Source organism: Saccopteryx leptura, chromosome 2, assembly GCF_036850995.1.
Source record: "Saccopteryx leptura isolate mSacLep1 chromosome 2, mSacLep1_pri_phased_curated, whole genome shotgun sequence".
Taxonomy (NCBI): Eukaryota; Metazoa; Chordata; class Mammalia; order Chiroptera; family Emballonuridae; genus Saccopteryx; species Saccopteryx leptura.
The window spans coordinates 364,699,716-364,768,489 of NC_089504.1; the positions used below are offsets into that span (position 1 = coordinate 364,699,716).

At 50.0% G+C, this 68,774-nt stretch overlaps 1 protein-coding gene and 1 non-coding gene across 3 annotated transcripts; one reads left to right on the top strand and one right to left on the bottom strand.

The window, feature by feature from the left end:
* Positions 1–2,493: 2,493 nt before the first annotated feature.
* On the top strand, positions 2,494–56,815 carry ULK2 (unc-51 like autophagy activating kinase 2). Of its 2 annotated transcripts, none has more exons than XM_066364987.1 (27): positions 2,494–3,097; positions 4,302–4,394; positions 5,410–5,451; positions 9,906–9,938; positions 10,237–10,273; positions 12,753–12,926; positions 14,009–14,082; positions 16,094–16,195; positions 17,344–17,402; positions 19,271–19,353; positions 25,054–25,101; positions 25,426–25,520; positions 27,902–28,073; positions 29,296–29,356; positions 29,491–29,679; positions 31,874–32,019; positions 34,580–34,660; positions 37,721–38,007; positions 38,672–38,859; positions 39,241–39,344; positions 46,385–46,534; positions 47,871–48,079; positions 49,261–49,436; positions 50,191–50,309; positions 50,592–50,749; positions 53,548–53,683; positions 55,194–56,815. In XM_066364987.1, the coding sequence occupies exons 1-27, from the start codon at positions 3,008–3,010 to the stop codon at positions 55,250–55,252; spliced, it is 3,165 nt and encodes a 1,054-aa protein (XP_066221084.1). In that variant the 5' UTR covers positions 2,494–3,007; the 3' UTR covers positions 55,253–56,815. The 2 variants fall into 2 exon arrangements, with proteins under 2 accessions (XP_066221084.1, XP_066221085.1); XM_066364988.1 differs by having other exon boundaries at positions 29,542–29,679.
* TRNAV-AAC (transfer RNA valine (anticodon AAC)) lies at positions 11,546–11,621 on the bottom strand. The gene has a single exon. It is a non-coding gene; the product is annotated as a tRNA-Val (tRNA).
* Positions 56,816–68,774: the final 11,959 nt, after the last annotated feature.

A 68,774-nucleotide genomic window follows, 5' to 3' on the forward strand; every position in this document is an offset into this window, starting at 1 on the left:
AGCCAACCGGCCAAGGCCTTCACCTAATCCTCTTAACTCCATAAGGTAGCTGCTCTTCATTTTACAGTTGAGGAAACTGAGGCACGGCAAGTGAAATAACTCATTCCGGGTCCTACACCTTTGATACATATTCCTGAAGACCTTTTTTTTTTTTTTTTTTACTGAATTTTGGTACATTAATCCTATATCTACTTAAATACTCATGTTTATCTTTCAAAAAAAGTTGAGAAATCATCTCCAAATGAATTTTTGTGTGTATGTATAAAATTCCTTCATTTGCTCTTTAAAAAAAATTTTTTTTGAGAAAACAAAAGAGACAGGAAGGGAGAGAGATGAGAAGCATCAGCTCATAGTTGCAGCACCTTAGTTGTTCATTGACTGCTTCTCCTATGTGCCTTTGTGCAGGGGGAGAGGGGAGCTCACCCTGAGCCAGTGACCCCAATGCTCGAGCTGGCGACCCCGCGCTCAAGCCCATGAATCTGCGCTCAAGCCTGCGAATGGGGGGGGGGGGAGTGGGGGGGCAGTGGAGGGGTTTGAACCTGGGACCTCAGCGTCCCAGGTCCACACTATCCACTGTGTCACCACCCATCAGGCAGCAATTAATTGTTGAAGGCTCCATATTTTCACAGTGTCACTCACCTGAGCCAGAATTATGTAGATTTACACAGTAATGGGTGCAGAAATCCAAGGCCCTACATTTTGAAGGTTTAAGGAGAGGAGGGGTTCCTCCCAGAATTCCAGGGCTGACTGACCACCTCGAGCAAGGTTGGACCGGGTCCCTTCCCTGCCTTCAGAGGTCGTTTTGCAGAGACGCGCCCGGGGTGGGAAATATAATACTGGAAGCAAGGGATAGCCTGAGAACAAATATACTAAACAACTAAACATACAGGAGGCCTCAGTTTTCTAGGACATTTTCAAGCTATTCTTTATTAAATAGTTTCATAAGGTATTTCCTAAGAGTAAATTGACCAAGGAGTTCCTCTTGGTCACTTGAAACGGAATGATCAGGTAGGAAAAAAAAAAAAAAAAAAAAAAAGCTCCCTTAACCCATTCAAGGTAAGCCTGAGGTCAAATTGGATGGACACCAGGAGGCTGGGCAGCGGGGGTTCTCACCAGAGCCCTTCAAAGTGTATACAGTACCGAGTCTGCGTGCACCATAGCATTCGGGAAGAGAGAGGGTTCTGAGCACTCATCGGCTTCTCGCAGAAGCCAAAGGACCCACCCGAAAAGGTGCATGATCTCTGCTGTATCCACCCCATCTCCTCAGGGACCCTGAGCAGTCAACACACAGGCCAGGGTGGGGTCGGGCTTAGGGAAAGACTGACAGCTTGTCAGCCTGACTGCTGGTTTTGTTACTGAACTCAAGGGGTCCGCTGTGGTTGTTGCAAGGCAGCTTTATTTCCTTGCGGCAGGTAAACGAGCCATGGCGCTCTGCCTGTGGGGAAGGGAGGGAGGCTGATCCATTGCTTATACTGTATATGCTATTTGGTCAACTGCATGTTGATTTCTTTCTTTTGGGGGGGGGGGTGTCTTCTTTTTCTTTTTTTTCTTTTTCTTTTTTGCATCTGGCTACCTTGAGCAGGTTGGGATCCTGTCGAGTGAATCTTGTTTCTGCAAAATACTGTGCTATAGTTTGCTTTTTTTGTTTTGTTTTGTTACATTTAGCAAGAATAACGTTTAGTAAGAATGGTTCAGCGTGACCTGTGGTGGCACAGTGGATAAAGGATTGACCTGGAATGCTGAGATTGCCAGTTCAAAACCCAAGGCTTGCCTGGTCAAGGCACATATGGGAGTTGATGTTTCCTGCTCCTCCTCCCTTCTCTCTCTTCTCTAAAATAAATAAATACATTTTTTAAAAAAAAGAAAGAAAGAAAGAATGGCTCAGACCTGGAGCTTCTGCTATTTGGTCAATTGCACGTTGATTTTCTTTTTTTGTCTTTTGTTTGTTTGTTTCTTTCTTTCTTTTTTGCAGTGGCTACCCTGAGCAGGTTGAGGTTCCTGTCGAGCGTATCCAGTTTACAACTGTTCTGCAAAAATACTGTGCTACAGTTTGCTTTTGTTGTTGTTGTTACAATTAGCAAGAATAACATTTAGTAAGAATAGCTCAGACTTGGAGCTTCTTGTCCTAACCAGTTTCAGGGGGCTCCGTCCCCGAACAGGTTGTGGGAGATGCTCCTTGGCTGTCACAGGGGGTCTCCGGGGCTCTGCATTGTCCAAGCTATTCTCGGGTCCGGCTGACAGCTGGGAGGGAGGGAGGTCAGGACCCGCTTTCCATGAACGCACCTCCCAGCGGGTCCCGCCCAGGCCCGCGCGGAGGCCGCAGAGAGTCACTAAGAGCGGCCGTAGCCGCGAGTCCGGCGCTTCTCTGGACTCGGCGATAGCCTGGGGACCCCCGCGGGCCCGGCGGGCGCACTCCTTTTCCTGGCGGAGGGAGCGCGCCCGGCTGCGTGCTGCGTCATATAAGAACCGCTGACGTCGCGGAGGGCCGGCAGTCGGTGCACCGGGCGCCGCCGTGAGGCCAGGGGCCGGAGGGTTTGCGGCTGGGTCGGTGCTCCGGGCGGCGGCCGCTGTTCCTGCTGCTCCTGCTGCTCCTGCCGCCGCCGCCGGAGCGGCGCCCCGGGGCCGAAAGGGTCGCAGCGGCCGGACGGCGAGCCGGGGGATGGGGGTGGGGTGGGCTGGGCGCGGCGCCGGGGCCGCCCAGTGACGGCCGGGGCTGCGCCGAGGCCGTTGGGCAGGTTGCGCCCCGCGGCCCCGAGGCCCCCGCAGCGGGCGGGCGGGCCATGAGCAGCGGCCGCGGCCGGGCCAGGCCTCGCGGGGCGGGCCCGTCGACATGAGCGTCCGCCAGGGCCCGGGGCCGCGGCTGCCCCAGTCCGGCCGCCCGCGGGCGCGCTCCCGGCCGGCGGGCCCGCGGCGCTGATCCCGGCCCCGCGCCCCGCGCCGCCGCGCCGCCTGCCCGGCCCGCCTGGTCTGCCCGGCCCGCCTGCCGGATGCCCCGCGGGGCGCGGCCATGGAGGTGGTGGGCGACTTCGAGTACAGCAAGCGGGACCTCGTGGGACACGGGGCCTTCGCGGTGGTCTTCCGGGGGCGGCACCGCCAGGTGAGCCGCCGCCGGGGACCCGGGACCTCCCGGCGCGGCGGGCGCCCCCGAGGCCGGCCGGTGACCGCGCGGCGCGGCCATTGTGCGCACTGTCAGCGCCGCGTGTTTGTTTTGGTCGCGCGAGGACGGCAGGGAGGCCGGGCTCCGCCTCCCGAGGGCCGGGGCGCCCCGGGAAGCCTCCCTGCCCCCCTGGGACTTGCCCTGAACTCCGCAGGACCTCTCCTGCGGGGCCCGGGAGCGCGCGCCCCTGGGACTTGAACCCCCTCTTCTTGCGCGCCCCGCGCTCTTTACCCCTTTGAGCTCGGAGGTTGCAGCCCCAGCGGAAAAACGGGCTGCTTTTCACGAGTCTGTCTCAAAACTTGGGGGAGGGGGTATCTCCCCACTTCCCAGCGTCGGTGCCTCTACGTCCCCGGAGAGTCCCGGACCGTCTTCATTTCCTGGGGGGCGGGGAGGGGTCACATAGGCGGACCCCGGGTGGGAAAGATGGTTGGGTTGGGTGGACACTCCCGTTTTCCTACACAAATCAACAGGAAAGCAGATTGCTTTTTTTTTTTTTTTTTTACGTTTTCTTGCTCTTTCGAAAAGAGGGTTAGCCGAGGTTTTAGAATCTAAAGAATTTGGAAAGCCACCTCAGGAGTGGAAGTAATCATATAAAGGGTTTGGCAGTTCTTGATGGTTGTTGCCAACGGGCTGGGTTTGTTTCTTATCTGATCAAGTAATAAATACCGCTTTTCATTTGTTATGAAAAATAACTTAAAACTCGAGAGGAAAAAAAATGGTTTTAAAGCACGGCTCAATCCAGCCAAGGTGTCAAATACTGTTTGCAATTAACCATACCACCTCCCTGTTGACAGGAGCGTCCTCCGGGGACGCTCATCCACTTTCCATTTTTACTATCCACATTTCTTCATGACTTTCAATAGTTCTAAACTGTTGTTTGTTTCTTTTCCACCTAATGCTGGTTACTATGTGTCCTTCATATTATTTTTTAGTAGCTATCTTGTCGGACACGAACTGTTACACTGTAATTTTATGAAATCATTTTCCAGTTATTGGGGATGCAGATTCTTTTCCATTTTTTACCCTTAGTGCTGTCCATGGATTTTGCTAAAAACATCTTTAGGCTTATAGATTTTTTTTTCCCTGTTGAATTATTTCTGTGAAACAATTTACAGGAGGAATAACACTATTTTTTCCTTTTCAGAAAACAGATTGGGAGGTAGCTATTAAAAGTATTAATAAAAAGAATTTGTCAAAATCACAAATACTGCTTGGGAAGGAAATTAAAATCTTAAAGGTATGTTTCTGGAGGTGGCATCTCATACCAGGTTAAAACTTATTTTAAGTGAACACATGATGACATACATACTTTGTAATTTTGGTAGTTGGACCCAAGTTGGAGAATTTTTACCTGTTGCTTTTATTTTTGCATGCCTGTTTTTTAAAAACATTGAGCATTTATTGTAAAAAAAAAAAAAAAATGTTAGTGGCTCTTGTCCAATGCTTAGAGGGATTCTGTGGAAACTCGTTTTAGTTTCTCATAAGTTCTTTTCCTCCTTCCCCTGTTGTGGTGTTGTTTGAGGAGAGACAGGCACCCCTTGTACGCATTGACCTTTTCTGTTGTTGATCCCTTTCACCGTACGGATAAGTGTACGGAGAGCCGGGGGCCCTTGGGATCTCACTTTCCTTGGAAGTCGTCTTTTAGATCACTCTCACCGCAGTGTTATCCAAGTGAGATGCTTTGAGTGAAAGACTCCGGTGGTCACATGAATTCTGATGCTAAACACTCCTTGAAGGGTCCCAAAGCACTTGGCGTATTAAAGAAAGTCTGAAAATCATGCTATGTAGAAGTCGGTGCAGGTGGATGTAGCCCAGTGCTTCCCAAACTAATGTGAACATGGACCCTCGTCTGTTAGGTGGATGGCCCTTTGAGGCAAATAATGTGCTTTTAAGAAGCGCTGTGGAATTTTATGCCTCTATTGCTGTTACAAATTATCTATTAAATTTAAAAGGTTAGCAGAAAGTCTGTAGTCATACTAACTATATGACACTTATTTTGTAAACGAGTACTTTGATCAGTACCTTGTTAAGTGTCTAAAAAACAATAGTGGTAAAAAGATATTTAGGCCCCAAGTAAATTTTGACCAGGCACATTTCTTATTCTTTAGTAGGTTGAATGTTACAATACAGAACTGTCGTGTACTAGAAATAGCATATATGTACGTGTGTGTATACTTAAATTAATTTTTATTTGCATATTAACATTATTAAAATAAAATATGAATATTTTGAATTCTTCATTTTCTTAACAGGAACTTCAGCATGAAAATATCGTAGCACTCTATGATGTTCAGGTACTTTCTTTTGGATTAAAAACAAACTGTCATGTCTCTTAATAAGGAACTTACATTTTTTTCCCTATTTCATAGACATTTAAGTGAATCTGCATAGAAATAGAAAATTGCCTTATTCTTGTTGAAAATATATATAGCTTGAGTTATATACTTATTAAGAAGTTGTTTAAAAAAGTGTGGGACAATAGGGTAAAACAAGCCATGAGCTGCAAGAGTAAACTTTTTCAAAAGTAATAGTGTTGTTTTACAGGCCAAGCAAAGGAATGCTGACACCAGATCTAGCATTTCCGTGATCAGTGTAGGAAGGACGGTAGTGGACTAATAAAAAATTAGAGTGCTTTTTTTCTTACTGCAAAAGCAACATCTGCTAGTTGTAGAGATGTTAGACAGTAAACAAGAAGGAAACTGCATATTCGTGTCCCAGATGGAACTGTGATTATCCCCATGGCATGTCATGTTTTATTTGGAGATGGAACTTATTTCTGAAGTCATCTTCTAAGGCAACATTTCTGTATTGTCAAAACTGCCCTTGGAAATCCTTTTAAAAAGCCCGTCTGTGGAGCAACTTACTGTTTCTGGGATGGAGCAGCAGAGCAAGTAGGTGGCTTATGGTTAGAGGGCATATTGTGTTCTAAAAATCCTTTAACTACTCGAGTCACACTTGCCTAGTGTGGCATTCACCCGGTGACAGCCTCCAGGCTCTGAGATCTGATGTCAAAGTCGGCCAACCTGCATGATTTGCAATATTTCATCTTTTGTTTTGCTTAACAGACATGTTATGTGATTCTATTATACTATATTTCTTTTTTTTAATTTATTTGTTTTAGCAAGAGAGAAAGAGGAACAGACAGACAAGAAGGGAGAGAGACGAGAAGCATCAACTCATAGTTGCACCACCTTAGTTGTTCACTGATTGCTTTCTCATGTGTGCCTTAACCGGGGGGCTCCAGCCAAGCCAGTGACCCCTTGCTCAAGCCAGTGACCATGGGGTCATGTCTATGAGCCCATGCTCAAGCTGGCGACCTCGGGGTTTCAAACCCGGGTCCTCAGTCTCCAGGCTGATGCTCTATCCACTGTGCCACTCTCTAGTCAGGCGTGAAATACCAATTATTAAAATACCAATCAGAAGAAGTTTGTATGCTAAGTTCTCTTTATGTCACAGGGCAGTGTTGTTTCAAAGGAGATCTTGTTGCACAGAAATGCTCTAAACTAGCTGTTTTGAGACACTAGTTTTTATTTATAGTCTATGGGAACTGATAACGTTTATAAAATCCAATAAAAATAAATTATGAAAACAAAATAAAAAAGACTCTACAAACAGATGCCCAAAGTTTTTATTATTAGGTTCAACAGCAGACATAAAATTATTTTGTTGTTAGTTTAACTCTTTAAAACTTATTCTTTTTTTTTTTTTTTTTTTAACAGAGACACAGAGAGAGAGTCAGAGAGAGGGATAGACAGGGACAGACAGACGGGAACGGAGAGATGAGAAGCATCAATCATTAGTTTTTCGTTGCACATTGTGACACTGTAGTTATTCATTGATTGCTTTCTCATATGTGCCTTGACTGCGGGCCTTCAGCAGACCAAGTAACCCCTTGCTGAGCCCCAGATGAGCCCGTGCTCAAGCTGGCGACCTCGGGGTCTTGAACCTGGGTCCTCCGCATCCCAGTCTGACGCTCTATCTACTGCGCCACTGCCTGGTCAGGCAAAAAAAATTCTTATTCTTAATTAACATGATAAGAATTGTTATTAGTCCCTGGCCTGTTGGCTCAGTGGTAGAGTGTCATCCTGGCGTGCAGGAGTCCCGGGTTCAATTCCCGGCCAGGACACACGCGCCCATCTGCTTCTCTACCCCTCCCCCTCTCCTTCCTCTCTGTCTCTCTCTTCCCCTCCCGCAGCCAAGGCTCCATTGGAGCAAAGATGGCCCGGGCGCTGGGGATGTCTCTGTGGCCTCTGCCTCAGGCGCTAGAACGGCTCTGGATGCAACAGAGCGACGCCCCAGATGGGCAGAGCATCGCCCCCTGGTGGGCATGCCGGGTGGATCCCTGTCAGGCGCATGCGGGAGTCTGTGTGACTGCCTCCCCGTTTCCAACTTCAGAAAAATACAAAAAAAAAAAAAAAGTTATTAAAGAATCAGCTAATCAATCTTTGAATTACTTAACCAAGCAACAGAGCTGGAGCTACATAAATTCGAGAGACTGGATAAAATTTCTCAAATCGGTTCCTTAAAACCAGTCTGTTACCAAGATGTGATGGAATGTTTTCAAGGAAATTGCCAAACATCCCCAGGTTATGTGATTGCCTCCAAATCAACGTAAAAACAAACCAGAACAACAAAAGCGAAGTATCCTGGACCATGTATGTATTCCAGAAATCAGATGGTGCAGTTAGTGTTGCTGGGGGGTTACCAAGTCGTCCCTCCAAATCATGAACTTCCAAAGTAGAAGTGCTTCCCTGAGGGCTAGAGAATCCTTCTTTTTCCCCCAAGTGGTGAATTTACTATAACCACAGCCAAAAGATGGATCTTTCTGTAGTTCTTTCATGCACAGAATTGAACTTTTTTATTTTTTAGTGAGAGGAGGTGAGGCAGAGACCGACTCCCGCATGTGCTGGGACCAGGATCCACCAGGCAAGCCCACTAGGGGGCGATACTCTGCCCATCTGAGACCCTTGCTCTGTTGTAACTGGAGCCATGTGGTTTTTTTTAGCGCCTGAAGCAGAGGCCGTGGAGCCATCCTCAGTGCAGGAGGTCAACTTGCTCTGCAGGAGGGGAAGAAAGAAAGAGGGAGAGAGAGAGAGACATATAAGTGAGAGGGGCAGGGGTTGGAGAAGCGACCATCTGCTTCTCCTGTGTGCCCTGATCAGGAATCGAACCCGGAACATAGGCGGGACCGATACTCTACCTACCATTGAGCCAACTGTCCAGGGCCTAGAATTGGACTTCTTTTTCTTTTTTTTTAATATGTTTTTAATTCATTTTTTAGAGAGGAGAGAGAGAGAAGGGTAGGGGGAGGAGCAGGAAGCATCAACTCCCATATGTGCCTTGACCAGACAAGTGCAGGTTTTTTTTGAACCGGCGGCCTCAGTGTTCCAGGTCGACGCCTTATCCACTGTTCCCCCACAGGTCAGGCAGAATTGAACTTTTTTTTTTTTCAGGGACAGAGAATCAGAGAGAGGGATAGACAGGGATGGACAGATATGAGAAGCATCAATCATCAGTTTTTCGTTGCGACACCTTAGTTCAGGGGTCTCAAACTCAACTTAGCATGTGGGCCGCAGAGCAAGATCAGCCGTTCAGCGGGCCGCACTAGGTCTACAAAAGGCAACTGTTACGCAACACTTTTCTCACTGCAGTTGAAAACAAAAAAAAATCAGTACAACAAGCACAATTGTACATGCAGTTTACTCAGTGTCACAAAACGACCAGAAACTGTAGTTCACATCACAACTGCTGTTAACTAAGCTAATATCTAGCTAGGATGCTAGAGAAATGAAAAATACAAGTAGGCCCCTAGCCTTACTTAATTTTATCCAAAATATTTTGAACTTCGTGGATTAGTCTGCGGCGCACAAAATTGTTCGTTGGGCCGCATGCGGCCCGTGGGGCGCGAGTTTGAGACCCCTGCCTTAGTTGTTCACTGATTCCTTTCTCATATGTGCCTTGACCGCGGACCTTCAGCAGACCGAGCCAGCGACCTTGAGCCCAAGCTGGTGAGCTTTGCTCAAACCAGATGAGCCCGTGCTCAAGCTGGCGACCTTGGGGGGTCTCGAACCTGGGTCCTCTGCATCCCAGTCCAATGCTCTGTCCACTGCGCCACCACCTGGTCAGGCAGAATTGAACTTCTTTTTTTTTTGTAATTTTCTGAAGCTGGAAACTGGGAGGCAGTCAGACAGACTCCCACATGCGCCCTACCGGGATCCACCTGACACGCCCACCAGGAGGCGATGCTCTGCCCATCTGGGGCGTCGCTCTGTTGCGACCAGAGCCACTCTAGCACCTGAGGTGGAGGCCAAGGAGCCATCCTCAGCCCCCCGGGCCAACTTTGCTCCAATGGAGCCTCTGCTGCGAGAAGGGAAGAGAGAGACAGAGAGGAAGGAGAGGGGGAGGGGTGGAGAAGCAGATGGGCGCTTCTCCTGTGTACCCTGGCCGGGAATCGAACCCTGGGACTTCTGCATGCCAGGCCGACGCTCTACCACTGAGCCAACCGGCCAGGGTCAGAATTGAGCTTCTTAATGACTACATTAGTATCGTCAAAACCTCATTTGCCTTTGAAGCTGAGATGCTTAAATCATTGTTGGGGATTTAAACTTTCACTTGCTAATGGATTCTGTGATTTCTTTTCACTTGTTTAATAATGAGCAGGTATAGTATTTTTGTTCAAGTTATTTTTTTTAATTTGTGCTTAATTTTTTTCTAATCTAAATGATGTTTAATATCATTTACTTTTCAGGAATTACCCAACTCTGTCTTCCTAGTGATGGAGGTAAGTAGTATACAAACTTCTGTTTAATTTATTTCAAATTCCTTTTAGTTAGTACACACTTTAAAATTGAGACTAGATAATTATTTGTAATTTTGAATTAATAAAGTTGATTCAGTGATTTAGATTCTACTTTATAAGGAAAATAGTATTAAAGATTTTTGATTCTATAATTCTTATGTTTTTCAGGCTAGATTTACATTAGGTACAAGTGAATTTTTAATTAAAATTAGCTGATAATGAATTGAATTAATCTTGAACTGGTGTCCTAATTTAAATTACTTTTCCTTTTCTATATCAGTATTGCAATGGTGGAGACCTGGCAGATTATTTGCAAGGTAATTTTTTGTGTGTGTCAGTGTTCAATAAAGATAGTACTATAATCTGTTTAATTCTGGGAGTTATTTCTGAAGTATGCTACCTCTGTTTTCTGTACTTATATAGAAACATTCAGTAAATATTTCTGGTCACTTTGCTGCCTAGTTATAGGTTGTTGTGGTTTTGTTCTCAAACTGTACTTGTGTGTGAGTACTTACCTCTGTGTGCCTCTGTCTGACAGTGTTTGAGAGGTGGGTCCCTTCCCAAGAGAGGAGAAAACCACATTGATTTCTCTTCTGCAGAGGACTTAGGGGCTGCCATCAGTGAACATTTAGCCCCTTTTGCTTCTTTCAAAATAAAAAGAAAATTGCAATGGAAGAATGAATCCAAGAGTGGTATTGATTAATGTGTAATTGATGAATCTTTTAAAAAAAATTTTATATGTTGATTTTAGTGAGAGAAGAAGGGAGAGAGAGAGAGAGACAGGAACATTGATCTGTTCCTGCATGTGCCCTGATTGGGGATCAAATTGGCAGCCTCTGTGCTTCAGGATGACACTAACCAACCGAGCTGTCCGGCCAGGGCCAATGTGAACGTTTTACGTAAATTTAACAAATGTGGCTCTGCTGGCTGGCTCGGCAGTAGGGCGTTGGCTTGGCGTGTCCCGGGTTCGGTTCCCAGTTTGGGCACACAGGAGAAGCGACCTTCTGCTTTTTCACCTTACCTCCCCCTTCTCTCTGTCTCTCTTTCTCTTCTCCTCCTGGAGAAGCCAAGGCTTGGTTGGTTTGAGCGCATTGGCCCCGGGTGCTGAGAATGGGTAGTAAATCCCCAGTGGAGTTTCAAGGAATTATACTGGTGACTTTTAGACTCACTGCAGTAAAATTATATGTGTGTACTGACTATATTTGAGTAGTTATGTGCCAGGCCTTTATCTAAAGTCTCCATTATTATTATTATTATTATTATTTTTTTTTTTTTTTGCATTTCTCTGAAGCTGGAAACAGGGAGAGACAGTCAGACAGACTCCCGCATGCGCCTGACCGACCGGGATCCACCCGGCACGCCCACCAGGGGCGACGCTCTGCCCACCAGGGGGCAATGCTCTGCCCATCCTGGGCGTCGCCATGTTGCGACCAGAGCCACTCTAGCGCCTGGGGCAGAGGCCACAGAGCCATCCCCAGCGCCCGGGCCATCCTTGCTCCAATGGAGCCTCGGCTGCGGGAGGGGAAGAGAGAGACAGAGAGGAAGGCGCAGCGGAGGGGTGGAGAAGCAAATGGGCGCTTTCTCCTATGTGCCCTGGCCGGGAATCGAACCCGGGTCCTCCACACGTTAGGCCGACACTCTACCGCTGAGCCAACCGGCCAGGGCTTAAAGTCTCCATTATTAAATGTGCTATCTTGTTGGATTGTCACAAAAATCAAATGTGGTTAATCTGTTTTCAGCTTTTTATTGACGAGGGGTGGGCAAGCCTCTTCTAGGTTCTCACAGTAGGTTGGAGGAGGAGCTAGAATCAGAACAAAGGCACTCTGACTCTAAACCAAGCTCTTCAGCAATTCTCTGCAGTATTTACTACTCCTGACCACTTACTACTTCTTTTTATTTTTTTATAGAGACAGAGAGTCAGAGAGAGGGATAGACAGGGACAGACAGACACGAACGGAGACAGATGAGAAGCATCAATCATCAGTTTTTCGTTGCAACACCTTAGTTGTTCATTGATTGCTTTCTCACATGTGCTTTGACCGTGGGCCTTCAGCAGACCGAGTGACCCCTTGCTCGATCCAGCGACCTAGGGTCCAAGCTGGTGAGCTTTTGCTCAAACCAGATGAGCCCGCGCCCAAGCTGGCGACCTTGGGGTCCCGAGCCTGGGTCCTCAGCATCCCAGTCTGACGCTCTATCCACTGCGCCACTGCCTGGTCAGGCCCTACTACTTCTCTAGTGAAAATAGCTTAAAGCATTTCTCCTTAACGGTGTCTTTAGTGGTGAAAGATGTGATGGGGTAGGAGTGTCGGGCAGCAGGGGAGGGAAAGGGAGGGGAGCGGAGCGGAGGGAGGCAGGTGTGAGAACACGGAGTCCTGATAGGTCTAAGTGGTGGTCGTGTCCGAGTCTCTCCAGTCAAGGATCTCACCTGTTTTTAACTTGTGGTCATAGAATGATTGGAATCAAATATGGACATTCGTCCCAGATATTTGACTACTGTGAAGGGGGACTTCTTTTTTGGCTTGTCGAAAGAACTCCCCTTTGTTGAGCACCTGTGGTACTAAGAGTAATGAGGGAAAAACAGTGATGAACACCAGGGAAAACGAGCGACAGCCAGTGAAAACATCTGAGGTACCTGGTGTCTCTTCACGGACCTCAGTTACTGGAGTGAGAAGAGGAGAAGGATGTGGATCCAGTTTCCTCCATGCTGGCCCCTTAACAGCAAGACTGTCGATGGCACGTGCAGATGGCATCTGCCTTTGTGTGCTTAATCCCTATTTGTGACTCCTTTCCTGCCAGCTAAGGGGACCCTCAGCGAGGACACCATCCGAGTGTTTCTGCATCAGATTGCGGCTGCCATGCGGATTCTGCACAGCAAAGGGATCATCCACAGGGACCTCAAGCCACAGAACATCTTGCTGTCCTACGCCAGCCGCAGGAAGTCCAGCGTCAGCGGTATTCGCATCAAAATAGGTACCGGGCCCTGCATTGTTTCCTGCAAAGGATGCTTTGAGACTCTACGTATTTTTAGATAATTTTAGTTCAGCTTTGTTAGAATGAGTGATTTTGCTGCACTTTGGAAATGTTTATCGGATTTAGTTAGGTATTTGAGCAGTGTGAACCCTTTACATTATTGGCAATCGATGCTAAAATTCTCTGGAACTCGGACCGGGAACCTGGCCGGAAACCCTGCTTCTCCTCGGAGGGAGCCCAGGGCCTGCAGTGTCGGCAGCAGAGGCGTAACCCACACTTTTTACAACTCATGGGATTTATTCTTTTAAATATAGAATTATTTTTTAGATTAAAAAAATATTCATTTTAGAGAGGGGAAAGAGAGAGAGAGAGAGAAAGAGAGAGAGAGAGAGAGAGAAGGGGGGAGAAGCGGAAAGCATCAACTCCCACATGTGCCTGCCTTGACCAGGCAAGCCCAGGGCTTTGAACTGGTGACCTCAGTGTTCCAGGTCGACACTCTATCCACTGCGCCACCCCAGGTCAGGCCAAGTCATGGGATTTTAACACAAGAAATCTGAGAGACCATTTACTTCAGTCTCCGTATTTGGCAGGTGTTTTAGCACTCTTCTATCTCAATTATTTGAGGCAGTTTGTAATACTAGATTTAAAAATAACAAGTTTTCCTTGGCTGTTAGAAAAATAATTTCTTAGCAATATTTTAAGAATTTTTGATGTTGTATAGGTTACATCTGATATCTGCAGGATAAAAACAGTTCAAGTTCTGTGCCTGGTACTGATATTTAATGAGAGGTGTGTTAATGAATTATTTACTTTAATTAGCGTCTTCTCTGGCAAAGCTTGTGCTTTCTCCTCAGTCGTAAAACTGGTGCAGCGCAGTGACTAGTACGATTGGTGATGACTGCTCTTTCTGGGTTTGTCAGGGTGGAGGTGGTTCCTTTTTTATTTGGTAAACAGTCTTATTCAGTGGCTGTTAATGTCTCACAGTTCTTTTGTGTCCTCTTGTGTCTTGAGAAATCATATGATGTATGTTAAGTGTGAACAAAGGTATCATTTGTTTTTCTCCTTTTTGTTTTGTGAAACAGCGGATTTTGGTTTTGCTCGTTACCTGCACAGTAACATGATGGCTGCAACCCTGTGTGGGTCCCCCATGTACATGGTGAGTGCGTGTCCGCGTCCGCGTGCCCACAGAGCCACGGGCACTGGGCGCGAAGTATAGTGCTTGTTTCCTGGCAGGGTGTGATTGAATGCAGTCCGAGCTGTCCCCTGTGTCACTGGTGTCACCAGCAGCGCTACCCTGCCGACACCTTTTGCGTTAGCATAGTGGACTAAAAGCTAGTTGACTTTGCTCAGTGCTTTTTGTGTTATTTTTAAAATTTGGTCATTGAGGTAGAAATTTCCTTCTAGGTTAAATTGAAGATAAAAATTGACAAACTATGGCCATGCTATATTGATCTGTAATATTAGGAATACTTAAAACACCTCTTGGGGACACCTCTTCAGCTGTAGGATATACTGATCTTTGGCAGGGGTCTCTCAACAAGACCCCTGTGGAGTTCTCTTCATCAGTGTCCCAGTTAAAGCGGAAAACCTCAGCTTTCCTCCTTAGCCTCTATTTGCCAACTGTCAGGTCTGATCGGGAAGGCTATGAGACTTCTGAACTGATGGCAAGTAGTAAGTCTAGAAATGCCTTAATTCTGAGACTTCAGAATCCTGTGACATAAATACTGTGCCACTTTCAATTCTAAGTTTAAAGTGGGCTTATTTTCCATTAGGATTTCATCTAATCTAAAATCAGCTTTGAAATCAAGGGAACTAGTAATCAAAGTTCAAAAAAAAATTTTTACATTAGGTTTACTTTTTGATTATTATTTTACTGCTTATATATACATTTTTAAATTTAATAATGGTAATCTTAAAATTACTTTGCACTCCTTGAGTATGAAATTAGCCCAGCCATGGACACATAGCTTTAAGGATAAGAGAGAGTGCTTGGACTAATTTTTAAAGGAAGTTGACTCAGTAAGAGATCTGCAAGGGACAATAGACATGTTATGCCTGGGAAATGAATTTTCACCCTCTTTTCATACGTTTGACATTTCTATTTAATGTTTGTCTTGATTGATGGTATTTTTAAAAGCAGCATCTACTGAGAGGTGGGAACACAGCTGTAACAAAGGAGCAGAGAAGTGCCTTTGCTCTTATGACAGTTTTATTTGTGTTCTGTGGGACAGCTTTTCTATTGTAAAAGCTTTCAAATGACAGGAAAAGATGGAGTAATAGAGCAAACACTCTTGTGTGTCCACCATCTGTATTTAACAAAGTTAACATCTTGCCATGTTTGCCTTGATCTTTTTTTTTAGAAATAAATAAAATATTTCAGAGTTCAAATTCCTAGTGTACCCCCGATTCCCATTCCCCAGTCTTCACTCCCACATCCCAGAAGTAACCTCTGTCCTGTAATTGGTGTGTGTATTTCATTTTTTTTTTTTTTTTTTTTTTTTGTATTTTTCTGAGGTTGGAAACAGGGAGGCAGTCAGACAGACTCCTGCATGCGCCCGACCGGGATCCACCCGGCACGCCCACCAGGGGGCGATGCTCTGCCCATCTGGGGCATCACTCTGTTGCAACCAGAGCCATTCTAGCACCCAAGGCAGAGGCCACAGAGCCATCCTCAGCGCCTGGGCAAACCCTGCTCCAGTGGAGCCTTGGCTGGCTGCGGGAGGGGAAGAGAGAGACAGAGAGGAAGGAGAGGGGGAAGGGTGGAGAAGCAGATGGGCGCTTCTCCTGTGTGCCCTGGCCGGGAATCGAACCCCGGACTCCTGCATGCCAGGCCGATGCTCTACCACTGAGCCAACCAGCCAGGGCGGTGTGTGTATTTTTTAATCATTATTTTAATATTCTTGCTGTATTTTATGTGTCCATAATAATATATATAAACGCCCTTTCTACAACTTCTTTTCGTGCAACATTGTTTTTGAGATTCACCAGTAAATCCCAATGTAAGAAAGTAGTTCAGTGTTCGTTGTAGAGTCATTTTAATTAGGGAAATATCACAGTGGGTTGTTATTTTAGCAGTTTTGCTAGCAGCTGACCTTTTCCAGTCAGTTAATATATGCACATTAATTATGTAGCAATGTAACTTATGTCTCCTGACTCTCCTGCCCCAGGCTCCTGAGGTGATTATGTCTCAGCAGTACGACGCCAAGGCGGACCTGTGGAGCGTGGGGACGGTCATCTATCAGTGCCTCGTTGGAAAGCCTCCCTTTCAGGTATCCTGATGTTTGTCTCATCGGCTCCGTTTGGGGATCTCCTCATCTTGCAGTTAGTTGCCTGTGACTTATGAAATGGAGGCCGCTGTGAAAGTGGGGTCTTTGGATTCTTCGTGACGTATTCTGATTTTGTTTCGGGCGGAGACGGCGCCCTGAGCCAGACCATGTTCTCCTTCCCCTTTTCTATCTGCCTTCCCTCTGTGGTTGGGCTGAGCAGGAAGCGGTGCCTGTCCTCCAGGGCAGTGAGCGCCAGTGAGGGTCAGTCTAACAGGCCGGGGGGACGGGGGTGTGGGTTGTGATGTCAGCGCTTCCTGCTGGCTGGTTTTGGGGGTTCTGGAATCCAGGTAGGTGTGAGAGCAGGTCTGGCAATATTGCTGTGCACTGTCTATTCTATCCAGATATCTGCTCCTGTCACTGCTGAGGGGGAGAGCGCCAGTTGTTCAGGCTTTATAGGAATTATTTTGGGTCCGTCTCCCTTTCCTTCTCTCCCCTAGCACCCTGCAATAAGCGGCCCTAGAGCATAATCATGATGTTCCTGTTGAGCGCAGAGTGCCTGATCACAGAGAGGGTTTCTGGGTCTGAGCACTGCATCAAACAAACGGAAGTTATTTGGCATTTAAAAATCAGAGACGCAGCCGGGTTAGCCGTTAATTTTTAGTCTGGTCTGTATGTGTAGGCAGCTGCCCCAGCTCACGGCTCCCATTGTGAGGGTGCTGCTGTCACTGCGGGGGAGGGGGGCTGGGACGTGGCCGTGAAGCCCTTCACGTCCTAAGGTAAAGCACACCCGGGTTCCACACGATACGAGTACCCGCCAGATGCATATTGGCCGTGAATGTTGGTCCCTGAGCTCCAGAGTAGTGGTTCTTGAGCTTTTCTAAGTTTCAGGCTTCTCCGAGAGTCTGACCGCAGTGCCCAGATATGCGGAATTTGCATATATATATATATATATATATATATGCAAAATCCATATAATTTTATGGATTTTATTAAGTTCCTGCTGTCTACCTATGGCTCCTCAGCAATCCATGCTTTCAAGTTCAGAATCTATGTCCTATAGCAAGAATATAAGCATCAACCATATGATTTGGAATTTTTATTCCTGTTGTTTAATTAATAAACCTATTTTTTTTTTTTTTAAATAAAAACAGGCCAATAGTCCTCAAGACTTAAGGATGTTTTATGAAAAAAGCAGGAGCATCCTGCCCAGGTAGGTGTTTGGTCCCACTGAGCGTTACACCTGTGACTGCAGTGCTGTGTCTTCTGTGTGTCTGTTATTGAACCTTTCCTCAGTGACAGTGACAGCATTCGTCGTGACAGGAGTGTGGACAGCACTCGTGCCCCATCGCGGCCTGTGTAGCGCTGTCGTGTTTCTCAGTCCTGCTCACATTTCAAAGTATATTTAGAAGAAAAAGCTACGCAGGTTGTGTGTGTTCTTTTTTTTTTTTTTTTTTTAATTTTATTTATTCATTTTAGAGAGGAGAGAGAAAGGGAGAGAGAGAGACAGAGAGGAGAGAGAGACAGAGAGAGAAGGTGGGGAGGAGCTGGAAGCATCAACTCCCATATGTGCCTTGACCAGGCAAGCCCAGGGTTTTGAACCGGCGACCTCAGCATTTCCAGGTCGACGCTTTATCCACTGCGCCACCACAGGTCAGGCGGTTGTGTGTGTTCTGTGAGGGAAAGAGATGCAGACAGAACAGTCGTGCGTGAGCTAGAAGTCAATTCTCTCCGCCCTCCCTCACTGTCCAGGGTCACGGGGTTTGCTGTGTGTCTTGTGAAGTCTTTCTTATGCAAGCTCTTTTTTCATGTTTGAATGCTTCTCACGCACATTTGTTTACACACGTGCGCGCACGCACACACACACGCACGCACGCGCTGTCAGCCGTCCGCCACCCTTTCTGCTCTTCAGGGCAACGTGGCCGTGGTTCAGCAGCTCCCGCGTTCTTGGGACGGCTACATGGCGTTTCAGATGTGTCCTATTCTGTTGAATCAGATGCCTGTTTTTGTTTTCTGGTTCCCACGAACAGGCTGTCGTGGGGGCTGGGTGGCAGAATGCAGGCACACCGGGCAGGTCTTTAGGACGGATTCCTGGAAGTGGACCTGGTGAGCCGGAGGGCTGCTCTCTAGGGCCTCTCCTGTTTGTTATCCGCAGAGAGGGCTCCTCGCAGTTTTACAAGGTGGGGTGTCGTCAGACTCAGTGCCTCACCAACAGGGCGGCACACGCTAGCTGTTCATTTAATGTGCATTATTCTCTCTCCTGGTGAGGTCGGCTCTGTTTTATTTGCTTAATGTCCTTTTTGTAGTTTTTAGCCTGTGAAATGTATATTCCTGTTCCTTACTCATTTTCCCATTGCTAGTCAGGGGTCTTTTTCCTACTGGATTTCAGCAAGCTGCATTATTTTCCACTTGTGCTTGTTTAGCTCTGCCCTTTTCCAGAAAGAATTGGGAGTGGCTCTTTTCTAACGGAGAAGTCTAGAGCAGCTGTTAGTGCCAGTCAGCGGTGTTGAGACTGGAGCTGGTCTGAGCCTGGTCAGTGCCCTGTCCGTGCCAGTCAGCGGTGTTGAGACTGGACCTGGTCTGAGCCTGGTCAGTGCTCTGTCCGTGCCAGTCAGCGGTGTTGAGACTGGAGCTGGTCTGAGCCTGGTCAGTGCCCTGTCCGTGCCAGTCAGCGGTGTTGAGACTGGAGCTGGTCTGAGCCTGGTCAGTGCCCTGTCCGTGCCAGTCAGCGGTGTTGAGACTGGAGCTGGTCTGAGCCTGGTCAGTGCCCTGTCCGTGCCAGTCAGCGGTGTTGAGACTGGAGCTGGTCTGAGCCTGGTCAGTGCCCTGTCCGTGCCAATGCCCTGTGTGCCGCCGTGGGAGGGCCGTGCGGCTCTGCCCAGACTGGGGCCGGCTTTCAGAGGCAGCTGCGCGGTGCCTTTTCCTCCTTGAAGGCGTGAGGCTTCAGCACGACCCTCTTGTTGTGGCGTGTCCTGTTTGTGAGACCCGTGTGCACCTTTGTCTCCCGTATTTGAGGCAGAAGCCACACAGTTAACGTGTGTGCATAAACTCACCACTCAGCTGTTGCTCTTCTTTCCGTAGCATCCCCAGAGAAACATCGCCTTATCTGGCTAACCTCCTTTTGGGTTTACTTCAGAAAAACCAGAAAGATAGAATGGATTTTGGTAAGTAATATTTTCAGATTTTGCATGCTTTCTAATTTTATTTCTGTGCATTCTGGAAAGGTGTTTTGTTTTGTTTTTAAAAAGATACTAGAGAGGTTTCAGAAGACAATGTCACTTCCACTTTTTCTTGCTCTCTCTGTCTTTTTCTTTCACTTACTGTGTAAATCTCCACTGAGTGCCTGCTGTGTCCTGGGGGTGGGGGGTGATCAGACCCCTGCCCTCTTGATGCACTTCTCGTCGGGGGGAGATGCAGACGGAGTATAAGCTCCAATTATCCGCTCCGTTAGGAAGGGACGCGTACTGTGGGAAAAAATGAGGGAAATGAGGGTGGGTAGGAATGAAAATTTCCAATAAGGTAGTCAGTGAAGAGCTTTCTGGGAAAGTGACGTTTGAACAGAGGCTTGATGGACGTGGGAGGAGCCCTTCAGGCAGGCGAACGGCCAAACCAGCGTCCTGAGCTGGCACGTGTCACGTAGGCAGGTAAGGACTTGGGCTTCCGCTTGAGGCGTGGCGGGATGGGGGTCAGTCTGGCTGACGGGCGGTGGGCAGGGCAGGGACGAAGCCTGGAGCCTGATGGGGAGGCTGGACCAGTGGCCCTTGTGAACGACGGAGCCGCGTAGACTGGGGTGCCACAGGGGGCGTGGTAAGAAATTGCTGAATTCTGGGTTGTGGAGGTAAAGGCAGCGGCATTTCTGGGCGGACTGGTGTGGGTGTGAGAGGAAGAGAAGACTCGGATGGACTCCCAGGGTCTGTGGGCTGAGCAGCTGGAAGAATGGCGTTGCTGGCTACTGGACGGGCAGGGCTGTGCGGTGGAGCCCTGCCCGTCCAGCCAGGCTGGACGTGCTGAGTGTAAGGTGCCATCGGACGTCTGCATGCAGATGTCAGAAGGTGCCTGGATAGACCAGGGCAGAGCTCAAGGCTGGGAAAATGTCTGGGAAAGGCTCTGGGAAGAAGGAATAGCAGAGAAACACCCTTGTATCTTGGTAGAAAAGCCCCCAATTTAAAAAAATGGGGTTTAGGGAGCCAGGGAGGGGCACTTCCCTGTGGGTACCCCTGTGAACTTGTGCCCCGTGGCGCTTGGCTCAGCGTGGCCCTATAGTGCGGACTGTGGGTGCCCCTCAGGGGCTGCTGCCTCAGTGTTGGGGTTTTAGATGTTAAGGTGGACTCTCATTAATTCTGAACCTTTCTTCTTTTATAATATAAGCATTAAAGCTAAATATTTCCAGGTACTTTAATTTGTCTCAGTCTATTCCAATACTGTTTTACCGCTTCCTGTGTGATGAAGAACTTAGACTGTGTAATATTGGAGGGCGCACCCAGGTTCTGAAGGGTTAGGAAGAACAGTTATCTTTGAAGCTGGGTCTCAGCTCCTCTTTGGGGGATAGTTTGTTAACTTATTCTAATCATTCTAATGTAAAAATAGCAAGACTTCAAACTGACAGACCAGAAAAATCATAAAAATATGTTTAATGAAAATGCTTACAAGTTAACTCTGTTCTTCAAATTTTTAGAAAAAAAGTTTGGGTTATTTTTTTTGTAGTAATAATTACAATAATAATAGAAACTTGCAAAAACTTATTCCAGAGCTTCGGCCTGTTAGTGTATATTATGGAAATCCACAGAAGCTTCTGGATGAGACGAACCGGGGCTTAAGTTTTATCCCTGCACTGACCAGGGCTTTGACACTGGGGAGGATACAGGGCCTGCACTGACCAGGGCTTTGACATTGGGGAGGACACAGGGCCTGCACTGACCAGGGCTTTGACACTGGGGAGGATACAGGGCCTGCACTGACCAGGGCTTTGACATTGGGGAGGACACAGGGCCTGCACTGACCAGGGCTTTGACACTGGGGAGGATACAGGGCCTGCACTGACCAGGGCTTTGACACTGGGGAGGATACAGGGCCTGCACTGACCAGGGCTTTGACATTGGGGAGGACACAGGGCCTGCACTGACCAGGGCTTTGACACTGGGGAGGATACAGGGCCTGCACTGACCAGGGCTTTGACACTGGGGAGGATACAGGGCCTGCACTGACCAGGGCTTTGGCATTGGGGAGGATCCAGGGCCTGCACTGACCAGGGCTTTGACATTGGGGAGGATACAGGGCCTGCACTGACCAGGGCTTTGACATTGGGGAGGACACAGGGCCTGCACTGACCAGGGCTTTGACACTGGGGAGGATACAGGGCCTGCACTGACCAGGGCTTTGACATTGGGGAGGATCCAGGGCCTGCACTGACCAGGGCTTTGACATTGGGGAGGATACAGGGCCTGCACTGACCAGGGCTTTGACATTGGGGAGGATCCAGGGCCTGCACTGACCAGGGCTTTGACATTGGGGAGGACACAGGGCCTGCACTGACCAGGGCTTTGACATTGGGGAGGATCCAGGGCCTGCACTGACCAGGGCTTTGGCATTGGGGAGGACACAGGGCCTGCACTGACCAGGGCTTTGACATTGGGGAGGATCCAGGGCCTGCACTGACCAGGGCTTTGACATTGGGGAGGATACAGGGCCTGCACTGACCAGGGCTTTGACATTGGGGAGGACACAGGGCCTGCACTGACCAGGGCTTTGACGTTGGGGAAGACACAGGGCCTGCACTGACCAGGGCATTGACGTTGGGGAGGATCCAGGGCCTGTACTGACCAGGGCTTTGACATTGGGGAGGATACAGGGCCTGCACTGACCAGGGCTTTGACATTGGGGAGGATCCAGGGCCTGCACTGACCAGGGCTTTGACATTGGGGAGGACACAGGGCCTGCACTGACCAGGGCTTTGACATTGGGGAGGACACAGGGCCTGCACTGACCAGGGCTTTGACATTGGGGAGGACACAGGGCCTGCACTGACCAGGGCTTTGACATTGGGGAGGACACAGGGCCTGCACTGACCAGGGCTTTGACATTGGGGAGGACACAGGGCCTGCACTGACCAGGGCTTTGACATTGGGGAGGACACAGGGCCTGCACTGACCAGGGCTTTGACATTGGGGAGGATACAGGGCCTGCACTGACCAGGGCTTTGACGTTGGGGAGGATCCAGGGCCTGCACTGACCAGGGCTTTGACGTTGGGGAGGATCCAGGGCCTGCACTGACCAGGGCTTTGACATTGGGGAGGACACAGGGCCTGCACTGACCAGGGCTTTGACATTGGGGAGGACACAGGGCCTGCACTGACCAGGGCTTTGACATTGGGGAGGATACAGGGCCTGCACTGACCAGGGCTTTGGCATTGGGGAGGATACAGGGCCTGCACTGACCAGGGCTTTGACACTGGGGAGGATCCAGGGCCTGCACTGACCAGGGCTTTGACACTGGGGAGGATACAGGGCCTGCACTGACCAGGGCATTGACGTTGGGGAGGATCCAGGGCCTGCGCTGACCAGGGCTTTGACACTGGGGAAGATACAGGGCCTGCACTGACCAGGGCTTTGACATTGGGGAAGATACAGGGCCTGTATGTGCCCTGGTTTCCTTCCCTGTGAAAGGGAGAGAACACTGCGTCACCCGTGTGAGGACGACTGAGGAACCGGAGTGAGAGGCGCTCAGTTCATTGTCCTGGTAGATGTTCTCGGTAGGTGACAGCCCTCATGGGTTCTATACAGGGAAGGATGGAATAGTCCAAATATATAATACTGTTTTGTGAAGTTGGAATTCAAATTCGGTTCATGAGGTTGGTAAATATTTTTATCTTTCAGAGCAGGAATTAAATTGAGAGTTGCTCTATAACCATAAGAAACATGGGTCAACAATGAAACAACATACTCAGGGATAATAGTTTTAAAATTATAGGTGATACTAAGTATTTATATACTTTCCATGCCATTGCAATGGATTGGGAAGTGGTGTCAGAGTCTTTGCATTGAGTCTGTCTAGTTTCTTCATTTATATCCTTTCTTTTTCATCCCCGTTATGTCCTTGTAAAAGTTAGCATACAAAAAGCTTACATGTCAGACTAGAATTTATGTATATATGTATATTTTTGATCTAAGGTAAAATACTCATGTTTTTCTTCAAAACTCTAGACGTTTCCATTCCTTTGCAAGTGTTGTGATTGATGTTTACTTTAAGGGGCTGTGGGTGTTAATTTTCGTGAAACTCTTCGGTCCGTCAGAGCGGAGGATACTGTAGTGACTAAAGCTTAGTCTAAACCTGAGCAAAGCCTGCTCCTCACCTTGAGTGGAGGATACTGTAGTGACTGAAGCTTAGTCTAATCCTGAGCAAAGCCTGCTCCTCACCTTGAGTGGAGGATACTGTAGTGACTGAAGCTTAGTCTAAACCTGAGCAAAGCCTGCTGCTCCTCACCTTGAGTGGAGGATACTGTAGTGACTGAAGCTTGGTCTAAACCTGAGCAAAGCCTGCTCCTCACCTTGAGTGGAGGATACTGTAGTGACTGAAGCTTAGTCTAATCCTGAGCAAAGCCTGCTCCTCACCTTGAGTGGAGGATACTGTAGTGACTGAAGCTTAGTCTAAACCTGAGCAAAGCCTGCTCCTCACCTTGAGCGGAGGATACTGTAGTGACTGAAGCTTAGTCTAAACCTGAGCAAAGCCTGCTGCTCCTCACCTTGTACTTCTTAGCACACCTCCGTGTGGTGCTGTGCTCACCGTGCCTGCTCTGGTATTTAATGTGTAGGGTGGAGACTTCATGACAAGTGAGGTTATCTTTGGGGGTTTTCTAAGAAATAATGAAGTAATTCGCACACACAGGAAGATCAAGACGGTGGAATCATGAGCTGGCATGTGTGCGTCTCACTGCCATGCTTATCGCAAAGCTGCTTCTCTAGGTGGATAGTGAAGACGTGAGTTTTTTTAAAATGTGTTTTTTTAAATAGTTTTTTGAAACCAGCCGAAGGAATACCTCTTATGTGATAGAAGGGTAGAGAATTAGTGTACAAGTCAGCACCTAGATTTCTCTCAGGACAGTGAGCAGCCGTAGTCCCGGTGCCCTGTGGCAGGGCCGGCACCTCCCAGTGCCCAAGGCTGTCCGCTCGGGGCCACACGCCAGAACAGCCTACTGCCGCTGGCGCGGGCGCTGTGTTGGTATTAGTGCTGTAAATCCACAGTTACTGCTTTAAATTTTTCATTGATTGGCCCTGACCGGTTGGCTCAGTGGTAGAGCGTTGGCCTGGCGTGCAGAAGTCCCGGCTTCGATTCCCGGCCAGGGCACACAGGAGAAGCGCCCATCTGCTTCTCCACCCCTCCCCCTCTCCTTCCTCTCTGTCTCTCTCTTCCCCTCCCGCAGCCGAGGCTCCATTAGAGCAAAGATGGCCCAGGCATTGGGGATGGCTCCTTGGCCTCTGCCCCAGGTGCTAGAGTGGCTCTGGTCGCAACAGAGCGACGCCCCGGAGGGGCAGAGCATCGCTCCCTGGTGGGCAGAGCGTAACCCCTGGTGGGCGAGCTGGGTGGATCCCGGTCGGGCGCATGCGGGAGTCTGTCTGACTGCCTCCCCGTTTCCAGCTTCAGAAAAATAAAAAAAAAATTTTAAAAATTAAATTTTTCATTGAGAATTGCTTATAATTTGGTAAGTTTTTGATTTATAAAAACATGCTTTTACATTTAAAGGGTATGGAGGCAACTAAATAAGTTAGTTGTTTATGATCGCAAGACATTATGTTGACTACGTTGACAAGATTGACCTGTTTGCTAGTCAGCATCATTGTAAAGGTTGCATTCTTGTTTTTCATTGCAGAAGCATTTTTTAACCATCCTTTTCTTGAGCAAATTCCAGTAAAAAAATGTGAGTACCACTTTTTGCATTTCTACTAAAGAGTAAAAGCAAGCTTATGGAGAAATTAGTATTTTGTATTATAAAAATTAACTTTTCATTGTGCTTCTTGAGATTTCATGGGCCTTTTCTAAATGCCTGTAGTTGTGTCTGTTCAGCGGCAGTTCTGTTTTTCCTTCCAAATCCAAGCTGACGTCGTCTTAGTAATTGCTGCGTTGAGTCAGTAGGTGAATGCACGTGCGTGGTCAGCGCACAGATGCAGCCGTCTGACCTGTGTTCTACGAGACGAGTTGCGTGCTGCTCTGCAGTGGCGCCCCTGTCTGTCTGTCCTCACAGCCTGCCCGGTGCCCGTGCCTGTGCCCGCGTCTGCCGGCCGCGTCCCCGGGGGCCCCTGTGGTGGCGTGCTGTCCTGCCGCTTTGCCTCTCCTCCAGTAAGTGCTGGTTTTGTTGAAAGTCATCTCAGTCACTGCTGTTCACAGAGGGAGCCCGTAAATGCACTGTGGACATTCTTTTTCTTTCCTTTTACCTTTTATAAAAAAAATTAATTTATTTATTTAATTAATTGTGTTTACATAGATAGGGTCACCCCGAATACATCCCCCTCCCCCCATTCCCCTCAACCTTTTTCCTTTTTTTTTTTTTAAGTTTTTATTTACTGATTTTACAGAGAGAGGAGCAAGGGGTGGGGGGGTGAGAAGTATCAAGTCATAGTTGTTTCACCCTCGTTGTTCTTTGCCTGCTTGTTGTGTGTGCCTTGACCAGGCAAGCACAGGGTTTCGAACTGGCGACCTCAGCGTTCCAGGTCGACGCTTTATCCACTGCGCCCCCACAGGCCAGGCAGGGATATTCTCTCTCTGCACAGTGTTAGTGGTGCTGCTGGGGCTCAGGCCAGGTGGACCTGACGTCTGCCCTTACTGAGCTGTGGAAGCTTCAGCAAGAAACTACCTTTCTGAGCCGTCTCCCTCTGAACCAGTGAATACACTGCTCTCACTTTTTTATGCCCTGTGAGGTTGGGGAAGGTGATACTTGTAAACAAATAGTGCCTGTTACAGCCTGACCAGGCATTGGCACAGTGGACAGACGGTTGGCCTGGGACACTGAGGACCCAGGTTCGAAACCCCAAGGTCGCTGGCTTGAGCAAGTGGTCACTGGCTCAGCTGGAGCCCCCTGGTCAGGGAACATATGAGAAGCAATCAATGAACAACTGAGGTGCTGTAACAACAATTGAGAGGGTCTCAGGGATTCGAGATGTAAGAAGAGTAAAGGTGTATGTACAGAGGGGGAGAGCCAGCCCAAAGGGGGGGGGAAAGTCGGGACCAGAGGACAGTTGATCTAGGACCTTGACGAGTGAGAGAATGGAATTAGAACACAGGTGCAGAGATGGACTTTGAATGCAGAGAGAAGCATCTCTTTCTCCAAGATGGTTGTGGACGCAGATAATTTATAAATAGCAGAGGAAGAAATTCAGAAAGTTTCTGCCTGAACCATTGGCAGGAAGTTGTGGACATACTTAGAATCACATCTCAACTCTCCTGCTTTTTAATTATGTGATCTTGGGCAAATCCTGATCTTCTGAATTTTGTTTATTTAAAAGTGAGATGGATTTTATAATGGGGTGAAAGTTAGATATGAAAGTTAGATAATACATGGAAAGCTGTCAAAAGTGCCTAGCCCATGGTTGATGTTTGGTAGAGTTAGTCCTGCCCTCTCCCCTCCTTGAGACATACAGGTTCTCTCCAACGAGTAATGAGGTTTTATGTCATGTATATACCACACACAGACGAGGAAGTGACAAGATCTGAGACTGGGTGTTTAAGATGGGTTTAAAATCATTATGTAATATCTTTTCTTAAATGGAAATGAAGGTTAAATCTAATGGGGACTTAACACAATGTATATATACTAAGTTATGAAGTTCGTTGTTGTAGAAAACCATTGTATAATCAAGGCATTCGGTTAGAGCTGCCCCCGGCGTCCTTGAACTAGGCAAGTGCCGAAGTCACATAGCTCCTTAGCCCTGAGCACTTAATTAGATATGTTTATGTTTTTCTTCCCTTTCTGTCCTGTCTCCCACAGACCAGCTCCTCCCCCAACAAAGGGGGAAAAATGAAACACGCCCATACCTTTAAGGTTCTTCAAATTTTGTGTCTGTATGTGTGAGTGTAAACAAATGCAGTTATCTTATCAATCTCTTGCTTTCCAGTGTATGTGTTCTTTATTGGAGATGTAAAACTGTGTGTGCTTGCCAGACGTCGTAAATCCCTGAACATTCATTTCTGTCGTTAAGTGGACCACTGTTGACCATCTGCTGTGCTAGGCCGTGAACTGAAATGGGATGCTGAGACGGTCCAAACTCAGCTCAGAAACTAGGAGAGGCACATGGGTACATGTGACAAATGGCAGGATACATTTTTAAGGCTCACTTTTGGAAAACATTTAAGAAGCCTTTTTACAAAGAGATTGGAAACTGCTTTTCTAGGGGGAAGATTTCCAAAGAGGTTTTTTGAAATTTTAGATGGAATTAAACATTATGCCCACTTTTATGAAAAAACATAGTCTTTAGTGTACTGGCTATTCAGACTTGTGCTTTATTATTAGGCCAGTGGGTTTTTGTTTTTGTTTTTTTTTCTTTTAGATTTTATTTATTTTCAGAGTGAGAAAAGGGGGGGGGGAGCAGGAAGCATCAACTCCCATATGTGGAAAGCCCGGGGTTTCGAACTGGTGACCTCAGCGTTCCAGGTTGACACGTTATCCACTGCGCCACCGCAGGGCAGGCTATTAGGCCAGTTTAATTTTATGTTGTTCATTTTAGTCCCTCGCAGATCTGCAGCATATTCAGGAAGAGCACCTGTCCTCCCCACCACTGGGCCCCCCCAGCTGTCTCCAAGTGTCCAAGGACTCTGCCAGCACCAGCAGCAAGGCCTCCTCCTGTGACACGGACGACTTTGTCCTGGTTCCGCACAGCCTCTCCTCGGACCACTCCTGTGAGCCGCTTCTCTGCTCCCACCCGTGCCGTTTGGGCAGGGGCTTTGTTGTTGGACTGTTTAGCTTTTATATCACACTCTTGAGTAGGGGCATTTTCAAATGGGCATTTGGTTTAATGTTTTGAATTCCCGTTACATATCCACCTTTCTAAAATCTGCTCCATCATCTTCCATAAAGCAATAACTACTCTGAAGGTATATAAAAACATTACAGGACATGATCTCAGATTCTGTTTGTATCTAAAGAAATAGAGAAGCCAGCAGAATAAGAGAAGTTAAATTAAATTTAAGGAAAGGGTTTAGAGGAAGGTCTCAGAATTGCTTGGTAACAGCCACAGAGTTTATGGGCAAATTGGATTAGGGGTGACAATACTCAAAACCTTTATGTGACATTTTAAAAGGGACACAGTGAACCAGTTGCACATGTTAAATGGTGGAAAAAATACATGAATACTGCAGTAAATGTGACACTTTCCCGTGGAAAGGCCTGATGGCTGCTGTAGAGGTGGACATGGGGGGGCCGCGGCCTCTGAATCAAGCTGGGTCGTGTCCGGTGGTGACTTGCTGCCACTCATGGACGAGACTGCATGTCAGCTAGTGGGTGTCCTCAAGCTGTTTCCTAATACCAATGTAAGAACATCCAATTTGTATGAGTTTATGAGTTTATTTGAACAAACTGACAAGCTGCTGGGAAGCAAGCTGAGTGGGTTGAGAAGAGGCTGGGGGAGGGCAGGTCTGCTCCTTAGTTTACACATCAGAAGAGAAGGCCGAGGGCGGTACAGAAAATCCACGTTTCCCTCTGAAGAGACTGGAATAAAAGGTGGAATAACAGGATAGACCCTTTTACATAGGTGGGTGTGGGGCAGTTAGCAGTCAACATGTACAGCACGTGGGGATGGAATTTGGGCAACTAGGAGGGGTTCCCCATCTCCTGCCCGGAGGGGTCTGGCAAACAGATTACTCTGACATTCCAAAGGTGTGTTATCACAGATGCCGAAAGACAACGGACAGGCTCAGGTAAGGAAAAGCGGAGCTCTGACTACCCACCATGCACTGCTTCCAGTGAGGACGCCTTCATTTCTGACCGTCCTCTGGTCACTAGGTCTGTGTTCCAGGGTCTGCAGGGCAGGCCTGCCCGGAGCGTGTCCGGGTTCGCCCACGCTGACACTCACGTGTAAGTAGAGGGCGCAGCAGAACTGACTGCTTTCTCTTTCTCCTCCAGACGATATGCCCATGGGCGCTGCCGGCAGACGGGCCTCGCACGAGTTCTTGCTGTGTGGCGGGTATGTGCACATATAACTGACTAAAAGGTTGTATTTGGGGGGTGTTCTTGTGAGTAAAGTTATAGAACTTTGTGTATTCTTGCTTCTAAAATTTATTTTGTTTCTCAAAATATCACCCGTGGGTCAAATGGAAGAAAATTGGTCTCACTTGGATTTCTTTCCTTTTCCGTGAATCACGGCTGCAGGCAGTGTCCGCTGCCGACCTCGTCACACAGCGAGACGGCTCCGATCCCAGTCCCCACGCAGATCAAGAATTACCAGCGCATGGAGCAGAACCTCACCTCCACTGCCGGCTCCGGCACCGCTCTGCTCGGCTCACCGAGGTCAGCTCTGTTTTCCTCCTTTCTGCTGTCTTTGTCTTTTCCTGTAAAGTTTTGGGGTTCCGGTCAACGTGGCGGCGTAGGTAGATGCAGTACTGGGTGCCTCCCACAGCTGAACTGGAGGAAGACCGTCATTCAGAACCCCTGACCTCTAGCTGCCTGGGAGTCTTAGCGTTCCCCATTGCTCTGAGAGAGAGTCAGCTCGTCCCACTCAGCTGTCCCGTTTTTGCTGTGCACGCATTGGTTGCTCCTCATAGGTGCCCTGACCTGGGGTCAGACCCACGACCTGTGACACACCGAGTCGATGCTCTGTGCATTGTGCCACCCTGCCAGGGCCTGGACAGAAAGAAGCTTTGTAACTAAGGTTATGAAGAGGCCGCCACACAGACTGCTGGGAGGGGTGGGCGGCTGGCCCCACACCCACGTGTGGCGGATGAAATCAGGAGGAATGCCTGGGCTGTGGAGGCCCCACCTGACGAGCGAGGGGTCCCAGCCCGGGGTCCCAGTGCCAGGAAGAGAAGCCCCCATCATTTCTGGCTCTGAAAGGCAGTGGGGAGTGGTGCTGAGGAAGATGAGGGGTCCGCCTGGGACTGCTGCCGCCTCTGAAGGGCTGTGCAGACTCCTGGGACTCCCTCCCTCGGAGCTCAGCCCGGTGGGGCGGCAGCTGGGAAGGCCCCAGGGGTCTGTGGGGAGGGACTGCGTTGCCTGGGTGTGGGGGGGGGCGAGAGCTGAGCCAGAGAGGAGCCCTCCCTAGACAGCAGTGCGCAGAGCCCGCCCCCCACAGAGCGAGGAGGTGGGTGCCCGCCCTGTTTGAGTCCTGGTCAAGCCGCTCACACCCTTTGCCCCGCCCTGATGATCTCCTGAGGTCCTGCCCCACCCAGCTTGCTGTCCCACCCTAGACAGCTAGTGGCTTTTCCCTGCAAATAGCTTTTCCATGCAAATAGCCTCTGTTGCCTCCTGTTTCAGACTTGCCTAAAATCTGGAACAAGCAACATCTGGCCGGTTTGATCCCCAGTCAGGGCACATCCAGGAACAGCTGAATGTTCCCGTCTGTCTGTCTGTCTCTCTCTCGCTCTCCCCCCCCCCGCCCCCCTTCCTCTCTCACTGAAATCATAAATAACATTTATTTTTTAAAAAAAGAAAGCAAGTAAATGTTCAGTGGTGGGTGAGAGATTTCTGTACGTTTCTGGGAGCCGAAGCCTGCTGCGGTGGGTGGACGTAGGTGCTCCTGCTGTCAGAGGGCCGACAACTCCGAGCAGCGGTGCCCCGTGTCCCCGAGGGCCTGCTGCGGTGGGTGGACGTAGGTGCTCCTGCTGTCAGAAGGCCGACAACTCCGAGCAGCGGTGCCCCGTGTCCCCGAGGGCCTGCTGCAGTGGGTGGAGGTAGTGCTGCTGCTGTCAGAGGGCGACAACTCCGAGCAGCGGTGCCCCTTGTCCCCGAGGGCCTGCTGCGGTGGGTGGAGGTAGTGCTGCTGCTGTCAGAGGGCGACAACTCCGAGCAGCGGTGCCCCTTGTCCCCGAGGGCCTGCTGCGGTGGGTGGACGTAGGTGCTCCTGCTGTCAGAAGGCCGACAACTCCGAGCAGCGGTGCCCCTTGTCCCCGAGGGCCTGCTGCAGTGGGTGGAGGTAGTGCTGCTGCTGTCAGAGGGCGACAACTCCGAGCAGCGGTGCCCCTTGTCCCCGAGGGCCTGCTGCGGTGGGTGGAGGTAGTGCTCCTGCTGTCAGAGGGCGACAACTCCGAGCAGCGGTGCCCCTTGTCCCCGAGGGCCTGCTGCGGTGGGTGGAGGTAGTGCTCCTGCTGTCAGAGGGCGACAACTCCGAGCAGCGGTGCCCCTTGTCCCCGAGGGCCTGCTGCGGTGGGTGGAGGTGGTGCTTGCTGTCAGAGGGCGACAACTCCGAGCAGCGGTGCCCCTTGTCCCCGAGGGCCTGCTGCGGTGGGTGGACGTAGGTGCTCCTGCTGTCAGAGGGCGACAACTCCGAGCAGCGGTGCCCCTTGTCCCCGAGGGCCTGCTGCGGTGGGTGGAGGTAGTGCTCCTGCTGTCAGAGGGCGACAACTCCGAGCAGCGGTGCCCCTTGTCCCTGAGGGCCTGCTGCGGTGGGTGGACGTAGGTGCTCCTGCTGTCAGAGGGCCGACAACTCCGAGCAGCTGTGCCCTTGTCCCCGAGGGCCTGCCGGAGCACCGCCTGTGTCCCCTTTCAGGTCCGCAGTGGTGCGCAGGTCTAGCACCAGCCCCGTGGGCTTTCTCCGGGCAGGGTCCTGCTCCCCAGCGCCAGCGGACACGGCACCGACAGTCGGACGAAGACTGTCCACTGGGTCTTCCAGGCCTTACTCACCTTCCCCTTTGGGTAAGCAGAATTTAGAGCCGTTGCTTTCAGCCTTTTTACACTGTGACACTTCTGACATGACGTTCTCTTTAGGAACTTTGGCTCATGGTGGCATTGGGTCTCAGCTGATTAGGAACCACATTCTCCACCCCCCTCTAAGTATACCCTACTCCCTAGCCCCTCTTGAGAATCTCCGTAAGTCTGTCAGGATGTCTGTTGACAAGTGGATCTTATGGATAATACTTATCTCCAGTAGCTTTGGGCTCTACACACAAAGTCAGAAATCCTAGGTTAAAGTACCTAAAATGCCTACCCTGCTCAGCACTCAGATTTATGGGGCTTGAGAGACGTGAGTGTCCCTAACAGCCCTCGTTGCACCCCTCAGCGGTCTCACTGGGGGGGGGGCTTGGGTGGGCTTCCCTACAGTCTTCCTGCCCCTCTTGGAATCCATATGCAGCAACAAGAAAAAATGCTAAAACTAACAAAGCAAAAGCAAATAATAAAACAAAAGCAACTACAAAATCGCCACCTATCATAAAACAAAATGCAAAGCACAGTGTTGGTGAAGCTAAGAGACATACAAAATGCTTCAGGTTTGGAGTACAGGTGAGAGAGGCCAGAGCAGACCTTGGGGGAATAGCACGGTATGGTGAGTAAGAAAAGGGGTTAGAGAGAGGGCCCAGGGTGACAGGTCTCGAAATTGCGGGAAAAAAAGGAAAAAAATGTATTTATGTATGTATACACACATATTAAAAATATATATTCTGTATGTCTTTAAAAGGAGAGGGCCACCACCCTCAGGACTGCTGGGGTGGACGGAGGGGCGGGAAGGAACCCTGGGGGAGGCAGAGCGAGAGTGATCGAAGTAGTGCCTGGAAGCCCTGACTCCAAAACAAAAAAGCCACAATGATAATGGTTTAAAAAAAAGTTCCCAGCCAGGGCACACAGGAGAAGCGCCCATCTGCTTCTCCACCCCTCCCCCTCTCCTTCCTCTCTGTCTCTCTCTTCCCCTCCCACAGCCGAGGCTCCATTGGAGCAAAGTTGGCCCGGGCTCTGAGGATGGCTCTGTGGCCTCTGCCTCAGGCGCTAGAATAGCTCTGGTTGCAGCAGAGGATGCCCCAGATGGGCAGAGCATTGCCCCCTGATGGGCGTGCCGGGTGGATCCCAGCCAGGCGCATGCGGGAGTCTGTCTCTGCCTCCCCGTTTCCAACTTCAGAAAAATACAAAGAAAAAAAGGGTTTGTATCACTGGCCCTGGCTGGTGCTGCAGTGGATAGAGCGTCGTCCTGGAGCACCACAGGCACCAGCTTGAGCCTGGGTCACCAGTGCCGAGGGCACTGGGTCAGTCCTGGGGTCATCTTGATCTTGGGGGCTGTGGCTCTATCCTGAGGGCACTGGTTTGAGCCCCATTCAGGGTAATCAGTGGCTGCACAGCTAAGGGGAACAAGTCAATGTTTCTCTCTCCTTCTCTCTTTCTCTCCTTCCCATCCCTCCCTCCCTCCCTCCCTCCATCTCTCTCAAAGAAAAGTTTATATCGCCACCTCACCTGTTGCAGTGGTTTTGAAGCTGTTTTTAGCTGAAAATTTTTTAATTGGTTTTAGAGAGAGAAGCATTTGTTTGTTATTCCACTTAGTTGTGCACTCACTGGTTGCTTCCTGTATGTCCCCCGACGGGGGCTTGAACCCACAGCCTTGGCACGTCAGGTCGACGCTCTTACTGACTGAGCAGACCGGCCAGGGCCTAGCTGAAATTTTCTTTTCAGACAGAATCTTGGCCCTGCTCCAGCCCCTCTGCAGCGCCTGAGGGGCTCCAAGGTCGCCAGACACAAGTTCCAAACTTACCCTGCACTCTAGGAGAAGGCTGTCCCCAGGGTCTAACCTTTGCCCGCCTACCTAACCACGTGGTCAGGGCCTCTTGTTTTACAGACCTGGCCTTGTCTGCGTGATCTCCCTGAGGCCCTCCCGCCTCTCTTTTATGTGGGTTGGGTTCCCAGAGGTCCCTGCGAGGAAGTGAGATGCAGAGATGTGTGGGACAGGTGGGATGACAGCTGTGACATGTGCCGGGGAAGAAGCAGGGCCACTGTGCACGTGTGACCCCGGGCGGGGAGGGTGCTGCTGCAGCGGGGTCTGAGAAGGCGGCCCGTCCAAGGGGTGACCCCAAGCACTAAGTGGTCCACGGTTCCTGACCTGCCCGAAGAGGCCGGAGTCAGTGCCCCGGCTGTGCCGTGGTGGCCAGGGGCAGCCCTGGGAGCACGCCAGCAGGAGGTGGTGGGTCGGAGGGACGGCACTGGGCCGTCGGCTCCACAGGGCCGGGCACCAAGACCGCGCTCTTCGTGCCGCCGGGTTGAAGAGGGGCCTGCTGCGGGCATGCATACGCACCTGCCTTTCCCACTGACCTTGTCTTAAGGCAGATCATAGGTACTTCGATCTCAGTGTGCCCAGCACATGGGTTGCTTCGTGTTAGCTGAACTAAATCTTTGCTAGTTATGTTTTATAAGCTATAATGTGGTGTGCAGTTTGTGCGTGTGGTGTGTTTCCGTTGTCTGTTGGGTTTGAGTCATCTCTCTCCGTCTCTGTCTCTAGTTGGCACCATCCCCGAGCTGTGCGGTCAGTGCTGCTGTGGACACCCTCAGGGCCACGAACCCCGGAGCAGAAGCTCGTCAGGTACGAGGGGCCATTGTGACCCTGTGACGGTGCCTTTCAGTTACCTTTTTCTAGTCTTAGCAAGAAAGCAGTTGACATGAAACATTTTCTCCACTCTGCAGTCTTGGTGATTATATTTTAGCAGTCGGCCAATCGAACGTCTCTTTTTGGGTGTATGAGCCTTTTATTTATTTATTTATTTATTTATTTATTTTATTTTTTTTTGTATGAGCCTTTTATAAAAATAACTTTTAGGAATTAAGTAATTTAGCTAAATTTTGGTCATTGTCACAAAGATAATGAAAATTAGTCTGAGAAATGAAATTTTGTTACTTTGATTAATACTGTTCTTAATAAGAGCTACCATTTAGCATTAAGTAAAACAAGAAATATTGATGTTTATTTGCTTAATTAAGGTCTACTGGAAAAGTTCTGTCTGTTTTTGGAGTAAAAATACAAATTTTTCTTACTGTCAATAAGCTTTATTAAATAATATATTTCCACACTAATCCTATCTTCCAAATATGGTCCGAAATGGTTTGCTGAGCTGAATTAAGTCTTTCTGCAATCTGATGTTGTCAGAAAAGGATCTTGCTTCAACATGGTCTTAACAACATCGTCATCTATCAAAGATGGTCGCCCAGAACGTGGCTTATCAGAAAGGTCGAAATCACCTTTTTCAAATTTTTCGAACCATCTTCTGCATGTCCTATCAGAAACTGTACCTTCACCAAACACTTTCAATAAATTTCTACATGCTTCTGTAGCATTTCTTTCTTGGTGAAATTCGTATACAATACAGTGGCGTAAATGAACTTTCCATGGGTACACTATCACTTCACACATAAGACTAACGTGAATCAACTTTGTTTTAGTTAATTTGCTACGTCAGTATGTATACATTAAGTGATAAAAATAGGCACACGTGCGCCAAATAAACGTGTTTACGTGTCGAAACTTGTGACAGAAACGGACAGAACTTTCTGGTAGACCTTATATAACATGTGCCTCCAAAGGTGTGTGTGCAAGTCCGATGTCACTGTGTGTGCAAGTCAGATGTCACTGTGTGTGCAAGTCAGATGTCACTGTGTGTGTAAGTTCGATGGTACTGTGTGTGCAAGTCCGATGTTATTGTGTGTGCAAGTCAGATGTTATTGTGTGTGCAAGTCAGATGTTATTGTGTGTGCATTGGAGGAGTTGGTCAATGAAAGGAATTCTGTGTCACTTAGGAAAGCATAAAACTTACCTTTCTCTGGATCATAACACTTTGCCACTAATTTTATTTATTTGTGTATGTGTGTATTGTGTATGTGTATACATATATGTGGGTGGGTGTTTGGCAGAACTCAGTTCTTAAAAATTAAATATCAAATTTAGGATGAGATTAAGCCAGGAGTGGTCAATATCAGAAGCTCCTACTGGTGTCCGTTTTTGGAAAGATGATAGTTATAGATCTCTAAGAAGACTTCTGTGTTCTTAGTGTTATTGGTAGTAGTTTGACTTGCAAGAAGTGCCACAGAATTTGTAACCGGAGCTCAAGCTTAGTGGACATTACGTTGGCAGCAGCGAGGTCTGTGTGGTGAATCCCCTCACTCACCGTCGGCGCCTGTGGAGCATATCAGACTGTCTCCCAGGCTCTTGTAGAGCATCCCAGCGAGAGTCGGGAATATCTGGACAGCTCTTTTCTTTGTAGAGAATTGGATACTTTGTTTTAATGAATTTCTTTAATGAAATTGACAATATATATAAATTACCCATAAACTTTTTTTTTTTGAGAGAAAGAGAAGGAAAGAGACAGGAAGGGAGAGAGATAAGAAGTATCAACTGATAATTGTGTCACTTTAGTTATTCATTGATTGCTTCTCATATGTGCCTTGACTGGAGGGCTGAAGCTGACCCAGTGACCCCTTGCATTTTTTTTTTTTTTTTCATTTTTCCGAAGCTGGAAATGGGGAGGCAGTCAGACTCCCGCATGCTCCCGACCGGGATCCACCCAGCATGCCCACCAGGGGGCGATATTCTGCCCCTCTGGGGCGTCGCTCTGTTGCATCCAGAGCCATTCTAGCGCCTGAGGCAGAGGCCACAGAGCCATCCCCAGCGCCCGGGCCATCTTTGCTCCAATGGAGCCCTGGCTGCGGGAGGGGAAGAGACAGAAAGGAAGGAGAGGGGGAGGGGTGGAGAAGCAGATGGGCGCTTCTCCTGTGTGCCCTGACCGGGAATCGAACCCAGGACTCCTGCACACCAGGCCGATGCTCTACCACTGAGCCAACTGGCCAGGGCCCCAGTGACCCCTTGTTCAAACCAGTGACCTTGGGCTCAAGCCATTGACCTTAAGCTTCAAGCCAGTGACCTTTGGGCTCAAGCAAGTGACCATGGGATCATGTCTGTGATCCCACACTCAAGCCTGCGACCCCACATCAAGCCGGCGAGCCTGCGCTCAAGCCAGTGACCTAAGTTTGGAACCTGGGACCTCAGTGACCCAGATCAACACTCTATCCACCATGCCTCCACTGGTCAGGCAAGCTTGTTTTTTTGTGGGTTTTTTTTTAAAGCTTGTAATTTTTAAGCAAATTTAAAATAAAGTCTAGGAAAAATGTATTATCTAATTCTCTTTCTTACATTTTATGTGTATTTTTTAAATAAAAGATTATTCTGAGTTAGTTTGAAAAGTTTATTTTAGTTGCAATGTGAGAAAAGGAAGTAATCACATGGATATGCTCGAGTACAAATTTGTAGAAAGGGTAGAAATCATCTTGTTCATTGTCAGTGTTTGTTGTCTTCATTAACGTGGTCCCTTTACTGTATAATTCTCTTTGGTCCTAATTAGACCTTGGATTAATCTGAGTTATCTGCTGATAAAAACAGTTAATATAGGGATTGTCAACCTCTATGAAAACCAACGGCAGTGTTCTCGTCACTGTAAAGGGTGCCAAGCACACACTTCAGAGTGTGTCCTGAGAGGTGAGGCAGTCGGGGTTCTCATGTTAGGGATTGTCTGCTGACGCCGCCGCGCCCGTCCCCACACGGGCTCACACTGCACCCGTCCCCACATGGGCTCACACTGCACCCTTCTTCCGGTAGGTTCCTCCGTGCCACAGGCTCCATCCCCACAGTCTTTCTTGCTGGGGGCGAGACTGCAGAGCGCCCCCACCCTCACTGACATCTACCAGAACAAGCAGAAGCTCAGGAAGCAGCACTCGGACCCCGTGTGTCCGTCCCACTCTGGGGCTGGGCACAGCTGCTCGCCACAGCCCGGTCGGCCCGGCAGTCTGGGCACGTCTCCCACCAAGCACACGGGCCCCTCTCCGCGCAGCTCTGACTGGTTCTTCAAAACCCCTTTACCAACGATCATCGGCTCTCCTACTAAGGTGCGTCTGTCAGACCCTCTGGAGGTGTTAGGACTTCGTTAGATCCACCTCTGCCCAGGGGGGCCCAGGGCGCCAGGCGGAGAGCCCAGGTCAGCGGCAGACCAGAGAGAAGCTGAAGTGGACGTCTGTTACTCAGGTCCTGAAGGAGATGCCCTGCACACCTGGGGGTGGAGGTGGGCGAGGGGGAGGCACAGACACGTGCAGACAGGGAGAGACTCCTGGGCACACGCCTTCATTAAGGGTCGTGGGTGGGGTCTTCTGGTGTTCCTGGCTAAGGCTGGTTTGGGCAGTTCAAACCGAAAGAGCAGGGTTCTGGTAAGCTCCATGGGGCCTTGTCTAAGGGGGAGGCTTAGCTGAAGCTCCACAGTAGGTGATGAGCTAGTACAGCAAGCACTTTACAGAGAGGATTCCTAAAGAGACCAGCACAGGTGAAGGACTGTTTGCTGAGTGCCAGGTAGCAGGTGGGCAGGTCCTTGACTTGCTGAACACTTTGTGTACGTTATCCCACTGAACTGTTCACAGTCAGAGGGCTGGAAGTAGAAGAGCCAGTATTTGAACCCTGGTGTGCCGGACTGCAGAGTCTGTGCTGACCACAGGGCCACGCTGCCTGACAACACTGAGTGCTTCCTACATCACAATAACGAGCTTACGTGTGTTTCTTTAGACCACAGCTCCTTTCAAAATCCCTAAAACACAAGCATCTTCCAACCTGCTAGCCTTGGTTCCTCGCCACGGGCCTTCTGAAGGGCAGTCTAAAGAGGGGAGTGACCCACGAGAAGGCTCTCGCTGTCTGTCAGGACAGGGCAGTGAGAGGCAGAAGTCCGAGCAGCAGAACAAGGCGGTGTTTGGCAGGTAAAGGACACTATTTCCTTCCAGCTTTAAACAGGAAAACTGATAATACATACGTTTCTATTATAAAAATCACCAGGCCGGAGTAGTTCAGTAGCTGGAGGTGGACTGTGTACATTCCGAGTCCCTGAGAACCGTAGTTGTGTGCCATGACTGTAAATGCAGAGCTCTTGCTGAATTTCCTGAGTATTCTGTTTCTGCCTCTTGTTTATTTTGGTCAATGAAGTTTAGCTCTACCTTAAATTGTTTGGGATCTATTTTTTGTCTCCTTTTCTCTGACTTCCAGTAACCCTTTTATGGCTTGGCTTAAGTCCTTATTATTTAAGTGTCTGGACTGTTTAAAAGTATACTTTTACGATATTAGCATCACTCTTTTCTTTTTAGATCTGTCAGTGCTGGGAAATTGTCTGATCAACAAGTGAAGGCCCCTTTGGGTGGACATCAGGGCAGCACAGACAGTTTAAATACTGAGCGGCCAATGGATATAGGTAAGAAAAACCTGTTTGGTTTTTTGGGGGGAGGGCAGGGAGCAAGTAATTTGTTAGCAAATGCAATAATTTCCTATTGCTGCTATAACAAATTACCACAAGCTTGGTAGCTGAAAACAGCATACATGTATTGTCTGACAGTTCTGGGGGGTCAGAGTCGGAAGTAGGTCTCACTGGGCTAGCGTCCGGTGTCAGCAGGGCTGTGTCCCCCCTGGAGGCTCTAGGGGAGAGGCATCTTCAGCCTCCAGGGCTGCCCTCATTCCTTGGCTCATGGCCCCTTCCATCTTGAAAGCCAACAGTGGCCAGTCTAGACTCTGACCCGCCTCCCTATTCTGCATTGAAAGGACCCTTGTGATTGGTTACATGGGACTCACCAGATAACCCAGGATTCTCTCTTTGAATTTTAAGGTCTGTTGATTAGTAATTCTAGTTCCATCTGCAACTTTCATTTCCATTTGCCGTGTAACAGCACATTAGAAGTTCCAGGGGTCAGGACAGGGGTGTCTTTGGATGGAGCTGGGGGTAATTATTCTACTTACCTGCTTCTGTTGATTGAGCGTGAGTTTACTGACCCAGATTGCTTTGTCCTGTCTCTGCCATTTTCTCTGCTCTCTCAGGAGCCCGTCGAGATGGGCCTGTTCAGCCTCTTGATGATCAACAGCAGCCCGTGAGTCAGAGGAGTTCTGACCACAGTCGTTTTTATCGGTAGCTAGGATAACACTGACTGAAGTTAGACTAAACGTACATGGACTCGAGCATTTCTTACACAGCAAGGAGATCCTATAAAGAGCAACCGGTCGCCTGAGATCCAGGGACGCTCGTGTCTGTAGATCCGCATCTGGATTACTCAGATACTCAGACTGCTTGTCAGACAGTGAGAGCGAAGGGCAGGCTCCAGGCCAGGGGTCCCAGACTTTTTACACAGGGGGCCAGTTCACTGTCCCTCAGACCGTTGGAGGGCCGCCACATGCAGTGCTCCTCTCACTGACCACCAGTGAAAGAGGTGCCCCTTCCGGAAGTGCGGCGGGGGCCGGATAAATGGCCTCAGGGGGCTGCAGTTTGGGGACGCCTGCTCCAGATCCTAACCAGACTTGTTTAATCAAGTTTTCTGAAAATGGATTCTAGGTATCCATCTCTTTAACAAGCTCCCTATGTGATTATCGAGGGCACTTAAACTTCAGAATCACTATTGTAACCTCTTTGCTCTTGTTTTCTCTATAAATTTTAAAAATCATCATTGTTTATTAAAGATCTTGACACAGGAGCAAGAAATGAGTAGACACACCGCTGGGACTCGGCCCCCAGCCTCGACTGTCCCAGCGTTTCTACTGTTTTATACCTTTCTATGTGCCAAATGTGTGGAGGGAACAGGGGTTTCCGGAAGCCACGAGAACTTCCTGAAGGTTGGTTTCCTCTCGGGTCAGCATCTCTGGGAACTTATAGGCCGAGGTCTCTTGTGACACAGTGTGATCTTCTATCCGAAGGGAAGAGGTTTTCTGGACTAGCAGGTATCTGCTGGCACATGGGTTCCAATCGAAGGGAATGTCGTAGGACTACCTGCTTCTTCGCTCCCTCCTGCGTGGTTCTGCAGAGGGTCAGCTGCCCTCACCTCTGCTTCTCTGTCGCTCTCTCCTGCGTGGTTCTGCAGAGCGCCAGCTGCCCTCACCTGCTTCTGTCACTCCCTCCTGCGTGGTTCTGCAGAGGGTCAGCTGCACTCACCTGCTTCTGTCACTCTCTCCTGCGTGGTTCTGCAGAGCGCCAGCTGCCCTCACCTGCTTCTGTCGCTCCCTCCTGCGTGGTTCTGCAGAGGGCCAGCTGCCCTCACCTCTGCTCTGTTGGTCAGGGGGCGTTTCTTTCCTTTGGCTTATTCCAGGATCGTTCTTTGTCTCTGGTTTTCTGCTGTTTGAAGTGAGGGGCCTAGGTATGGAGTGTTCTTTGTCTCTGGTTTTCTGCTGATTGAAGATGAGGGGCCTAGGTAGGGAGTTTTTGGTGTTCATCTTGCTTGGTGTTCTGAGCTTCCTGAGCTGAGCTTTGCTTCGTCATTAATTTTGAAAAATTCTCAGTTATTAGTGCTTCAGATATTTCTGCAGTTCTTTGACTATTGGTTATTTGGAAGTTGTTTTATTCCCATATATTTGTGAGTCCACTGAATTTCATTTGGTTGTTAATTTTATTCCATTTGTGACTGGCCAACTACTTTGCTGGGTTTCAGTCATTGAAACTTATTGAGGGGTGTCTGTCACCACCACTGCCTCCCCAGGCACTGTCAGCTGTGACGTCTGGTCTGACCCTGACTCACCTCGGAAGACCATGTGCTCTGAGTCGCTGAGCGGCAGCCGCATGATAACTCTCCCTGGGAACGCTCTTTGTGTCCAGTGGCGTGGCGTTGAAAGGGGAGTCTTTCGTGACCACTGTTTAGATGGGTGCTGTTGTCATGATGCCAGTCTGGGAAGGTGGTGTGCACTTTCCTGACGAGGGAAGCCAGGAGGAAGGATGTCTGTGGTGCACCAGCTGTCACCAGGATGGCTAGTGGGTCATCTTTCTTTCAGTAACAAGATGAGCTACCCAGTGCACCAGCATCAGAGCCTGACTACAGTAACACGAGCCCCCTCTGCCCACCTCCTTCCCTCACATGGATTCTGTGTCCCCTTTGGATCCTCTGCTACACCGCTAAGCCGGAGAATGGTGGAGGAAGCTGGGAAGTGCTCGTGTGGAAGTGTAGTTTTTGATCTGAACTGTTTGATATCACCAGACCTTACATAACTTCAGCTATTCCCAACGAAAGCCAACAGTGATGAGAAGGAAGGGCTCCTTATGGTGTTAGAGGAATCTCCATTTCTACTCTTGGGAAGGTGGGAAGTTTTAAGAGATACTTACATTTCTATAGAAAACACAGAATAAATGTGTCAATGTGTCATTCCAATATTGCAAGTATCTTGTGATTTACTAAGTGTAAAGAATAAATCATAAGAGGCACTAAAGCATAAGAAGGCTTTAGCATGTCCAGAGTGATTTTTAACTCTTTGCTAACAATCTGCCAGTTTTAGAAGACTAACTTGGCATATTTCAAAAGTAAGCAAAGTTGGTTCAGAAGTGAATGCTCTGTAAATTAATCAAAAAATAAAACTACACAACAAAAAGAAAACCTTCTGCTTAGACATATATATTGTGTATTTTCAGCTGTTTAAATCTGCCATCCCACTGCCCACTGTCCTCCATTGTTTCGCATTGTAAGTTAGCGTTAATTCTATTGAGTTCCTTTGTATGTGAGAAGTCTCAAGATTTTTCTCTTAGTCTCTGTCCTTTATTATTTTACTGTGATGTTTCTGGGTGTGGACCTTTTTGAGTTTATCTTACTCCAAGTTTGTTGAGCTTTGATTTGTAGGTCAATGTTTTTCATCAAACTTGAGAAGTTCTTGGCCATTATTTTTCTTGGAATTTTCTTTCTGCTTCTTTCTGTCTCTACTCTCCTCTGGTACTTTCATTACCCATAAATAGGTATATTTAATGGTATTTTAATTTCACTAAGGCTTTGTTCATTTTAGTTCATTCTCTTTTTCTCTTTTTCAGATTGCATAATCTCTATTGATTGATCTTCAAGTTCATGGATTCTTCTGCCAATTCAAATCTATTGAGTCTCTCTAGTGATTTTTTTCACTTAGTTATTGTTCATTTTCACTCCAGAATTTCCATTTGGTTCTTTTGTAATAAGTTCTCTTTTTATTGATATTCTTCATCTGATGAGACATGGTCATTGTGCTTTCCTTTACCTTTTTTTTTTTTTTTTTTTTTTTTGTATTTTTCTGAAGCTGGAAACGGGGAGAGACAGTCAGACAGACGCCCGCATGCGCCCGACCAGGATCCACCCGGCACGCTCACCAGGGGCGAAGCTCTGCCCACCAGGGGGCGATGCTCTGCCCCTCCGGGGCTTCCCTCTGCTGCGACCAGAGCCACTCTAGCGCCTGGGGCAGAGGCCAAGGAGCCATCCCCAGCGCCCGGGCCATCTTTGCTCCAATGGAGCCTTGGCTGCAGGAGGGGAAGAGAGAGACAGAGAGGAAGGAACGGGGGGGGGGGGGTGGAGAAGCAAATGAGCGCTTCTCCTATGTGCCCTGGCCGGGAATCGAACCCGGGTCCCCCGCACACCAGGCCGACGCTCTACCGCTGAGCCAACCGGCCAGGGCCTCTTTACTTTTTAAGTGTGGGTTCCTTTAGTTGTTTAACATGTTTAATATAGCTGCTCTTAAGTCTTTGCTTGCTAATTTTGACAGTTGAGCCTCTTGAGGGCAGTTTCCGTTGCCCCTTTCTTCATGTGTGTGGTAATTCTGTCATTTGTTTGCAGACACCATGGAAGCTAGACATTTTCTGTAACATTTTTGTGGTAGTTCTGGATGTTGAAGCCCTAGTCCCTCAGCCTTCAGCTTGTTGGTTTTGATTTTGTAATCTTGGCTGGACTATTTCAGTGCAGTCTGTTTGACCCATAATGTGAAGCCTCTAATGTTATTTCTCAGAGGGCACAGCCCTGAGCGTGTGTACAGTTCCCATGCGGTGACAGTGGCTTTAGAAGGTCTCTCTGACGGTTCCTCTGATCCTTAGGCCGTCTGCCTCTGTCGATACCACACCCAGCTGGTGGTCTCCACTAACCGACAGCTGATTGCACTGTTGGTTATTTGTTGTTTATTTGTTTGTTTGTTTTACAGAGTCAGAGAGAGGGATAGACAGGGACAGACAGACAGGAACGGAGAGATGAGAAGCATCAATCTTTAGTTTTTCGTTGCGCGTTGCAACACCTTAGTTGTTCATTGATTGCTTTCTCATATGTGCCTTGACTGTGGGCCTTCAGCAGACCGAGTAACCCCTTGCTTGAGCCAGTGACCTTGGGTCCAAGCTGGTGAGCTTTGCTCAAAGCAGATGAGCCCGCGCTCAAGCTGGCAACCTCGGGGTCTCGAGCCTGGGTCTTCCGCATCCCAGTCCGACGCTCTATGCACTGCGCCACTGCCTGGTCAGGCCTGCACTGTTGTTTTTGACAATATATTGTTGTGGCATAAATTATGTTACTGTCTTGTTTAATTAAATTCTGGCCCTTTTACTGAGGTGGACTCGGAAGCTGGTCTTCTTTGAGCCTGTTCTGACCAGAGGAGGGCTCCTGTTTGCATCTCCTTCCCTGGTTCGTCTCTTAAAGAGACGGTCTCTTTGTTAGCTTGTTTCTCTCCTGGAGATCCCAGCCTCCCTTTCTGCTGACCATCAGAGTCTTCATTGTGTTCAGCGGTGCCCTGAGGCCTAAACTTCCCCGTGATCTGTTTCAAGTAGAGTCAGTTTCCTTGGAGAAAGTTTCAGAATCTCTTCTCTCTGCCCCCTTCAAGCCTCCGGGGAGATGCTGTACCCCATTACTCTAGAGTGGACATGAGGACAGTGACCCATTTCTCTTAGAGCAGCGCCCTGCTTTGGGAGCTGGGTGCTGGCTGGGTCAGGGTGGAAGCCTCTGGCCTTCTTGGCTGTGTCTCCCGGCCTGGGACCTCTGCCCCTAGTGACAGGTGAGCTGGGGTGAGGGAGGAGTGGCCTAGCTCAGAACTCCCGCTGCGTGAGAGGGGCTGGGTGGGGACACGGTGCTTGCTGAGACGTGAGTCGCTCTGCTTATGTACGTGCTTCATTCCCATGTGCCCTCAGGACAGTTTCCAGAGAAAGGAAATGGCTGCTTTTTAAACATTTCCACCAGGTGTGATTGTGTCACGGGGAGCAGTCTGTGGTGCTCCTCTGGAAGTTCCCCTTCTGTGGGCCTCCTGCTGGAAGCGGGAGCTGGGACAGTTTCTGAAAACAGCTTTCCTGAATGATCGTATTATGTAGAATTGCTATTTCTAATTCTCCTTTATAAAGAAGTTTAAATTCCATAGAAATTTATGTGAATGTGTTGTAAGTTAAGTCCAAGTTTATGAATATGAAACCAGATATTTTCTTAATTTTTAGGCATAAAATACATCTTTGATCATTTTTATCCTCTTTTTTCTTTCTACCACATGAACTTGGTTATCACCATTTTAAATTATGAATGTCTTTTTCTAATCATGAAGTTTCAGTTTCTGAAAATAAAAACTACTGATAGTGGGAAAACCTTAAGCAAAAACTTAGGGAAGAAATAGTCATTAGTTTTTAAAACATACCCATGACTGTCTTTAAATATTTTCATACCTGCCTAAATGAAGACATAAAGATAATGCATCAACTAAAGAGAGTATCTGTCATTTTTCACATCTTGTGTAACAGTAGATACTATTGAATTAATTTGCACTTATTATTCCCTTGCTCCTAGAATGTCTTTATGGGCCCACTTTATTGCTATTAATTCAATGTTTTAAATTTTTTATGCTCTATTGCAGATAAGATAGACACTATGAGGCAGTTTTTTTTCTGTATCTGGTTCAGAGTCTCTCCTTAAAATTTATGATTTATGTTGTTAACTACCTCCATTCTGTGGTCTCAGAAATGTAATGTTTTTCAGATGCTTGAGTGTAAAAACACTTAGGACAACTTTTATTGATTCTACTTGGGTTAGTGGGTGGGGGAATTTTTACCCTCTCTTCATTTGGGCCCAAGTGAGCTCCTCAGGCCCCTCTGACACCCGTCCCACCTTCCTTCCTGACGGTTGCCAGGGTGCCATTCTGTGGCGTAAATGTACGTGGACTCAGTTTTCTGTGCCCTTCTATAGCTCTGTTGCTATGGAGACTCCTGATCTCCTCAGCCTTACCTCAAATTTTTATACCATTTTTGGTTTCTACTTTTTCAAATTACCTTCAACAGGTGTGTCAACTGTGTGCAGTTCATGTATTTTTAAAAGTAAACAGAAATTACTCTGAATACTAGGCTTTGATGTGAAGAAGATTCACAGTCACAGAAATTATACCATAAAATACTTTTAAAGGGTATCTGTATGAAATGCTTATTGTGGAAGAAAGAAACCTGGTATAGAAGTACAGGTCTCCCCGTAACCCCGCCCCCGAGTGTGCTCGCTGTCACAGTGACATGATGCTTGTGCCTTTCTGTGGCAGCCCCCGCGGGAGCCTGTGGTGGTGTGCTGGCCCCGCCCGTGGGCACAGCAGCAAGTTCCAGGGCGGTCCTGTTCACGGTCGGGTCTCCGCCACACAGTGCCGTGGCTCCTGCTTGTGCCCACATGGTCCTTCGGACAAGAGCGGCCTCAGGTGAGGAGCTGTCCCACGTGGTGTTTGGCTGGTGTGTGGGGTCCCGTGTTCTGACGGTGACTGGCGGTGCGGCTTAGATAAGTCACGTACCTCTCTGGAGGTTGGGTTCGCTTTCCAATGACAAGGAAATACATATTTTTATTTTTTTATCGTAAAGGGTTTTAAGGAGTAAATGAGGCAATATTTGTGGGAAAAAAACCCTTTATGAAATAGAAGTACTGTATTATTATATACTTGCAACAATGTATAGGAAGTGTGACTGCAGTGCTGAGCCCGGTTGCGTCTGCGGTGCTCCCAGCGTATTCGGAGGCTTGTTTGGTACATCCAGTAAAGGTACCAAATGAGAGGTTGTTGTTTATCTCTGTTTTGCTATATTTGAATCCTAAGTTTTACCCCCTTTTTTTTTTTTTGTACTTTGGGTCCTGACTTTGCAATTAATCCTAATACACAATTGGCAAGCTGATGGATTTGTTGTCTCATACATACACTGTCAGTAGAGTATTAATGCCAAAACTTAAGAAAGTATTTAGATTGGACTTGCAAGGAGTCATCATGTGACACTGCTTCATATATTGGACCTGGGGTCCTTCAAGTTCTCTCCTGCGAAATAAGTTACGAATCAAGATTCAGTACCTTAGTAAGCAGAGGATATAAATAGGTAACAAGAAAGGAAGTAGAACTAATAATCTTGTTTCTAAGGTTTTAAATGTATTAAGTGATAACAAAGTAGCATTTTAATAAAGTAACATTTTATGCCTGCTTGCCAGCACGTACAACAATCCAATGCCGGTGGCGCTGGGCTTGGGCAGCTCTGTGCTCGCTCTCAGCTGTGTTACAAGCTGTGGCACTTCTCCCAGCGCTGGGAAAATGGTCATCATGTGTGCTCTGTGACATCCCGTTCCTGATGATAATACCACTTTGGAATATTAATCACAAATTGTTCAGAAAAGGGAAAAACTTTGGACTGTATTACAGTGTTATTTGTGATATAAAAAAATGTGAAACTTTAATGATTTCAGATAAGCATTACGTTTATAAATGTAGTGAACTGCTATTGTGCCCACTGAGTTTATGGTTATGGTGGGACAGAAGACATGTATATGCTATAAATTCATTAGAAACAGAGTATTTTAAAAAGTGGCTATGATGATATCTGTAAAATATACATGTAGAAAAGGAATAAAGGTCAACATGGAAAAATACACCTATTCCTATGTCCAAATAGGGGATCAGCGACTTCTCTTGTGCTGTGTGCTTTGCTCCTTTTACAGTGGGCGTGGCAGGGGCTGACCAGGCACTCACTCTGGGCCCTGCGCCCGTGTCCGTTCCCTTGCAGTGGGCTCCAGCGGCTCCGGGGGTTCCCTGTGCTCCACCAGCGGCCGTGTGTGCATGGGCTCCCCGCCGGGGCCGTGCTGGGGGTCCCCCCCTCCAGGAGCGGAGGCGGCTCCAAGCCTGAGATACATGCCTTATGGTGCTTCCCCCCCCAGCCTGGAGGGGCTCATCAGCTTCGAGGCTCCAGAACTGCCGGAGGAGACGCTGATGGAGGTAGGGAGACGGCGCGGTGACACTGTCTTGGTGCCACCGGGGTGTGCCCACAGGGGGTGCTGGTGCTGGTGGGAGAGCAGACAGAGTGCCAGGGCCGTTCTGACGTCCCTCCCTCCCTCCCCGCACCCTTTCTCTTCTGTCTGAGAAACGAGGCTGTGACATGTGCCCGGGAGAAGCTCTGGGTGCCAGGAGGTGGCTGGTGGAGGTTTTGTGTCCTTTATTTTTTTAATCTGAAGTTGATTCACTGCTTACAGGAATTTTGAAGTATAATCTTTCTCCTGAAACCATAAAGTTTTATTCTCTAAGCTTTTCTTTTTAATTTTTTTATTTATTTTTTATTTTTTTTTAAATTTTATTTATTTTTATTTTTTACAGAGACAGAGAGTCACAGAGAGGGATAGACAGGGACAGACAGGAGCAGAGATGAGAAGCATCAATCATTAGTTTTTCATTGCGCGTTGCAACGCCTTAGTTGTTCATTGATTGCTTTCTCATATGTGCCTTGACCGCAGGCCTTCAGCAGACTGAGTAACCCCTTGCTGGAGCCAGCGACCTTGGGTTCAAGCTGGTGAGCTTTTTGCTCAAAGCAGATGAGCCCGCACTCAAGCTGGTGACCTCGAGGTCTCGAACCTGGGTCCTCTGCATCCCAGTCCAACGCTTTAGCCACTGCGCCACTGCCTGGTCAGGCTCTCTAAGCTTTTTTTTTCCATGAGAGAAAGATGATGCAGGTGAACTCAGGTTCAAAGAAATAAATTGTGACTGGAAAGGCCAGACCGGCTCTGTTCTCAGTCTCGACTGGAGGCCGGCATTCCGTGGGCCACACTGTGTCCTTGGTCCCTGCGTGCGCTGCTGGCTTAGTCTACGTTTCCAGTTTAGATGGTTAGTTCTCTAAACCAGCTGAAGAGTCCATTTCTCTTTCTGCGGGACCTCTGGCATTTCTGTCTTGTGTGAGTGAGAAATAGTTCACATGTGAGTTATGACGCACACACGGGTTCAGTGGTGATTTTGAAAACGTGTAACGCAATCTAAGATTGGAAAAGCAGTCCTCAGAGTCTTTCTCGGTCTCCCTCAAATGTGACGTAAATTATGTTGTCACGTGCCATCATCCTGACGTTGGCAAGGACAGTGACATGGGCAGTGCACTCACCCTGGGCGTGTCTAAGGCGGGTCGCTCTGCGCAGCGGGAACACACGGACACCTTGCGCCACCTGAGCCTGATGCTGACGTTCACCGAGTGCGTGCTGGACCTGACCACGGGGCGGGGCGGCCCCGAGCTCTGCAGCTCCGCCGTGTCCGTGTACCAGATCCAGGAGAGCGTGGTCGTGGACCAGATTGGCCAGCTGAGCAGGGACTGGGGGTAGGTCCCTCCCCCCAGCGTTCCCCAGCCCCTGTCGCTCACGGTCGAGGGAGGTCTTGTTCTCAAGGGAGGATCGCAGCTCGTTAAACGCTTTGCCGCGGGCCCTGCGTTATTTCCTCAGGCTGGACTGGACGCCTGAGCCAGGACTGAGGGGGCGGCCATACCCTGCAGGTTCTGCGGGGGGGGGGGGGGGGGTTGACAGAGACCCCACTGAGGTTTAGCTGCGCCTGTCGTGCAGTGACACTGGGGGGGGGGGGGGTTGACAGAGACCCCACTGAGGTTTAGCTGCGCCTGTCGTGCAGTGACAGTGGGGGGGGGGTTGACAGAGACCCCACTGAGGTTTAGCTGCGCCTGTCGTGCAGTGACACTGGGGGGGGGGGTTGACAGAGACCCCACTGAGGTTTAGCTGCGCCTGTCGTGCAGTGACACTGGGGGGGGGGGTTGACAGAGACCCCACTGAGGTTTAGCTGCGCCTGTCGTGCAGTGACACTGGGGGGGGGGTTGACAGAGACCCCACTGAGGTTTAGCTGCGCCTGTCGTGCAGTGACAGTGGGGGGGGGGGTTGACAGAGACCCCACTGAGGTTTAGCTGCGCCTGTCGTGCAGTGACAGTGGGGGGGGGTTGACAGAGAGACCCCACTGAGGTTTAGCTGCGCCTGTCGTGCAGTGACACTGGGGGGGGGTCCCGCACTGGGCGTGGCGCAGGGGCCAGCCGGGCTGGGGGTTCCCGCTCACGTGCTTCTGTCCGGGCGCAGGCAGGTGGAGCAGCTGGTGCTGTACATGAAGGCCGCGCAGCTGCTGGCCGCGTCGCTGCACCTCGCGAAAGCGCAGATCAAGTCCGGGAAGCTGAGTCCGTCCACGGCCGTGAAACAAGGTGTGGGGCGCTGGGCGGGCGCTGTTCCCGCCTTCTCCGGTGGGAGGGGCCGCCGGCCTTCTGCTTCTGCCTCTGCCCTTCCATCTTCCATCAACACGGAGGGCGGTCAGACGCCTCCTCCTCCGTCTTCCCGCCAGAAAGGGAGCGTGGGAAGGAATCGATTTCCAGTCATTTTCTAAAAATAATCGCTCGGTGTCATTTCCCTTAAACCGTCAGGAAAGCTTCGTGTCATTGTGACGTCACTTCTGAAGGAAAATTTAAATTCTCTCAACTTTTTTTCAGTTGTCAAGAACCTGAATGAACGCTATAAATTCTGCATCACCATGTGCAAGAAACTCACAGAAAAGCTGACCCGCTTCTTCTCTGACAAGCAGAGGTTTATTGACGAGATCAACAGCGTGACTGCCGAGAAGCTCATCTACAGCTGCGCCGTGGACATGGTAACGCTCTCTAGGGCGCAGCCCTCTGCAGTGTCCCTGATCGCGCAGAGCGTCCCTTGACTGAGCGTGTCCCTGACGCTATCCAGCCCTTTAAGGGGACCCGAGGCCCTGCCACTCCCAAGTCCCCAGTGCTGTGATTCCCTCTTGCTGATCGTGGACTTATCCTTTAAGTGACATGTAAAGTAACGTGGGTACCACATTTGGTGTAAAATTTGGCCATAACTCTGAAAACCTTGCTAACATTGTGATTACTAACGTTATCATTTCTGCCTCATGGGGGAAACTTTGCCCTGAAGTGTGGGTGATGTTGAGGACTGTTACAGAGCAGTGGTGAGTGGGGGGCGTGTATCCCTGACCCGTCTTATTGTCACACAGTGCATCACGGACCCCCTTCCCCTCCCAGGCTGTCTACCTCGCACGCACTGCTAATCACATCCTTGGGCCTAATATTGAAAGCCATTATAATAAAGAGTTGCACAAAAATAACTTTGGAATACGCCTGACCTGTGGTGGCGCAGTGCATAAAGCGTTGACCTGGAATTCTGAGGTCGCCGGTTCAAAACCCTGGTTTCCCTGGTCAAGGCACATATGGGAGTTGATGCTTCCTGCTCCTCCTCTCTCTCTCTCTCTCTCTCTCTCTCTCTAAAATGAATAAATAAAATCTAAAAAAAAAATAACAACTTTGGAATATAAACTGTTGACATGAAGAATATGCATTGTATCACTCTATACCTAATTAAGACTTAATATGATATATATATATATTTTTTTTACAGAGATAGAGTCAGAGAGAGGGATAGATAGGGACAGACAGGAATGGAGAGATGAGAAGTATCAATCATTAGTTTTTCGTTGCAACACCTTAGTTGTTCATTGATTGCTTTCTCATATGTGCCTTGACCGTGGGCTTTCAGCAGACTGAGTGACCCCTTGCTAGAGCCAGCAACCTTGGATCTAAACTGGTGAGCTTTGCTCAAACCAGATGAGCCTGCACTCAAGCTGGCAACCTCAGAGTCTTTAACCTGGGTCCTTGGCATCCCAGTCCGACGCTCTATCCACTGCGCCACCGCCTGGTCAGGCTAAATGTTTTTACTATTATTGAGTTATTTTTAGAGAGGCAGAGGGCGAAGCATTTGTTCCATTTCAGTTGTGCATTCACTGCTTGCTTCCCTGTGCCCTGATCAGGGATCAATCCCACAACCTTGGTGTTTCAGGATGACTAACCAACTGAGCTGACCAGCCAGGGCTCTGAACATGTGTGTTTAAATGAACTTTGTAGTGAAGTCCTGGGAGAGCCCAGTGAGAAGCACAGGTTCCGGTCACGAAGGCCCGAGGACCGGAACCTGTGCTGGACGCAGAACTGCCCCCGTGTTAGGCGGCTCCTACTGTCGATCGCTCGTCCACGAGTCTTGTTTCATGTAGTTTGTATCCTTCGCTCAGACCGGATCGATTTTGGGTAGACTCCACGTACAGCTGCAGTACCCAGACGGGTCAGTGTTTATGTAGTTTGTCTCCTTTGCTCAGACTGGATCGATTTCGGGTAGACTCCGCGTACAGCTGCAGTACCCAGACGGGTCAGTGTTCATGTAGTTTGTCTCCTTTGCTCAGACTGGATCGATTTCGGGTAGACTCCGCGTACAGCTGCAGTACCCAGACGGGTCAGTGTTCATGTAGTTTGTCTCCTTCGCTCAGACTGGATCGATTTCGGGTAGACTCCACGTACAGCTGCAGTACCCAGACGGGTCAGTGTTTATGTAGTTTGTCTCCTTCGCTCAGACCGGATCGATCTTGGGTAGACTCCACGTACAGCTGCAGTACCCAGACGGGTCAGTGATCATGTAGTTTGTATCCTTCGCTCAGACCGGATCGATCTTGGGTAGACTCCACGTACAGCTGCAGTACCCAGACGGGTCAGTGTTCATGTAGTTTGTCTCCTTTGCTCAGACCGGATCGATCTCGGGTAGACTCCACGTACAGCTGCAGTACCCAGACGGGTCAGTGTTCATGTAGTTTGTCTCCTTTGCTCAGACTGGATCGATCTTGGGTAGACTCCACGTACAGCTGCAGTACCCAGACGGGTCAGTGTTTATGTAGTTTGTATCCTTCGCTCAGACCTGATCGATCTTGGGTAGACTCCACGTACAGCTGCAGTACCCAGACGGGTCAGTGTTCATGTAGTTTGTCTCCTTCGCTCAGACCGGGTCGATCTTGGGTAGACTCCATGTACAGCTGCAGTACCCAGACGGGTCAGTGTTCATGTAGTTTGTATCCTTCGCTCAGACCTGATCGATCTTGGGTAGACTCCACGTACAGCTGCAGTACCCAGACGGGTCAGTGTTCATGTAGTTTGTCTCCTTCGCTCAGACCGGGTCGATCTTGGGTAGACTCCATGTACAGCTGCAGTACCCAGACGAGTCAGTGTTCATGTAGTTTGTATCCTTCGCTCAGACCTGATCGATCTTGGGTAGACTCCGCGTACAGCTGCAGTACCCAGACGGGTCAGTGTTCATGTAGTTTGTATCCTTCGCTCAGACCGGATCGATCTTGGGTAGACTCCACGTACAGCTGCAGTACCCAGACGGGTCAGTGTTCATGTAGTTTGTCTCCTTCGCTCAGACCTGATCGATCTTGGGTAGACTCCACGTACAGCTGCAGTACCCAGACGGGTCAGTGTTTATGTAGTTTGTCTCCTTTGCTCAGACCGGGTCGATCTCGGGTAGACTCCACGTACAGCTGCAGTACCCAGACGGGTCAGTGTTTTCCTAGAGAATAATCTTGTGTTTGTTGCCTGCCCCCAGGTCCAGTCGGCAGCCCTGGACGAGATGTTCCAGCAGACAGAAGACACTGTTCATCGCTACCACAGGGCAGCCCTGCTGCTGGAAGGCCTGACGAAGATTCTCCAGGACCCTGCAGATATTGAAAATGTCCACAAATGTAAGTGGTTTAAAGAGGAGCGTGGCTCCCACAGGCCCAGGACGAAGTGCCTGGAGTTTGGAGTCGCACCGCCTGGGTTTCAGTATTGGTTTTCTGGTCTTGGGCAAATCACTTACCCTTCCTGTCGTCTCAGTTTCTTCCACAGGAGAAGGGGACCGGGCCTGCCTTGCCGAGGGTGAGGAGTAGAGAGAGTGCTTGTTGTAAAGCTCTGATGTCTAGATTTTTTTATTTTTTTTTTCTTTTCTGAAGCTGGAAATGGGGAGAGACAGTCAGACAGACTCCCGCATGCGCCCGACCGGGATCCACCCGGCACGCCCACCAGGGGCGACGCTCTGCCCCTCTGGGGCGTCGCTCTGTCACGACCAGAGCCACTCCAGCGCCTGGGGCAGAGGCCAAGGAGCCATCCCCAGCGCCTGGGCCATCTTTGCTCCAGTGGAGCCTTGGCTGCGGGAAGGGAAGAGAGAGACAGAGAGGAAGGGGGGGGAGGGGTGGAGAAGCAGATGGGCACTTCTGTGTGACCTGGCCGGGAATCGAACCTGGGTCCCCCGCACGCCAGGCCGACGCTCTACCACTGAGCCAACGGGCCAGGGCTGATGTCTAGATTTCCACACTGAGTTCTTGTGACAGTGGGCACACTCGTGTGTGCAGAGGACTTAGTTTTTTTGTGTGTGTGTGTGTTGTATTTTTTTTTTTTCTGAAGTTGGAAATGGGGAGGCAGTCAGACAGACTCCCGCATGCACCCGACCGGGATCCACCCGGCACGCCCACCAGGGGGCGATGCTCTGCCCATCTGGGGCATCACTCTGTTGTGGCCAGAGCCATTCTAGCGCCTGAGGCAGAGGCCATGGAGCCATCCCCAGCGCCCGGGCCAACTTTGCTCCAGTGGAGCCTTGGCTGCGGGAGGGGAAGAGAGAGACAGAGAGGAAGGAGAGGGGGAAGGGTGGAGAAGCAGATGGGCGCTTCTCCTGTGTGCCCTGCCCAGGAATCGACCTGGGACTCCTGCATGCCAGGCCGACGCTCTACCACTGAGCCAACCAGCCAGGGCTGCGTGCAGTTATTTTACACCTCGTGGGCTTGGCAGTCGCATACTGCACCATGTGTTTGGTGTTCACGGCACACGGAGACCACCCCAGCCCCAGGGTGGTATCACTGCTCCTCACGCACACGGGACCTGGGTTTTCAGGAGGCAGCGGTGGACTCGTGGAGGGTATGTGGGCACCACATCTGGAAGAGCCACAAGGGATGGCAACTCTCAAATTATTTGCAGTTGTGAGCAAGCTAGTTGATAAAACCTAAATGTTCCTTATTCATTCAGCATGCTAATCTAAACTTGACCAATGTGCAGCACTAAACTGCAAATCACGTCTAAACAATTGTCAGGCAGAAAAAGAAAAAATACTCGGAACATTGGGGGCAAAACAGCAGACACGAGACTGTAGGTAGGGGGCTCGTGCTTTTTTGGTTTTGCGACTATAAATGATGTTTGTTATGCATTTAATTTTATTTCTAGATAAATCTAGTATTGAAAGAAGATTGTCGGCTCTCTGCTATAGTACTTCGACGGTGTGAGCAGCGGCGTGTCCCGGGGACCAGTGCTGGGCTGGGAGGGGTCCCTCCGGCTCGCGGCGTGGGTCCGCGGCCCCACCCCCGGGAACCTGGCTCCTTACCTGGTGACTACCAAAGAACAAGCAGTGATTTCAAAGCAAAACAATCCCAGAACTACACATTTGTAGGAAATCTGCCTTATTGGAGAAGTCACCCTTCCTTTGTCCTTATACAAGCAGAAGCAAGTCTTCCCTGGGCTCTCAGCTTGAACTTGGTAAATAAATGTACCTTAGAACCGTATCTGGTGACCAGCACATTTATTCTGGAGGAGAATTAAGAATGAAGCGAAGTGAGCAGCCCCCCTCGCTCACCAGAGGACTGTGAGAGTCCCCGTGTTCCCTGAGGTATAAAAGCAAACAGAAAGCCCAGCTCTGACCCAGGCAGTGCGCTGCAGGGGGTGAGTCTGTCTGAGTCAGAGCCTGTCGCCCGCAAGAGCTCAGGAGGAAATGGCGTAAGGAGACACGCGAGGTGGCGCTCAGAGGCATCGGGACAGCTTCGTTGTGGTTTGTAAGGACACTTGGAACTCTTCCATAATTAATCTTTGATCTATTGCACTAATTTATTAAAACAACTCTGTATTGGATTTTGCAATTTAAAACTAATTGAGGCACAATGGACTTGTTTAAAAAGCATTTTACTTGATTATATACACACGCCCTTTCCAGAATTCACATGTAATCTCCAGTGGACTCTTCAACGCAAACCCCTTGTGTTCATGTGACCCTTTGCCTTTTCTTGACCTCTGCATCCACACCCACGGGCTCTCAGCCTGGCTCTGAGCTGCTGGTGGTTTGCTTTTGGCTTTGTTTCTCATTGTGCATGCCAGGTCGAACGTGCATTCATGCCTGTGACTTCCAGGTTTATCGAGGCGGGGTTAATTTGGGCAGTTTTAGAAAAAATGTCAATCAAGGGATACCCTCAAGAATTTAACAGGGGCCGAAACAAAGTAGGTGATCTCAAGGCTTGTTAATGACGCGGGGTTTCTACATGAAATTAGTGAAAAGGCAAGGTTTGTTTTCTCTTAGGAAGACAGGCAGCTCTCTCCAGCCTGACACGCATTTCCCGTGCGAATCCGGACAGTGCGGCAAAGCGCGTCGTGGAGGACGTGGGCAGGGGCAGCCTGCAGAAACGACCCGTTCCCGCGCCGTCTGCGATTCCGTCTCTCATTTACCTGCTGCTTGAATACTTGAATAAACCATCCTCCAGTTTTAATCCTTTGAAAGAATCCTTTTAGATAATAAATCTGAACGCTCACAAATGGCACAGAAGCTCTTTGGCATTAATCTAATTCTGATGTACCAATAAAAGAAAAAAAACGTGGTTTTCCTTTCCTTTGACAAAGTAATGTAATTTTACCTTATTTATCTGAATGAAATTCCAGCAGTTAATTTGAACATTTATTTATATGACGTTTGTATTTTTAGGTCTTTAATACAGTGTTTCTACCTCTCATTTGTAACCGCATGCATATTCTTAAACCTAGGTATAATTCACCGCATTGTTCAATAAATAGCCTTTTTATTATCACCTGTCCAGATGTAAATTAAGGTAAAAATAAACCTGACAGCGTTTCTGGGGTAATGCTGGGTCCATGTCATGTGGCTTTTCAAGCCAGGTCCTTCCTCGGTGAGTTTGGAAGTTTGGTCACGGGAGCCCTTTGCCCTGTCCCAGGGTTCCAGAGTGCGAGTGTTACGTGGTCGCTGGAAGCACAGACCAGCGGGGACTCCTGTCCCTCTCTGCAGGGGTGCAAGCCCTGGTGTGGGTGACACTATTCTGTATAATTTCTGAAGTCCTCTCAGTTATTGCCATCCTGTCTCAGTTGATCCTGTAAGAGGGTGGGTGCATTCTGGTCCTTTCTCCCCTCCAGTTTTTTTTATAAACAGGTTCACAAATGAGCAAGTGATTGGTGTGAAGTCAGGTTGCGATGGAAAGGGCTAGCCATGTGTTGTGACTTCCAAGTTCTTCCTCTTGTGAATAAAGGTTTGGTGGTAGGTGGTCCTTGTGAAACAAGTCTGAACAGCAGAGATCAAACTGTAAATTCACGAACAATGGTTCTGATGATCAAGGCTGATTGTTCAAGATTTTTGCCTTGATTATAGCAATAATAAATACTGTTGCCGCAAGTGTTTCTAAATTTCATATCAATTTCATAATGTAGAAATGGACCAGTCCCTACATTCACGGGTTGACACCTATACTCAAGCCGTAACCTGGAAAGTTATTGACCACACAGTTGTTCGCCTGTGAACTTGCTCATCGGCTGTCCGTTGTCAGGATTTGCTGTAAGGGTGTGCCCTGTGCTAGGCTTGGCGGTCCCCACAGTCACACACCCCCTCGGCTCGCCCGGAGGAATAACCCGGAGCTGACGCGAGCCAGGAGCGGAGTTCGGCGTGGAGGTGGGCTGTCACGGCCTGCACCGGGGCCTGCGGAGGACGCCGAACTGGACTTAGTGGACAGGAGGTCGCCGACTCAGGTAGCTAGAGAGCTCTCTACACGACAGAAGTGACTTGAGCACAGGCCTTGGAGGGTGACTTCTGCTTGTGTTGCAGTTGCCGTAAGCAGTCTTCCATTCTCTCTGGAATAAAGAAAGGCTGTGCTTTCTCTCTGAGGGTTGCCTGCGGACGCACTTGACCAAGGTAGCTACTGCTCGGAGAACGTGTTGTCACCCCTCCGTGGGCGGGTGCACCCTAGAAGCGCCTGCTCCCACCACGGCACGGTCTAGACTGACACGCGGGTGTGGACCCTCGAACCCTCAGCCGTGGCAGCTCCCAGGCCCACGTGGGTCTCTTCCTTGGTTGGCAAAGCCCTGGGGAAAGCTTGCTTTCTTTGGGAGGGAGGGGGTCAAGGTGGAGTTTTCCTCTCCTGGCTGGGGAAGCCGTGTCAGCAGCAGCCCACCCACCGTGAAAAGCACTGCTCTGCAGACACGGAGGGCCCCCCTGAAATCTCGGGTTTTGTGGAGAACGCTACGGCCCGCGGACCTGAAGGGTGCGCGTGCCTGGGGGTGGGGCTCACTGGGGGTGGGCTCGCTGGGGGCGGGGCTCACTGGGGGTGGGCTCACTGGGGGCGGGGCTCACTGGGGGCGGGGCTCACAGCACTTCGACAGTGGAGGGACAGGCCAGGCACGGGGACCAGCTGGCAGGCAGCCCCGTGCACGTGTCCCTGACCGACAGTGTCTGCGCTCCCTTCGGCGAAACTAATCGGGAGTTTTTTGTTTCTGTTTTGATTTTTGTTTTGGTTTTTGGAGAGGGGCTTTCAGCCCAGTTTCTGATGTGTCCAAGATCCTGGGTCCCTCCTGAGAGGGATGTGGCCCGTGAAGCTGTGGAGGTGACCGGGTCTCGGGGTTTCCCTTGGCATACAGGCCCTTCCGAGGTCTGCACCGAGGGGGTCGCAGGGCACACAGAAACTCTCAGGAAGGGCTGCTCTGATTGCCCCCACCTGGGCTGGGCGCGGGCCTGGGCTGCCTCACACCGCGTGCCCGCCCCCCCTGGGCCCCCCTTCCCTGCTCTCTGAGAGCTTCTACTCAGCCAGGAATGAAAACTGTTCTCTCTGTCCTGGGGCATAGATGTCCCCTTGGTCTCAGAGGTCCCCCAGCTCTGTGCACAGCCCTGTGTCCCTGGGCACCTCCCTAGCCTGCTGCGCTCTGCCTGTCAGCCCCGGGAAGGGTGCCCAGGGCAGCGCCAAGGGGACACCGAGCAGGCTGAGGGGTGTGGGGCTGTAGGAGCAGTCCGAGCACAAGACAGTCTCCACCGGCGGTGCTCCTGGCACAAGTCAGTCGGCCGTGTGTGCTCCTGGCTGCTTTGTTTTGGGGAGAGACAGAGAACAGCTTGTTTTGTATTTGTTTGAGGCGAGGCCTGGATTTGAGGTTCACTGGGACCACATTCGCTCTAACCAGACAACGGAAAGGACACAGCCTCGGCCCCAGCTGGCCCTCGGGCACCTGCCTTCAGGATCCCCTTTAATGACCCCTTTAGGTCTATCTGGCAGTTTCAATGACATGTGTATCGATCTAATACTTACGACTTTGATTCTCATACCAACCCTTCTCGGCTTCATTTTACAGAGGGGGAAGCAACAGACTTGGAGAGTAACTTTCTCCAGAGAAAGGCCACACGACTAGATGGCAGTAGAAGGAGACCGCTGGCTGCCAGGGGCGTGGCCTGCTGGGCGGATTCCGGATTCCCTGGGCACGGGGCAGGCGCCCACACACAGTGCACCGAGTCCCACACCTCTCACTCCCGTGTCCCGGAACACCCCTGTCCCTTCTGAGGATGTGCAGGGAGGGGGCACCTGTGTGCTGGTGGGTGTCCGCCTAGACCGGGCATTGCGAGGACGGCGGGAGATACAGGCCCTTTCCCATGGGGACCTGTCCCGCGCAAAGCAGAGCTCGGTGCCAGCCCCTCAACTCCTCAGCGCACCGGGGGAGGGCTATGGGCACGTCGTCTTTGTCTCAAGCACCGAGGCCTCGCCCGGTGGCTCCTCCTCCCCCCCTGCCAGCCGTGCCCTTCCCGTTCCTGCCCACTGAGCTGCGAGGCCCTGTGCCCACAGCCTGGGTCTGCGGGAGGGTCCACCAGCATTTGGGCCCCGCCCCAACCACAAGGACACGCGGGGGTGGGGGCAGGGAGGCCTCTCCCGAGTGGTCCAGATGGATAGAATGTTGCTTCCCGCCCGGCACAGGGAGGCCCATCGGGAAGCAGCCAGAGGGAGCCGGCAGCCAGGGGTTCAGACGGACACTGGCAAGTTCCCGCTGGACAGTCCCATACAAGTGACCGGTGAACGGGCCGGACATGCGGAATAATCCCTAGGTCAGGTGGCGCTGACCTAGGGATTTCCACGGAGAACAGACCGCGCCGCGCCGGCAGCTGAGCTGGTGCACGACACCTCAGTGAAGGGGGGAAGCAGGGTTACAGTTTCTAGTGGAAACCCAGATATTCTGAGCGTGAGTTATTTCCTTTTTAACCTCTTTTACTGCGAAAAAATAGCAACCAGTGGGGCAGCCAGAGAGCACTGGGGACAGTCTGCTTTTATTTATTTATTTATTTATAGCAAGAGAGACAGACAGGAAGGGAGAGAGATGAGAAGCATCAATTCTTCCTTGCGGCATCTTAGATGTTCACTGATTGCTTTCTCATATGTGCCTTTAAGGGGGTGGGGGGGAGGCTGCAGCAGAGCATATGACCCCTTGCTCAAGCCAGGGACCTTGGGCTCAAGCCAGTGACCATGGGGTCATGTCTATGAGCCCACGCTCAAGCCAGTGACCTCACGGAGTTTTTTTGTTTGTTTTTGGGAGTTTTTTTATAGGTGTTGACAACTCTTTATCTTTTTTATTTTTATTTTTTGTATTTTTCTGAAGTTGGAAACGGGGAGGCAGTCAGACAGACTTCCGCATGCGCCCGACCGGGATCCACCCGGCACGCCCACCAGGGGGCGATGCTCTGTTGCAACCAGAGCCATTCTAGCGCCTGAGGCAGAGGCCATGGAGCCATTCTCAGTGCCCGGGCCAACTTTGCTCCAATGGAGCCTCAGCTGCGGGAGGGGAAGAGAGAGACAGAGAGAAAGGAGAGGGGGAAGGTTGGAGAAGCAGATGGGCGCTTCTCCTGGGTGCCCTGGCCGGGAATCGAACCTGGAACTCTTGCACGCCAGGCTGACGCTCTACCACTGAGCCAACCGGCCAGGGCCGAACCTCACGGTTTTGAACCTGGGTCTCCTGCTTCCCAGATCAATGCTCTACCCACTGTGCCACCGCCTGGTCAGGTGGGGGACAGTCTGTTCTTAACTCATCTAACTATTGACAAATATACTGAATGCAAAACTTGTACAGTCCTTAGTCTCGGAACATTTTTTTGGAATACTTTTGTTTTTCTGTTTCTTTGACAGATGAGTGTTTCTTACTCTTGTTTTGTGGACCTTGAGCCAGTGACCTCACCTGTCTTGGCCTCTGTTCTTTTTGGGTGTTTGTTTGTTTTGGTTTTTTATTCATCCATTAAAGAAAACCAAAGGAATCCTAATATAATTTTTCTGGGGAAAAGACCCTTTGCACACTGACAGGTACTAGCAAGTACACAATAAATTGTGATGGTTTTGTTTTAGTATTAAAAATAGGCACCACTGTGCCCTCTCAGCCCGGGCTGGGTGGGTGCCTGGGGGTTGTCCTAACGGCTAACGTCGGTGTCCATCCGTGGGCGCGCACCGGGAGGCCTGTCCCTGGGCCCGCGCCCCGTCTCTCAGCAGAGCAACACGGGCTGGTTGACTTTGTAAAAGCAAGTCCCAGTGACTTGCTGTGGGGCCAGTCTTCCATAGCAGCACGCCCCACCTCCAGGCCTTGGGGAAGAAACTCGCGCAGGCAGAGGACTTCCCTGGCCCCCCTCGTGTGCCTGGCGCCCCGGGGCGGGGGCGGGGGGGGGGGGGGGCTACGCCCACGCTTGTGGGTGAGAGCTGGCGCCCAGGCCCCGCCAGGCAAGTCCCGTGCGCGGCCACCAGAGGGCGCCCACCCCCTAGGAATGAGAAACTAGAGAAACTACTTGGGTGCACGCAGCACCAGCCCCCTGACTGCCCACGGCGCCCCGCGCCCCAGAGGCCAGGCTCCCTTCCTAATGGAAGCACGGAGGTAAGTTCTTATTGCCGTCTCCCCCTCAGAGATGCAACCCCTCCTGGGGCCGGTGAGGTCAGCCTTTCTCTGAAAAGGTGCGGAGTGGGGCTGACCCCAAGGAGACGGAGGGCCCGACCCAAGGGCTGATCTTACGTCTCCTTCCCTTCCTCCGCTCCCCGGAGCCTCTGTCCTTAGGTCCTGAGCCGGGCAGAGGGTGCTGTGTGTGGAGGGCAGCCCCGGACAGACAGACGGACGATGAGAGAGACCGGGCCTCCTGCCTGGCAGGGTATCGACAACAGCAACAAAAACAAAAGCCTCCCAAGTTGCTCCACAGTCGGACTGAGGCTGAAGGCCTAGAATTTAGGGAAGAGGGGTGGGTGTGAGGCAAGGTTTAGGGAAGGCCTTCCCCTCCCCTATGAGACGTTTCCCGTGCCAGAGGCTGGTGGAAAATTCCGAGGAACTAACAGCGGTGGTGTCTGCTTTAAATCTGCTTCATTCAGGCTCTGATTGCGGCAGAGCGACGCCCCAAGATGGGCAGAGCATTGCCCCCTAATGGGCATGCCGGGTGGATCCCCGTCGGGCGCAGGCGGGAGTCTGTCTGACTGCCTCCCCGTTTCCAGCTTCGGAAAAATACAAAAAAAAAAAAAATCTGCTTCATTCATACATTCAAAACCGCTAAGCACCTTCTAGGCGAGCCACTGGGGTTACAGCAGTGAGCAGAAGGGGCACCGCCCTGCCCTCTGGGGGGGGGGGTACACGCTTTGAACAGGAGTTGTGATTAGTGCCACAGAGAATGGATGGTGGTGTTGTTATGGGAACCTGTGGTGGGCAGCATGGGACCCGTATAAAGTCAGGAAAAGATACGTGGTCATTAACCAGGTTAAGAAAGAGGAGAATGTTCTAAAGAAAGGGACTAGCATGTCACACACACACACACACACACACACACACACACACACGTGCGCACGCTGTAGCAAGCAGTTAAGGCGACAAAGATATTCTTTGGCCTGGCACGGTCATCAGCGTCTGACGATCTCTGGCTTATAGTTTGACTTGTTTGTTAGCTACTCACCTCACTCAAGTGTCCGCTCTCCAAAGCCAGGAATCTTACTGTCTAGTTCACTGTGTCCCTAACCCCCGGGCTGCACCGGCCAACCGAAGGGCGTGGTTTCGTGCTGGTCTCGTCCTATCAACAACCAGTGTCCCGTGGTCGGACCGCCTCTCTGGTTCTTCTGAGGATGGCGAGACTGTACTTCCACAATAATAATCATCAGGGAACTTTGAGAGGATAAAGGTTTCATTACTTACAGGACCTGGAAATTCCACAGCACAACGGAGGCCACACAGGAAGCTGGGGCTGGGAGACAGAGAGGGACAGAGAGAGAGAAAGCCAAGTCCTGGGGTCTGGATTTATTGGGATTGGGTGAGAGGAGACGAGGGTTTGGGGAGCTCACTTTTGTTTTGGAGGTGGGTCTCAATTTTTATTCGTGAATTTAAAAATTTTAAACATAAGGATGGGAATTTAAAGCACAAGAAAGGGAAAGAGGCAATTGGCCCAAATGATCAGTTATTGAAATCAACCAAAATTTCTCAAACAAGGCCCTGGCTGGTTTGCTCAGTGGCTAGAGTGTTGGCCTGGCGTGCAGATGTCCTGGGTTTGATCCCCGGTCAGGGCACACAGGAGAGGCACCCATCTGCTTCTCCACTCTTCCCTCCCTCCCTCTCCCCCTTCTCTCTCTCTCTTTTCCTGCAGCCAGTGGCTCAGTTGGTTCAAGCATTGGCACTGGACATGGGCCTCAGGCACTAAGGATAGCTTGGTTGATTGAGCATCGGACCCAGACAGGAGTTGTCGAGTGGATCCCAGTCCAGGCACAGCTGGATGAAGTCTATCTCTCTGTCTCCCCTCCTCTCACTTAAAACAAAACAAAACAGCTAAAACAAAGGAGCCTGGAGGAGGTGGGCTGGCTCTTTAGTTGTGTGGCTAGCCACGTGTTTATTGAAATGGATGGTCCAGTGGATGCCTCAACCTTCTCTGCAGGGCGGGGCTCTCGAGGTCCCTGCTTTTCCTGCCAGGTGGGGACTCTGAGAGCAAGGGCCACCTCTGCCCACCCCCTTTTGTCTTCCTTTTAACTACTGTATTTCCAGCACCCGGTCCCCAGGGGGCGCTCAGGACAGGGCATGATGGGTTTGCCGCATGGCTGGTCCCGTGTGGATGGGTTTGAAGGGAGGAAAAAAATTTTCATTGCGGTAAAATCCGCAGAACATAAAACTTACCGTCTTTACCATTTTAACGTGAGGCGTTGCGCACACTGACATGGTTGTGTGACCACTGCCACCATCCACCTCCGGAACTGAAACTCGGTCCCGTGAAAGCGACAGCTCCCCCTCCCCTCCCCCTGCTCTCTGTCTCTGTCACCCGGACGATGGTGGACACGTTCTCTGAGCGGAACGCACGGTAGTCCCCCTTCTGTCCCCGGCTGGTTTCTGATAGATACCTGTATTCCAAACCGCCCTCTTGATGTTCCGCTTATCTGTCAGACCTCACCCTTACTGGACCATTGCCCCTGAGACAGAGGAATTCCAAAAAGCTGACAAGCCGCCCCAAGGAGGGGCCTGGACAAACCAGGACTTTTGATTCAACACGCACATGCTCGAAGCCCCCCAAGGAGGAGCGTTCTGGACATACCAGGACTTTTGCCTCAGTGTCCCCTCAGGCTCTGTATAACTCGCCCCTAGTCTGTAACCCGGTGCACTTCTCCTGGAGGAGTGCCCCGGCAGGTCTTTCTCCTCTAATGAAGCCTGCACACCTGGTGGTGGAGTGCCCTCTCACTCTTACAGTTTCCGTGGGCAGAATGTCCTCCAGGTTCACACGAGTTGGCACCTGGGCCGGGACTTCCCTCCTTTCTCAGGCGTGATGTCTACCTTGTGTGTCCGCCGTGCAGACGGTTTGCAAGGAGGCCGCACACTCTGTGGGGGTCTCAGTGGTCCTGAGAGCTGGCTGCCGGCCCCTGCCAGCGTCCCCACCAGGGCTGGACACAGGTGAGATGGCTCGTGCTGCCGTCCGGGGGACTCACCGGCTCTCCGCCTCCCCCACCACCACCCCAGGTCCCGGGGCCGGCAATGCCCCATCCTCAGGGCCGCACTCCCTCTGTGTGCTCCGGGCCCTGTGCCCTGCGGAGACCTCTCTCCAGAACCAGGGAGCGCTCCGTCCATCTCGTCCCGGGAACTAGGTACGGGAGAGTTAGTTTGCAAGCTGAAGAAATGGTGAGCCCAAGGGGGAGGGGGCATTTTTCTTCTTCCTCCAACTCTCTACTCTGCAGCCAGCAGAGTGGGGACTCCGAGAGAGGCACCGATGGAGATCGGGGTACAGGGCCAGGTGGGGCATCCCCGCTGCGGCAGACTTGACCTGGGGGCGGGGTGGGGGCCACGCCCTCATGTGGCCCAATGGGGATGCGAGTTTCCCAGGCTTCCTGCCCTCAGGATACTGGGAGGGAGGGGGGTGGCCCATCTCGCCGATACCAGGGCCGCTGCCGGCTAGGTGAGGGGCCCCCACGTGAAAGGTGCCGTGAGGGTGCGGTCGGAACCAGGGGACACGCAGTCCCAGGGCTGCAGGGTCCCCACCCCCACCCCGCGAGCTGGTTCAGCATCTGCCCACAGAGGCCAGCGGGGCACCAGGGACGTAAAAAGACTTTGCCTTCGTCTATTTTTCTATAGCCCCCCCCTTTTCCCGCACAACCGTATACGGGGGGGGGGGCCCAGGGGACATGAGGTGCGGAGGGGGAGTGGGACCCCGTCCCCTTCCTTGGAGTCGCCCTGCCAGACTGGGTTCAAAGCATGCGACTCCTCTGGACCGAGCCTGTGACATGGGGGAAACTGAGCAGGAAGTGATGGGCCCGGCTTGGAATGTTCGAAGGAACAGAAAATAAACATCTGATGAGGCCCAGTTGCAGGCCGTAATTGAAAACAAATTTAAAAGGCCATGTTGTATTCAGATGTCCCTTGGTCCAAATACTAATCTAGAATTGAAAGTACTGAACTCTCCTGAGGGGAGAGGAAATGACACCAGGTGCAGACGCCCTCGGGGGAGGGGAGGGTGAAAGGAAGACCGACCTGGCCTCAGTCACAGCCGCGGCCTGCCTGCGGTGGGGACAGTGGGGACCAGAGAGGGAGAAGGCATCCGAGAGCCCCCCCTCTCTCCGGGGAGGAGAGGGCAGAGCAGCCCCCAGGAGGATGAGTTGGCGTTTTGCTTTCAAACAGTTGTGAGAGGACCAGCCTCTGACTCTGAGGGCAGGGAGTTGGGGGGCTGTGGACACCTCGGGAACAGGTGAACAGGGAGAGGGAGGAAGCATCAGACCACCTGAGAGGAAGGACAAGGGACCCGGGCAGGCTGGCGACCACACAGGAGCGGAGAGAATGATGTGAGCGTTTCGGTCATTGTGCTACAACAAGAAGAGGCAAACACAACACACCCGGCTCGGTGCTCCTGGCGAGAAGTGCTCACCCAGCAGCTCGGTGGCGGAGAAAGGCCGGAAAGGATTAGGTGTGTGGGCTCATGGTAAGAAAGGCAAAGACGGTGCTCGCCGGCCCTGCCCGCACCAGGCAGGTGGACTTTAAGGTCCAAGCACGGGACATGAAGGAGCAAAGCAGAACTTTTAAAGTAGATCAGTCATGAGCCTGTATGAACAACACAAAAATGGTGGCTAAATACACAAGGCCAGAGAACTGGCCTGCAAGGAGAGGGCCTACCATACGTCTCTCTGAAGCAGACCAGATGAGGTGAAAAAGAACGATACAGAGGACTAATCAATCCATTTGACTTACCTATGTTCTTTTTTAAAAAAATAAATTTGACCAACTAGGTGGAGATTCTTACATCTGTGAACAGAAAACATGTATCTTTTTTTTTTTTTAATTTTATTGATTGACTTTAGATACAGGAAGGGGGGGAGAGAGAGAGAGAGAGAGAGAGAGAGAGAGAGGAACTTCAGCCTGTTCCTCCCTGTGCCCTGACCAGGGATCAAACCAGCACCCTCCATTCTTTGGGACGATGCCCTAACCAACTGAGCTATCCAGCCAGGGCAGAAAACATATCTTTTTATTCCCTCAATTGTTGTTTTCTTCTTTTTAAAAAATTTTTTTATTGACTTTATAAATGCATATTGTAAACACACATCTTATGATTCATGTGTCCCTGGGAAATGCTACAAAAATTAATGATACCTTTGACCACCAAGAAAACCCTAACCAGCACAGAAAAGTAGAGGAAAGGCCATATTTGAATCACCACCTGATAAAACTGGTAATAAATGAGAAAGGCGTGAGCGATATAATGTTGACGACTTGGACGTTAGGAGACACACTTCTAGAAAACACTTAGATTTAAGGAGGACATCAAGACGGAAATTAAATTACACTTGATCTTAAGCCGGGAGTCCAAAAAAGCCAAGAGAAGGAAATTAAATAAAAAACTATCGAGAGAGCAATGACAATGAGAGGGCCTCATTCCCAAACCTCTGCGGGACACAGCAAGACGGAATTTGGTGGAAAATGAAATGCTTTCAGTATTAACAAAACAAAACAAACACCCCCCCAACAAAACCTACATACACAGTTCTAAGTATCGAAAGAAAGTCGGCAGCAGGACTTGATAAAGGTCATAGAAATGAATAAAGTCCATAACCAAACCTTCACATCTGTATTAGAAAAGATAAGTGTGCATAGGTCTTTGCAAACCCTGGACAGGAAAACCCCAGCTCATCATGACTTGCATTTTCCTTCGTGGAGAAAAAAAACAAAACCAAAGCACAAAAAAACCCACACACAAGGCAGCGGAAATAAACAAGATGAGGAATGAGAAAGGAGACCTAACTTCAGATTCCGGAGAGATTAAAAGAATTTTCAGGCAGCAACCTTCCGCAGGGAGGCAACCCGTCTGAAACCCTGAAGGGCAGGGGTCAGGCGGAAGGGGTCTGAGCCTCCGTGAGGGGAAGGCTCAGGTCAGTCGGGTGCCTCTTGGGGGACACCCGGCTCTGTCTTCTCACTGGCTGGGCTGACCTTGGGCCAGTGCTTCACCTCTCTGTGCTTCAGTTTTCTCATCTGTAAAATGGGGAGAATAATGGTTTCTTCCCCCCAAAGCTGGCTGTGAGGACTGAATGAGCACGCACATTAAAAGTGCGCGTAGCCTGACCTATGGTGGCGCAGTGCATAAAGTGTTGACCTGGAATGCTGAGGTCACCAGTTCGAAACTCTGGGCTTGCCTGGTCAAGGCACATACGGGAACTGACTGTTCCTGCTCCTCTCCACTTCTTTCTCTCTCTCCCTCTCTCTCTCTCTCTCTCCTCTCTAAAATGAATAAATTCTTTAAAAAAAAAAAAAAAAAGAAGTGCGTGTAGTTAGAGACTCCGTAAGTGGGGCCTGGTGCTGTTGCTGGTATTTTTATGCAATGGTGTCCACGCAAACAAGCAGTCCGTCAAGAAGAAAGTACACATGGACTTCTCTCCTACTTCATATGCAAAATAGTTTCAATACGTAGAGTAAATAAAACAGTATAAAGCTGGCCCTGGCCGGGTCGCTCAGTTGGTTAGAATCATCCCCATAATGCCAAGATTTCCGGTTCCATCCCTGGTCAGGACACATACAAGAGTCAATCAATGAATGCATAAATGAGTGGGACAACAAATCGACGCTTCTCTCTCTCCCCTTCAAATCAATTTGTAAAAATACTGTATATAAATAGGCCTGACCTGCGGTGGTGCAGTCCATAAAGTGTTGACCTGGAACGCTGAGGTCGCTGGTTCAAAACCGTGGACTTGCCCTGTCAAGGCACCTATGGGAGTTGATGCTTCCTGCTCCTCCCCCTTCTCTCTCTCTCTCTCTCTCTCTCTCTCTCTCTCCTCTCTA

Coding starts and splice junctions, on each gene's coding strand:
- ULK2 (XM_066364987.1), top strand. CDS start 3,008: ATGGAGGTGGTGGGCGACTTCGAGTACAGCAAGCGGGACCTCGTGGGA. Junction 38,860..39,240: donor AACAAGGCGGTGTTTGGCAG/GTAAAGGACACT, acceptor TTTTCTTTTTAG/ATCTGTCAGTGCTGGGAAAT. Junction 39,345..46,384: donor TGAGCGGCCAATGGATATAG/GTAAGAAAAACC, acceptor TTTCTGTGGCAG/CCCCCGCGGGAGCCTGTGGT.